This window comes from Dasypus novemcinctus, chromosome 18 (assembly GCF_030445035.2).
Source record: "Dasypus novemcinctus isolate mDasNov1 chromosome 18, mDasNov1.1.hap2, whole genome shotgun sequence".
Classification (NCBI taxonomy): Eukaryota; Metazoa; Chordata; class Mammalia; order Cingulata; family Dasypodidae; genus Dasypus; species Dasypus novemcinctus.
The window spans coordinates 45089711-45161799 of NC_080690.1; the positions used below are offsets into that span (position 1 = coordinate 45089711).

General features: G+C 40.7%; 1 long non-coding RNA gene across 1 annotated transcript; it reads left to right on the forward strand.

The window, feature by feature from the left end:
• The first annotated feature begins 14566 nt into the window (after positions 1 to 14566).
• LOC131274337 (uncharacterized) lies at positions 14567 to 41940 on the forward strand. Its single transcript, XR_009181572.1, has 3 exons — positions 14567 to 14622; positions 18913 to 19009; positions 41880 to 41940. It is a non-coding gene; the product is annotated as an uncharacterized lncRNA (long non-coding RNA).
• Positions 41941 to 72089: the final 30149 nt, after the last annotated feature.

Below are 72089 nucleotides of genomic sequence, written 5' to 3' on the forward strand. Positions count from 1 at the left end.
ACGGTAGCCATGGGGGCTGCTGGGTGTGGGGAATGGGAGGAAGAGATGAGATGTGGAGGCGTTTTTGGGACGTGGAGTTGTCCTGGATAGTGCTTCACGGACAATTACGGGACACTGTAGATCCCCCCAGGGCCCACTGGATGGAACGTGAGAGAGTCTGGGCTATGATGTGGACCATTGACTATGAGGTGCAGTGATGCTCAGAGATGAACTTACCAGGTGCAATGGATGTGTCATGATGATGGGAGAGAGTGTTGCTGTGGGGGGAGTGGGGGACGGGGGCGGTGGGGTTGAATGGGACCTCATATTTTTTTTTAATGTAATTTTTTAAAAAAATAAATAAATAATTAAAAAAAAAGAAAGAAAAATAGTGGTGTCAATGGGCTTCCTTTTCTTTTTCCTAATCTTAGAGGGGAAGCTCTCAACCTCTTCCCATTGAGTACAATATTGGCTGTGGGATTTTCATGTATGCCCATATTATGTTGAGGGACTATCCTTTTATTCCTATCTTTTGAAGCATTTTTTATCAAGAAACAATGCTAGATTTTATCAAATGTCTTTTCTGCATCTATTAAGATGATCATGTGCTTTTTCCCTTTGAGTTGTTAATGTGGTTAATTAATTATCTTTTGTTGAACCACCTTTGCCTACAGAAATAAAACTCACTTGAGCCATAATGTATAATTGTTTTCATATGCCATTGGATTTGATTTGCAAGTATTTGTTTGAGAATTTTTGCATCTATGTTCATTAGAGATTGGTCTGTAGTATTCTTGTCTTGTGATATCTTTATCTGGCCTTGGTATTAGGGTGATGCTGGCTTCATAAAATGTGTTGGGTAATTTTCCCTCCTTTTCAAGTTTTTGGAGGAGTTTAAACAGGATCAATATTAATTCATCTTGAAATTCACCTGTGAAGCCATTTGGTTCTGGACTTTTCTTTGTTGGAAGATTTTTTATTACCAATTCAAACTCTGTTTTTGATTGGTTTGCTGAGTTCCTGTATTTCATGTAGAGTCAGTGATTGTTGTTTGTGCATTTCTAGGAATTTGTCCATTTCATCTAGGTTGTCTAATTTGTTGGTATTCATTTTCTCATAATGCTCTATCCTTTTAATTTTTGTGGGGCCAGACATAATGTCCCTCATTTCATTCCTGGTTTATTTATTTGAATCTTCTCTCTTTTTTTCTTTATTAGTCTTGATAAGGAGTTTTTCAATTTTATTGATTTTCTCTGAGAACCAGCTTTTGGTTTTGTTGATTTTCTCTTTTTTTTTTTTTTTTTTTTTGTTCTCAATTTCATTTATTTCTGTTCTAATCTTTGCTATTTATTTCTTAATGCTTGCTTTGGGATTGGTTAACTGTTCTTTTTTTAGTTTCTCTAGTTGTTCAGTTAGATATTTGATTTTAGCCCTTTCTTACTTTTTAATATAGGCATTTAGGGTTATACATTTCCTTCTCAGAACTGCCTTTGCTGTATCCCATAAGTTTTGATAAGTTGTGTTCTTGTTTTCATTTGTCTTGAAATAGCTACTAATTTTCTTGCAATTTCGTCTTTGACCCACTTATTGTTTAGGAGTGTGTTGTTTAGCCTCCATATATTTGCACATTTCCCCCTTTCTCACCTATTATTGATTTCTAGCTTCACTCCATTATGATCAGAGAAGGTGTTTCTTTAAATATATATTTTTTTATTTTTTAAATATACTTTGATTACATAAAATGTTACATAAAAAAATATAAGGGATTCCCATATGTCCTTCTCCCCACACCACTTTTCCCCACATTAATAACTTCTTTCGTTAGTATGGTGCATTCATTGTAATTGATTAACACATTTTGAAGCATTGCCACACAGCATGGATTAGAGTTTACATTGTGGTTTACACTCTCTCCCACTCAATTCTGTAGGTTATGGCAGGATATATAATGGCCTGTATCTGTCATTGCAATGTCATTCAGGACAATTCCAAGTTCTGAAAATGCCCCCATATTACACCTCTTTTTCCCTTTCCTGGCCTTCACCACCTTCAATGGCTGCTGTCTCCACATCAATGATATAATTTCTTCCATTGCTAGAATCACAATAAGTCTACAGTGGAATACCAGTAAACCCATTCTAGTCCATATTTTATTCCCCAATCCTGAGAATTCTGGGATGGTTATGTCCACTCCATCTCTAATTAAGAGGGGGCTTTGATCCCATTTGGCTTATGGACGGGACTCTTTTGCTTGCTGTCATAGACTTTCTTGGTTCCTTCGTGTGGTGGTTGCCCATCCTCACCTCCTTGTTAGTTATTCTGGTTAAGCCCAATGAACTGGTGAATAGACGAGTGTCTGCTGAGGCTCAGGGCCCAGCTGTCACATGGACAGCCAAGTGATTCAAGTCTCTTGGACATATACCTACCAACACCAGTGCCAACTGTAGTTTCTAATAAAAGGGACAGAAGAGATATGTGTAAAGAAGTCACATCTGAGTCCAACTCTGTGACACTTGAAAGCACAAACACCAAAGTAGGACCCACTGGCAAGTCACCAAACTTTGGAACTATCTGGACCTGGGTGTCTGGGTGTCTTTGGAACTCTCAGGGATCCCACTATTTGGGGTAGTATCTACTTTGGCTGTCTATGAGATCTTGCTGAGACGTGCATGAGCATTACTTCTCTGATGACCTTGCAACTCACTTTGTGTTTTTTTTTACACTTTTTAAATTAAAGTTAATAAATCACAAAGAACATTACATTAAAGAACATAAAAAAAAATGAGGTTTCCATATACCCCACTCCCCACCCCCCACCCCATCATTTTTGTAAGTTGTATTTTTTAAAAATTATTTATTTATTATTATTATTTTTTAATTACATTAAAAAAAATGAGGTCCCATTCAACCCCACCGCCCCCACCCCCCACTCCCCCCACTCCCCCCACAGCAACACTCTCTCCCATCATCATGACACATCCATTGCACCTGGTAAGTTCATCTCTGAGCATCACTGCACCCCATAGTCAATGGTCCACATCATAGCCCAGACTCTCTCACGTTCCATCCAGTGGGCCCTGGGGGGATCTACAGTGTCCCGTAATTGTCCGTGAAGCACTATCCAGGACAACTCCATGTCCCGAAAACACCTCCACATCTCATCTCTTCCTCCCATTCCCCACACCCAGCAGCCCCCATGGCTACCGTTCCCACACCCATTCCACATTTTCTCTGTGGACATTGGATTGGTTGTGTCCATTGCACACCTATGTCAAGTGAGGGCTTAGATTCCACATGGGTACTGGATGCACTCCTCCCGCTTCTAGTTGTAGACACTCTAGGCTCCATGTTGTGGTGGTTGACCTTCTTCAACTCCATGTTAGCTGAGTGGAGTAAGTCCAATAAATCAAAGTGTAGGAGCTGAAGTCTGTTGAGGCTCTGGGCCTGGGTGTCATATTATCAGTCCAGAGATTCAAATCCCCTACATATATCTTAAACTCAGCACCAACTACAATTCCAATAAAGTAGCATGCAAGTCTTGTGAAAAGAGATCCCTTCTGAGTCCAATTCCATCACGCAGAAACACCAGCTCCAAAGAAGGGCCATCTGTCATGGCAGTGAACCCCTTCTGCCATGACCATAGAACCCATGGGTCTCTTTATCCCTCAAAAGAACCAATACCTGGGGTTGTATCTACCTTATCTGTCTCTTAGACTCTGTTCAGTTGTACATAGGGGTATTCCTTCTGACAACCTCCAGACTCTTTTTTAGAGACTCACAGCCTTATAATCTCATTTCTCCTTTCCATTTCCCCCTTACATTAGGTCAAACTGATTCCCGAAGTCATGTTATTATATGTAGACAGGTATATTCTGCTGTTCTGCATTGAATCTTTAATTCAAGGTCATTTTCTAGTTGCTTCTTCAGCTGGTATGTGGTAGTGATCCCTTGGTGCCAGGGAGGCTCATCCCCGGGTGTCGTGTCCCACGCTTGTATTTTTTTTTAAGATATATACATCACACAAAAAAAAGTTTCATTAAAAAATATGAGGTTCCTGTATACCCTCCATCCCCCACCCCACTCCTCCCACACCAACAACCTCCTTCATCGTTGTGGCACACTCACTGCACTCGGTGAACACATTTTGAGGCACTGCTGCACCACATGGAGAATAGTCTACCCTGTAGCTCGCATTCTCCCCCAGTACATTCAGTGGATTATGGCAGGAAATATAAAGTCCAGCACCTGACCCTGCAATATCATTTAGGACAACTCGAAGTCCCAAAAATGCACCCACATCACATTTCTTCTACCCTCTCCCTGCCCTCAGTAACTACTGCAGCCACTTTCTCCACCTCAATACTACAGTTTCTTCTATTACTAGTCACAATAGTTTTATAGTAGACTATCAGTAAGTCCACTCTAATCCATATTTTATTCTTCCATTCTGTGGACCCTGGGATGGTGATGCCCTCTCCACCTCTAGACAAGAGGGGGCTTAGATTCCACATAGAAGATGATGGATGCAATTTCTCTGCTTGTAGTTGTTGGTACTCTTGATTCCCTGATGTGGTGGTTGACCATCTTCACCTCCTTGTTAGCCAACCTGGGTAAGCCCAGTGAACCAGAGAGTAGGGGTTGCAACTCTGCTGAGGCTCAGGGCCAAGCTGGCACATGGGCAGTCCAAAGATTCAAGTCCCCTGAGTATGCACCATCCTTAGCACCAACCACAGGTTCAGTAAAAGTGACAGAAGAGGCATGTGTAGGAAGATCACATCTGAGTCCAGCTCCATCACACTCAGGAGCACAAATTCCAAAGTAGGGCCCTCTGACATGGCACAGAACTCCAAATCCACCTGCCATGGCCATATACCTTGTGGATCTCCGTAGCCTTCAGAAAACCAGTACCTAGGGTTGTATCTACTTTGCCTCTCTCTGGGGTCCTGCTGAGGTGTGTGTGAATGTGACCCCTCTGATGACCTCCTGACTCATTTTTGAAGACTCGGAGCCATATAAACTCACTTGTCTTTGCCATTTGCCCCTTTTATTCAAGGTCAAAAAGCTGTTTTTAACAGTTGATCCAACATGTAGGCAGAGATATTCTGTTGGTCTGAGTTGACCATTGCAGCTCACTTTGAAGTCTCTTAGCCATATAAACTCATTTGTCTTTACATTTACTCCCTTTTTTTCAAGGTCTTTTTCCAGTTGCAGAGAAAGTGTTTTGTATAATTTCAATCTTCTTAAATTTATTGAGAGCTGTGCTGTGGCCTAACGTGTGGTCTATCCTGGAGAATGATCCATGAGCAGTTGAGAAGAATATATAACCTGCTGATTTGGGGTGTAATGTTCTGTATATGTGTGTCAGTTCCAGTTTGTTTATCATACTGTTCAAGTTCTCCATTTCCTTGTTGATCTTCTGTGTAGTTGTTCTATTGATGTGAGTGGTGTGTTGCAGTCTCCAACTATTATGGTTGAGACGTCTATTTCTTCTTTCAGTTTTGCCAGAGTTTGCCTGATGTATTTTGGAGCTCTCTGGTTGGGTGCATAGATATTTATGACTGTTACTCCTTCCTGGTGGATTGTCCCTTTTATTAATATGCAATGTCCTTCTGCATCTCTTATCACTTTTTTGCATTTAAAGTCTGTTTTGCCTGACACAAGTATAGCTACCCCTGTTTTCTTTTAGTTTTTATTTGCATGAAATATCTTTTTTCCAGCTTTTCACTTTCAGTCTAGATGCATCCTTAGGTCTAAGGTAAGTCTTCTGCAGACAGCATATGGATGAGTCATGTTTTCTTATCCTTTCTGTCAGCCTATGTCTTTTGATTGGGGAGTTTAATCCATTAACATTCAATGTTATTACTGTAAAGGCATTGCTTACTTTAGTCATTTTATCCTTTGGCTTTTATGTGTCATATCTTATTTTTCTCCATCTTTTTACCTTTTTGATTATCCTTCAATTCTATACTCACCTCCAAACTTTTTATTTTATTTTATTTTATTTCTGCAGATCACCCTTTAGAGTTTCCTGCAGAGCTGGATTCTTGTTTATAAACTCTTAGTTTCTGTTTATTTTAAGCTAACTGTCATATTTGAAAAACAGTTTTGCTGATAAATTATTCTTGGCTGGTAGTTTTTCTCTTTGGTACCTTAATTATATCATACCACTGCCTTCTTGCCTCCATGGTTTCTTAAGGGAAATCTGCACTCTAATTGGATGTCCCCTCTATGTGATGTTTTGCTCTTTTCTTGCTGCTTTCAGAATTTTCTCTTTATCTTTGAGATTCGTCATTCTGCAAATTATGTGTCTACTTGGATTTATTCTCATTGAAGTATACTGTATTTCGTGAACATGTATATTCATGTCTTTCATGAGAGTTGGGAAATTTTAAGTCATTATTTCCTTAAACACTCTTTCTGCCTCTTTACCCTTTTCACCTCCTTCTGGAGCTCCCATAATGTGTGTTGCTGCACTTCATGTTATCATTCAATTCCTTGATTCCCTGCTCAATTTTTTCAAGATTTCAAATTTTTCTTTGTGCTCACTCAGTGTCTTTTTAATGCCTTTTATTTCTTTATCTATATTGTCCTTCAACTCCATGATTTGATTTAGGAGTCTTGTATGAACCTCACTGATTAGCTGCTTTAAGTCTTGTGTCTCATCTGGAGCTTTGATTTCTTCCTTTGCCTGAGCTATATCTTCCTTTTTCTTTGTATGACTTATAATTTTTTGCTGATTCTGATGCTGAGTTTATGCCAATGTTCAGTTTCTTTCTCTTACCTAGGATTTACTGTTAAGTAGCTGTGTGCTACCAATTTTTTTGACTCTTGGCTCAACTTGTTCCAGATATTTAGGATTTCCTTTGTTTAACTGCTCCAACCAGGGCTAAGGGCCCAGTAATAGGGCACAGGCAATTTTTCAATGTCTTGGAGAGAGTGGCAGTAAAGGCACCTGCTTGCCTCTTATTTATTAGTATTTTTCCTTTTTCATGCACTTTTCTGGTCTGGCTAATAGATAGTGTTCTTTGGCAGACCTCTCAAACCCTGGTTCTAGGGGGAAATGCACTCAGAGTAACTCCTCAGGATTGTGGGTGGTTCAGAAACAATGTCCTCAGGATTGACCAAGCCTCACAAACAAACTTTCTCAGAGGCTGTTCTCCACCCTTGGCCAGCCCCACCCTCCCTCCCTCTGCCTCTTCAACAACCAAGTAGGGGGAGTAGGAAGGGTGTTTGAAAAGGCAAATTATATTTAGCTACCTGCAGGCTTTCAGTGCAAACAATGTCCAGCCTCACCCAGCCTGGAAGTATGTGACCCCTCCAATGCAGAAGACTGAGTTCACTGGCCAAACTTTGAATTTTCTGTAGGTTGTGTCCCTCCCTCTCCCTTTTCCTTGGGGAAGAGGACCTCTGAAATCCCCTCAGTTCATAGCCACTGCAGTTCACAGCTGCTGCAATCCACAGACTGCTTTTACTCCATAGATGAGAGAATGGGCAACCACTGCTGCTTTTGCAGGCCTACTCATGGAACTTTTCAGCCAGTTGAGACTCCTTTCTTGTGCCCTTTTCTCTTCTGGGTGGTGTCTCACATTCTCCCAGTGTCCTGAGAATGAGAGTAGCCCTCAAGACAGTCTCTGTCTGTCCTCTAGCTATTTTTTTCTGGGAGAGAAGTTATCCTCCAGTCTCTCTAATCCCCCATCTTCCTTACTCCCCTAAGATAGAATTTTTAATTTGTTATAATTACCACAATACTCATGAAAAATGAAAGTTTCTATTTGTTATAGTATAGTTTTATTTTTTAATCTTATAACAGTGAAATGAAGGGTTCTTTGGGAATCAGTCTCGGAACTTCCACTAACCTGGAAAATCCACTAATCCATCACCATCCTAGGCTAGAACATGCCAGATTACAGGATCTTATGGTAAAGTCCTTTCTTGAAAATTCATTGGTGTGTAATACTTTGGCTTTGAGATGCCCCATACTCAGAAACTATTTAATTTAAAACCAAACTTATTTGATCACAGAAATCTTTGATCTCTTTAACAGTTAAGATGAAATTGAAAAATATCAATTAAATACTTTAGAGAGCACTTCCACCATTTTCCCTCAACAGATTGCTGCCCCAATACCTAAACAAATTCAGGATTCTGTAAAAAAAGAAAAGGAATAAAGATGAAATGGTTTTTGGGAGGCATCCTTCATCACCTGCCACAACCTGAGCTTGTCTCCAGGAATAAGGATGGAGGGTGCAATAGAAGTTAGGTAGCTCCAAATTTCCTCTCCATTAGTAAATGTTTTTTTTAAAGATTTATTTATGTATTTCTCTCCCCCTTCCCCTCCCCTTTGTCTGCTCTCTTTGTTCATTTGCTGTGTGTTCTTCTGTATTCTTGTATTCTCATCTGATGGCTCTGGGGATTTGTGTCTCTTTGTTGCATCATCTTGTTGAATCACCTCTGTGTGTGTGTGGCACCACTCCTGGGCAGGCTGTGGTTTTGCATGGGGTGGCTCTCCTTGTGCAAGGGTCACTCCTCATGCAGGGGGCACTCTTATGCAGGGGCATCCCTGTGTGGGTTGGCACTCCTTGCATGCAGCAGCACTGCATGTGAACCAGCTCACCACACAAGCCAGGAGGCCCTGGGTATTGAACCCTTGGACCTCCTATATGGTAGATGGATGCTCTATCTGTTAAGCCACATTTGCTTCCCATCCATTAATAAATCTTTAAGAACAGTTTTTTCCCCCTAACTTTAGTTTAATTATCCAGAGATTTGGCTATGAATACTAGGGACCATTTGTTGTTTTTATATTTTCTCCTGTATCATAGTATTTTTCATATGGAAATTCAGGAAAACAATGTCACCCCATTACTTACAGAGCCCTTGGAACCCAGGAAGGCCCTATTATTTTATAGCTCCTGTTTCAATCAGTGGAAGTGCCTGATCAGTACCTAGTATTGATGGCTCTGAGCATGAGTAAAGGAAATGGACAATTTCATCAGTTTTTCACATTGTGAAGCAGTAATACCTCTTGGCTGACCTGCTTCATCAAAATATCTTCCACTCAAAATTACCTGGAGAAGGTCCCCCAGTGTCTTCTTCATTGTTGATATAGAGATCCAGGCTGTTTGGCTTATCATAGTCATGATCATTTGTGAATGAATAATGGGGCAGGCATACTGGTTATGCCCTATAACTAACTGACCTGGCCCATGGAACAGATTAGCAGGAACATCTGTCTGTCTTGTTTCATCCTTGGGTTGCAGATACATTTTTCCAGGCCGCAAAGTCCTGATGGAAATTCCAGTCATGGTGTTTACACTTTTAAGGGGGTTGAGTCTAGTTCTGATGGGTTTCAGTAGTGGCAAGAGGGCAGGTCCTCATCTTTGTCATTGTCACACTGTTCTATTCTGAGCATATGTCTGGGTTTCCCCTTGAGACAGAGCTGAGATTAAGACTTGCATGCAAGTGGTTTATTTGGGAGCTGACTTGAGGAAATTAGTAGCATAGGGAAGGGAAAGAATTGGTACCACTGTGGGCAACTGGGGCACAGTCCCTCCAGGATATTTTAGGAGTATGCTGATGGCCTCTCAGAATTACCCATCTGAGGACTGACCTATTTTCCATTGCTCTTTCCCCATTGGTTAAGGCTTGCCTCAGGGGCCTTCTGCTCTTCTAGGCTACTCTGTGTTCATGGAACTGGGCTTCTACCTGTCCCACCTCCCTGTGCAGGCAGCGTTGGAGAAGACCTGACCCAGCAAGTGAAAGAATTAGTGCGTGCACTTGACAAGATGCAGTCAGATTGCATAGGTTAAACCCATACTTGACTTGAAGCCACAGCAAAATCTGGGGTGCAACAAAGAACAGGTGAGGCAGACACACAAGGTATCTTATTCAGTGCTCAGGGCATGCATATCCTGACTGGTCCTCTATCTCAGGGGTCTGTGATAGGTCTCCATCAGTGAGGGCAGGTGAAAATCCTTGGCTGTCCTTTCTGCATGCAGGGGCTGGAGGATGCTCTGCTTTGGGCTCCCATGGGTTGTGGGGTCTTTGAGCCCATTGATCTCTATGAGGTTGACTGAATTCAGCATAGACACCTTAGGCAGACAGGTTTCTTTCCTAGCCTTGTAGGCTTCCCTGGCTCCCATCAGAGAAGGCAGCCCAGGTCACCTTGGCCTGCCCAAACTTGGAGTCCCCCAAAACTCTGGAGTCCCCCAAACTCTGTGGAGTTTTTGTTTTTTTCTCCACTTGGATCAGTTCAGGGGGTGGGGAGGTGGTGACAGAGTGCAGGCACAACTTTCTCAGACACTCACAATTTCTAGGCACTCCTAGCTTTCTTCAAATCAAAGAGTCTTTTCTAGTTCTGAGGGTGGAAATCTGTTCCTTGATTGCTCTTTTCTGTGCTTTGGATTCCTTGGGATCTATACTTTAAAATTAAATTTCAAAATTAAAAGTGAAGAACTGATCCCTTCCTAGGCTGGCTTCCTCCAAAGCAGACACTGAGACAATTCTAGTAGAGGTGGTTCGTTTTGGAGGTGGTTCCAAGAAACATAAGTAGAAGATGGAGGGAGTAAGACAGGGAAGGGAAGGTAGCCAAAAAATGTGTGTTATTCTCCTTGGACAGGGGGCCCGTGCCTATTCCTACTTCCTTGACAGTTGGGAAGAGCCAACTCCTGTCTCTTGTGGCTGACTGGCCCCCAGGACCTTGTCACAACTCCCACTGCTGGTTTTACCTGCCTATGGGAGCGTTACTTGCTTGAGAACTCCTTAAAGACAGGACTGGGTCTTATTTGAGTTTGATACATAGGAGGGCTGGTATTTAAATTCTTCCAGGTTGTTTTCCAAGATGTTGTCAGGAACTATCAAAGTACTGCCACTTCTTGTTCTGCCCACACCTGCACCTTCCCCAGGACCTCTTCAAAACCCAACCACTAGTAGGTTATGTTAGCCAAGCAGCCTCTTGTACTCTCAACCCTATACGGCATCTTGGCCCATGCTGGTTGTTAATTATTTTGGATATCTCCCTTGAGTAAGTGCTCAAGAAGCAATTGCTTGAATGTCTCATGATGATGGAGGAGGTTGTTGTTATGGGGGGATGAGTGGGGTGAGGAGGGTGGAGGGTATATGGGGACCTCATATATTTTTTTAATATAACATTAAAAAATAAAGACTAAAAAATAAAAATAAATAAAAGCAAAAAACAAAAACAAAAACAAAAAAACAACTGCTGAATTAAATGTCTATTGAGAGTGGCCAAAATGGTGATTTTTCTAATTAAAGAACACTCTCTTCTAGTCTCCACTAGGAATGTCCTTTGTCTTTTTTTATCAGGACTGAGGTCCTGTTATTTTTATCCACTCCACTAGGAATGTCCTTTGTCTTTTTTTATCAGGACTGAGGTCAAATCACACTTCCCCAACTAAAAAATGAGGAAATTGAGTCCCAGAGACCAGAAGTGACTTGCCCAAAGGACCAGGCATACATGTAGCTTTTCTGATCTTGCTTCCCAGTTTGTGTTTCCATGAGTGCACTAAAAATACTCCCTCTCTCTTCCCTGGACCCTCAAATTTCCTGGTTTATTAGGTAATTATTCTAGCGTGGGCATGTTCTGAGCAGTATTCGTGAATATGGCATCCTTAAGTGGTAGGTTCTGCTATCATCCCAATTTTATAGATAAAGAAACAGAGCTTGGAGAGTTGAAATCGCTTGCTAAACACATATAAAGACTGATTGGTGGAGCCCTTAATTGCTGTCTCTAAATTTCCTTTTTTAGTCATCCTCTTCCTTGTGCTGTAAGTCTTCTAGACCTTAAGGCAGGCATCATCTCAGGATCACCTGTCTCCCCTGCCCCAGTGGTAGGTAAGCACTTAGTAGGTACTTAGTAAGTATATGTTGAAAAAAGTAATGCATGGATGTGTAAGAACAGCTGAACAGTGGCATGAAGGTGGGATGTATTTGGTGGAGGTATGTGAACAGGCAAATGTTATAGTTTGCGATAGATAAAGCAATTCGAGTACTTGCAGTGAAGAAAGAGTGGTTGTCACTAGATAGAAGGGTACTTCTCCCATCCTTAAGGCTATAAATACCATCTTTGCAGGTTTGAATGGCTTTTCCCCAAAACTTTTCTGAAATTGCTGCATGGTAGGAAGTGTAAATGAGTTTCCTTTTTGTTGCTAGACACTTTGGAAGGGATTCGCCATGCAATTCATTGCTGGAAAACTCCATCATCTTTATCTGTGTCAGAGGGCAAATTTTCCAATCTAATTATACAAAGCAGAGGCTGAGGATCTAAGGTAGAAGCTTGAGGGTTTCTTCACAATTGCTGTAGACTACCTGCCTGTTTTTTAAGATAGTGGCATGACAATTTGAGGAGGCACTGCAATGTTCTTTAGCAATGTCACCTCCACTGTGGCCTGTCAGAGCTATTTATATATGAATGAGAACATAATTCAAAATCAACAGTAACTTAACTTTAGTTCTTCTGGAGAGAAAAGGCCCTTGAAGAATGCCAGCTCTGGCAACTTTGTCTGCAGTTTTTTACTTTATTTAAGTGGATGCCCATTGTAGACAGGGTATACTGATGAGCCCATATCTGCAAACTCAACCCATGGATATAAAATATGGGGAAACCACTGCAACAAAAGCCTTTGATTCTAGAAAATTTCCATATTCAGCAGGCAAATATTCATTCTTTTCTCTTGTCAAAGATCCTCTATATCTTATTACAAGTACTCTCAATTTATACAGAAAAGGATCATTTGAGACTTCTTGTGTCAATAGCAGCTTTATGAGCATAGAGGCAGTTTAAATGAGACGGCCTGCATACAATACCTGGAGTAATTTTGTACCTTGTAGATATGGGTGTTTTTAAAAAGTGAGTTAACTGATTGCAGGTGTTCCCTAAGAATGGATCATTTAAACTGTCCTTGTGTTCAAAGTCTCTGAATCTTGAAAAAAAAAAAAAGAATCCAAATATTGCTGTGGAGTTGTTAATGAAAGTAATGTCACTTTGGCCTCCACTGTAAATCATTGGCCTTTTGATATTTTGTTTGTCTGTCCGTCCATCCATCCATCCACCCACCCATCCATCCATTCATCCAGGCAGCATGAACTGCACACTGGAGGCTTTTGTAGTCCAGATTGTGTTCTGGATGGTAGAATACCATAGTGCAAAAGACAGCCAAGCCACTCCTCTCATAAAATTTCATTCTGGGATATGTGGATGTGGAGAAGGCAGATAAGAAGCAAGTAAATAAATGAAAAGATAATTTCAGAGCTATAAAGAAATATTAAAAGTATGTATTATGAGAGAGTGACTTGTGGGGTGGGGTGGCTGCTTTAGATGGAATAAACAGAGAAGTGTTTTCAGAGGAGGTGGCCTTTTAGCCCATATCTGAATGACAATAATGACCCATCATCCATGAAAAGATCTGAGAAAAAGGCATTCCAAGCAGAGTAAAATCAACGGCAAAGAGCTTGAGGTGAGGCTGACATAAACGAATGAGTTAAAAGTGTGGATCAGAATGATAAGAATGATTCTCATCTGAACCCTTCCACCCAGAATTTAATTCTTGGAAACATTCTCCTAAAGCATTGGTTATTTTCCTCTTTGGTCACATAATGGCACTGTTGCACTATTTTGCTTGCTGTTCCCATTGAAGTTTGATTTTGCCAGTAGGAATGAAATGTATCTCCCTGAGGTTAGGAGGCCACCATTTCTTGCCTTGTTAAGCAATGCTTTGCTGCAGCGGAAATTCTTTTCCACCAGGAATGATAACTTTCACCCTAAACCTGGAAGACAGTTGCTGTGCCTGTAAGTGCCAGCCAGACTGCTGGATCTGGAACATCTGAATAAAACTTCCAAGTGGTTTGTCTCACCCCTAAAGCTGACTGTGGTGCTCACATTGGTTTCTGGGAGATGGGAGAGGCTGGAAATCTCTCCTTTTGAAAGCCAGCATAATAGCTGTCGCAGTCTTGGTCAGTGACCCGAGGTATCGGGAATGAAAGACAAAGAAAGATTGGGTTCAGGGGATCTGAGAGCATTGATTACTCAAGCTCATCAGACAACTTTATTGAGTCAAGGGGCTAGTATATATGCCCCTAACATATGTGACATTCAGCACAAAATCAAGTTACCTATTACCCTTACCTCATTCTATATTAACTAGTGATTGATGAAACACCAACAAACTTTACTGGAACTATTATTATAAAAATCAGTAACTATACTCATAAATCTTGTTACTCAGGTTGTTCTGTTCTATATGTTATTGTTCTGCCTGCAGGTGTGCTTTCCCAGCCAAGATTGTGATCCGCACCAATAATCACAAGGGACAGTTTGACTCAGTGGTCAAGGAAGTAACTTGCTTCCATGGAAACAACATGCCTTTGTTTCCCACAAATAGCCACACAATTAATGAGACACCCACAATTTCCTCAATAAATCTTGGGAAAGGGCTGCTGTGAGCCCCAGGGGAAATTCCTCCCACCCCTTGGATGATATAATTATCAAGTCATTTTAATATCCCATTTAATATTATGCCACTATTGCCATACATTTAACAGAAATGCAGGGAAGGACTTGCATTCTGCAGAGTACTGGTGATGGAGGGGCATACATTGACTGCTTGTGCAAACCTATAAGCCAAGGTGAGTCTCATTTTCAAGTTCAATCTCCTTTCTGGAGATTAGCCTGTGTTCCATGGCACAGTCAGCAGCCCACAGTCACAGATTGGGTTCCTGCTGTGTCATATCCCGGCTAAGTGACTTTAGGGTAGTCAAGCATCTCTCTGATCTTCTTCTCCCTTTCTCTAACTTAGAGAGAATGACACCTTTCTCACAGGCAGAATTAAACTAATTAATAAAGGTGAAAGCACTATGTAATTGTCAAGTGCTACATTTAAATACAACACAATTTCTGTTATCCCTGATATTCTTCTTTTTGTATTTCTCACCTTGATTCTCAAAAAGGGAGACTAGATTAGAAAAATAAAATCAGCAACAAATTAAGTATCAGTTGTACAAGTATAGAATCCAGAAAAATCTGCAGAGTGGACAGGAAGGAAACATTTACTGTGATGTGTTTCAGCATCTGCAGGTTTGATAAAATCAGACTATCTGTTCCTTTCCTTCTTAAAATTAATAATTTTTTGAGGTATAATTTATATACTATAAACTCATCATTTTAAAGTGTATAATTCATTGGTCTTTAGTATAGTCACACGGTATAATCACTACTATTATTTAATACTAGAATATTTGTATCACCTCCAAACAAAGCCCATATGCTTGATGGTGTCTCACAGTTCTCTGAGGTTCTGTTCATTTTCCTGTACTCTTTTTTTTCTTTCTGTTACTCAGATTGGGTAAACTCAATTGACCTATTTTGAATTCACTGATTCCTCCACCTGCTCAAATCTCCTCTTGTATCCCTCTAGTGAATTTTTTTAAAAAGAGTTATTTATTTATTTATTTATTTATTTATTTATTTATTTATTTATTTATTTATTTATCTCCCCTTCCCCCTACCCCGGTTGTCTGTTCTCTGTGTCTATTGGCTGCGTCTTCTTTTTTGTCCGCTTCTGTTGTCGTCAGTGGCATGGGAATCTGTGTTTCTTTTTGTTGCATCATCTTGTTGTGTCATCTCTCCGTGTGTGCGGCACCATTCCTGGGCAGGCTGCACTTTCTTTCGTACTGGGCGGCTCTCCTTATGGGGCACACTCCTTGTACATGGGGCTCCCCCTATGCGGGGACACCCCTGCGTGGCAGGGTACTCCTTGCGCGCATCAGCACTGCACGTGGGCCAGCTGTACATGGGTCAAGGAGACCTGGGGTTTGAACCATGGACCTCCCATGTGGTAGATGGATGCCCTAACCACTGGGCCAAGTTTGCTTCCCTTCCTCTAGTGAATTTTTAATTTCAATTATTATACTTCTTAATTTCACAGCTTCTACTTGGTGTCTTTTTATAATTTCTATCTATTGATAATCTCTATTTGGTGAGGTATCATTCTCATGTTTTTCTTTAGTTCTTTACAAATAATTTGCTTTAGCTCTTTGAACATATTTAAAATAACTGATTTAAAATCTTTGTTTATTAAGTATAACATCTGGGCTTTTTCTTGAGCAGTTTCTGTTGATTGATTTTTCCCTGTATATGGATCCTTCCTTCTTGTTTCTTTGCATGTCATAATTTTTTGTTTGAAATGTGGACATTTTAAATACTCTAATGTAACAACTTTGAAAATCAGATTTTCCCCATCCCCAAGGATTGTTGTTGTTGCTTGTTGTAGTAGTAGTAGTTTATTTAGTGATTTTTTGAACTAATTCTTTCTTAAAATTTTATTTTTCTCCCCCCCCCCCAGTTGTCTGTTCTTTGTGTCTATTTGCTATGTGTTCTTCTTTGTCTACTTCTGTTGTTGTCAGTGGCATGGGAATCTGTGTTTCTTTTTGTTGCGTCATCTTGTTGTGTCAGCTCTCCGTGTGTGCGATGCCATTCCTGGGCATGCTGCACTTTCTTTCACGCTGGGTGGCTCTCCTTACAGGGTGCACTCCTTGCGTGTGGGGCTCCCTTATGTGGGGACACCCCTGTGTGGCACAGCACTCCTTGCACTCATCAGCAACAGACACAGGCCAGCTCCACATGGGTCAAGGAGACCTGGGGTTTGAACCGCGGACCTCCCATGTGGTAGATGGATGCCCCAACCACTGGGCCAAGTCCACTTCCCTGAACTAATTCTAAATAGTCTATATTTTTGGTTGCATAGCTTAGTGGTCAGCTCATGTTTGTTCATAGATTTCCTTAAATGCTTGGGATCAATAAATTTCTCAGTCCCTTCCTTCCTTCCTTCCTTCCTTCCTTCCTTCCTTCCTTCCTTCCTTCCTTCCCTCCCTCCCTCCCTACCTCCCTCCCTCCCATAAATGACCTCCAGGTTGCCTTTGGCTAATTTCCAGTGTTCTGATAAAGGTGATTCTGACATTATTTTAACCAGTTTTTTTTCATTGCTTTCATGAAGGGGCAAATTTTGGAGGCCCACCATTTTTTTCCTTTTAAAGTTGCTATAAAACCTCTTTGCCTATGTTAGGGCCACAACTACACAGCACCAGAGATCCCATCATTTCAGCCTAATTACACTGATATAATACTAGCCTTGGCTCAGGGATACAGCACCCTGTATCTCATTATCCCAAAAAGGTGAAGTGAAATCCCTAAAACAAAACTGATTTTCAGGTCACAATCAATAAGGGAGGAATATACTCCAAATTATACCCCAAATGAGAGGGTGCCATTCTAGTCCAATATTTTCTACCAATTCATTCATTGATCCATCAGTAAATCTCTATGCTGAATTCCATGCTTGATGATGTGAAAGAGACATTGTCAAAGATGATGTAGTCCTTGCAGTTCAGAATGGGTGAGGGAGGCAACAGGGTGAGATGAGGTCTGGGCAGAAGACTTGGAGGACTCAGAGGAAGTGATATCCCTGGTAGATCTATTGAATGAGCTGCATTTGGGTTAAATGGGTTTAGGAAAAACCGTCTACTTTGGTGTATGTTCCTGCCCCAGGACTTGTATAATTGGACCTCCTCATTCTGCCTAAAATTTCTTCCTTTAACATAGCTAGGTCTTTTCTCATCATTCAGGTCTCAACTCAAAGAGGTCTTCCCTGAGTACCCAAAGTAAAGCAGCTTTCCTTCCCCATTACTCCCTCTTACGTAGATCCCCTTTTAAAAAATTATCTCTTTTTTAAAGATACATAAATCACACAAAATGTTACATTAAAAAATATAAGAGGTTCCCATATACCCCACTCCTCACACCCTCAACCTCTCATACATCTACTACTTCTTTCATTAGTGTGGTACATTCATTGCATTTGATGAATACATTTTGAGGTCCTGCTACACAGCATGGGTTATAGTTTACATTGTAGTTTACACTCTCTCCAAGTCTATTCAGTAGGTCATGGTAGAATATACAATGTCCTGCATCTGTTCCTGCAATATCATTGAGGACAATTCCAAGTCCTGAAAATGTCCATGTATCACATCTCCTTTTTCCTTTTCCTGACCTCATCAACTCCCATGGCCCCTGTCTCCACATCAATATATAATTTCTTCCATTGCTAGAGTCACAATAATTCTATAGTAGTGTACCAGTAAGTCCACTCTAACCCATATATTATTTTTTTTAGCTCTTGCTTTTAATTGAATCCTATATTTCTCTTTTAATTATCTATTTTTTTAAAGATACATGGATCACACAAAATGTTACATTAAAAAATATAAGAAGTTCTCATATACCCCACTCCCCCTTGCCCCACTCCTCCCACACCAGCTACTTCTTTCATTACTGTGGTATAATCCATATTTGATTCCTCCATCCTGAGGATCCTGGGATGGCAATGTCCATTCCTCCTCTAAATTGAGAGGGGACTTATACCCCATGTGGCTGATGCATGAGATTCTCTTGTTTGCAGTTGTAGACTCTCTTGGTTCCTTGGTGTGGTGGTTGACCATCCTCACCTCTTTATTGGCTAACCTGGGTAAGTCCAATCAACTGGAGAGTAAGTGTTGTAACTCCACTGAAGCTCATTGCATAGCTGGCACATAGACAGTCTAGAGATTCAAGTCAGCTGAGCATACATCAACCCCAGTGCCAACCAAAGGTTCAGTAAAAGTGACAGAAGAGCATGCACAGAGAGGTCACATCTGAGTTTGGCAAGGTACCAATCTGCAGAGTCATCTCTCATGACTGTAGGGCCTGGGTGTCTCCATAGCCCTCAGGAGCACTACTGCCTGGGGTTGTATCTACTGTGGCAGTCTCTGATCCTGCTGAGATGTGCACGAGCCCCCCTCCCCCCCACTCATGAACTCCCAACTCATTTCGAAGTCTCTTATAAACTCATTTGTCTTTACCATTTCCCCCTTTTATTCAAGGACTTTTTATACTTGCATCAACAACTGGTACTTGGCAGTAATCCCTAGACTCCAAGGAGGCTCATCTGCAGAAGTCATGTCCCACATGGGAGAGAAGGTAATGCATTTACATACTAAGTTTGGCTTAGAGAGTGGCCACATTTGAGCAACATGGAGGTTCTCAGGAGGTAACTCTTAGGAACCCTGAGGTTCTAGGCCTAATTGAAATTTCAAGCACACAGGCTCATAAGCATAGTCATCAGTATCAAGAGCCCATCATTGGACATCTTTCTTCACTGGTCTTTGCCCTTGTACTTGGAGGATTGTTGCTGTTCCATTGGGGAATATGACAGAGCTCTGCAGGATGGAAACTCAGCATTCCCTCAGTTGTGTGATACTCTACCCATTATGTCAATACCTAACAAACATCTGAACATATCTATAAACCCTATATGCATGCCCTGGAGAACTCCCTCCCATGCATGCATCCACCAGCAATGACACCCCACACCAGTGCTCCTGCCCTGCCATAGTTGAACCCCTCTGTGATCCAAAACTTCTTAAAAAATGAAGCCTAATATATTGTCAAATTAAATAAGTAGGAAAATAAAATAGTAATGACAGGTTTAAGGATTAGAAATAAAATACTTAATAATTTAGAAAAATTAAAATAAAGTAAAAAAATAAATTGGGGTATTAAAAATGGAAAAATCATAATTTTTTTGATGTTTTGCCTTTCATTACTATAATAAGTGTTGCTCTATATGTACAGTGGCAAGGAAATCTCTTCTATTTCTTCCTCACTGTCTTAGATTTTTTAAAATTATGTCTTCAAAAAGTTTTTATGTCACAGTAAAGTCAGGTATAGAATGTAGAGGACTCTCATAAACCCAACATCCTCCCCATTTTCCCCTTTCCCCAGCAATGATCTTTTTACAGGTGAATGTTACTTTTGCTGCAGCTGATGCACAAATTGGAAAAATAGCTACTAACCATGCTTACATTATGGTTTACATTATGGTTTACATTTTAGATTATACATTTTTATAAATTTTTGGTTACATTATGGGTTACATTATGGTTTCCATTTTAGACTATACAATTTTATAAATTTTTGGTGAAATTTAACATAGCCTGTATCCATCATTGCACAAACATGCAGAACACTTCCATTTTCCCAGTTACCCCCTATTCCATCTATTCTATTCCTCTCGCCCCTCCCCTTGGGGCCCACAGTGACAACCAAGCTTCATTGCTTTAAGGACATTTCATAGATACTTACAACAAGACTGTGGGCTTGACACATTAGTCTGTCCTCTCCCATTGGGAGTTACCCATGCTCTCAAGAGACACCCTCCCCTCTGTTTGAGAACATCAAGCCTCTTCAGGATGGTGGTACAATACCTTCCCACAGATTGTATCAGATTGTATGGGTCTCCACCCACTGATATAACACATTATGACAAGAGGAGCACTCATACACTCTTAGAAGACTGCCCCATGTACACCCTGTGCCAGGTGCATCCCATCAAACACTTTAAACCAGTAACCCTTCCTTATTATATTTTCTAAAGAGTTTTCTCAACATTACATTTTTGACCAAGTACTTGACAATCTCCCTTCTTAACCTATTCCTCCCCAACCTTGTCCCCAATTCAATGGACCATCTGACCCATTCTCTCAACCCCAACCCCCCTCAAGACTGCAAAGCCCAACCCAATAGTATCCCTTTATCCCAGTCTTATCACTTCACTGCACAACTACTTAGCTCCACTTTATCATAGATTTCGCCTGTGTGGGCATTCTCACAACCTTCCTCCCCCTCCCTCCATTTCTTGTAAGCCTATCTTCCCAAATTTAGCTCTCTGAGACAGCTTGATTTCCTTAATTCATATCAGAGAGGTCATGTAGTATTGGTCCTTCAATGCCTGGCTTGCTTCACTTGACATAAGGTCCTCAAGATTCATCCATGTTATCCCATGTGTTAGCACTGTATTGCTTCTTACAGCCGAGTAGTATTCCATTATATGTATATACCGCATTTTGTTTATCCATTCATCTGTTGATGGGCTTTTGCATTGATTCGAACTTTTGGCAATAATGAATAATGCTGCTATGAATATTGGTGTGCATATACCAGGCCGCATCCTTGTTTTCAGTTCTTCATGGTATGTACCCAGCAGTGGAATTGCTGGGTCATATGGCAAATCTATAGTTTGATTTTTGAGGGACTGCCAAACTGTCCTCCAGAATGGCTGGATACTTCTACATTCCCACCAGCAGTAGATGAGGGTTCCCATTCCTCCACATCCTCTCCAACACTTGTAGTCCTCTTTTTTTTTTTTTAATAGTCACCAGTCTAATGGGTATAAGATGGTATCTCATTGTAGTTTTGATTTGCATTCTCCTAATTGCTAGTGATGTTGAGCATCTTTTTGTGTTCTTTTTAGCCATTCGTATTTCTTCTTTGGAGAAGCATCTGTTCAAATCTCTTGCCCATTTTTAAAAAATGGGTTGTTTTTTTTTTATTTTCAAGATAAAGGATTTCTTTTTTTGTTATCCTTTATTTTTTAAATTATTTTTAAAAAGGTACATAAATCACACAAAATGTTACAATAAAATGTAAAAGGTTCCAATATCCCCACTCCCCAAAATCCCCACTATTCCCACATCAACAACTTCTTTCGTTAGTATGGTACATTCGTTGCATTTGATGAGTACATTTTGGAGCATTGCTACATAGCATGGATTATAGTTTATGTTGTAGTTTACATTCTCTCCCAGTCCATTCAGTGGGTTATAGGAAGATATATAATGTCCTGCATCTGTCCCTGCAAGATCATTCAGGACAATGACAAGTCCCCAAAATGCCCCAATATCACACCTCTTTTTCCCTCTCCCTGCCTTCAGCAACTCCCACAGTCAGTCTCCACATCAAGGATATAATTTCTTCCATTGCTAGAGTCACAATAATTCAATAGTAGAATAACAGTAAGTCCACTCTAATCCATATTTTATTCCTCCAATCTGAGGAATGTCCACTCCACATCTAAATCAAGAGGGGGCTTAGATCCCACGTGGCTGATGGGTGGAATTCTCCTGCTTGCATCTGCCCCACACCAACCACAGGTTCAGTAAAAGTGACAGAAGAGGCATGTGTGGAGAGGTCACATCTGAGTCCAACTCTATCACACTCAGGAGCACAAATTCCAAAGTAGGGCCAACTCACAATGCACCAAACTCCAGAGCTATCTGTCATGACCATAGGGTCTGGTTGTCTCCATCACCATCAGGAGCACCACTACCTGGGGTTGAATCTACTTTGGCAGTCCCTGAGATCCTGCTGAGATGTGCATAAGTGCTACTCCTCTGATGACCTCCTGACTCATTTTGAAGTCTCTTAGCCATATAAACTCATTTGTGTTTACCACTTCCCTCTTTTATTCAAGGTCTTTTTCTAGTTGCATCACCAGTGGGTGCTTGGAAGTAATCCTTTGGTGCCAGGGAAGCTCATCCCTGGGAGTCATGTCCCACACTGGAGGGGAAGGTAATGCATTTACATGCTGAGTTTGGCTTTGAGTGTGGCCACATTTGAGCAACATGAAGGTTCCCAGGGGGTAACTCTTAGGCACCCTGCAGCTGTAGGCCTAGTTGAAATTTCAGGCACATAGGCTCATAAGCATAATCATCAGTATCAAGGGCCCATTATTGGACTTTCTTTATTCACTGATCTTTGTGCACTTGGGGGATTGTTGTTGCTCCATTAGGGAGTGCAACAATGTTTCCCAGAATGGTAACTCAGCACTCCCTCAGTTGTGTGGTACTCTACCCTCTATGTCAATACCTAATGAACATCCAAACATATCTATATATCCTATATGCATGCCCTGAAGAACTCCCTCCCACACATGCATCCCCCATCAATGACACCCCACATCAGTGCTCCACCCCTGCCATAGTTGAACCCCTCTGTGATCCAAACTTCTATAAAAAAGAAGTCTAATATATTGCCAATTTCAATTAATAGGGAAATGAAATAGTAATGATAGGTTTAAAGATTAGAAATAGAATACATAATAATTTAGAAAAATTAAGTAAAAAATAAATTGGGGAATTGAAAAATATCATAAAAATTTTTCTGACATTTTGCCTTTCATTACTGTAATAGGTGTTGCCCTAAATGTATGTACAGTGACAAGGCAATCTCTTCCATTTCTTCCTTACTGTCTACAATCTATTTTTTTTATTATGTTCAAAAATGTTTTAGGTCACAGTAAAGTCTCATATAGAATATAGGGTACTCCCATATACCCAATATCAAACTCTTTTCCCCCTTCCCCAGTAATGATCTTTTTACATGTGTATGTTGTATTTGTTGCAACTGGTGTACAGATATTGAAACATACTTACCAACCATTGTTCCATTATGGGTTACATTTTAGACTACACACCTTTATAAATTTAGGTGATATTTAAAAGGGCCTGTAACCATCATTGCAGGATCATATAGAACACTTCCATTGCCCCCCCAGTTACCACCTATTCCAACTATTCTATTCCTCTCTCCTTCTCCCCTTAGGGCCCACAGTGACACCCAAGCTTCACTGCTTTAAGGACAAGAATCATAGATACTTGAAACAATGCTGAGGGCATGACACACTAGTCTGTCATCTCCCACTGAGAGCTACCCATGCTCTTGAGAGATACCCACCCTTCTGTTTGAGAACACCAGGCCTCCCCAGGATGGGAGCATAACACTTTCCTGCTCATTTCATGGGTTTCAATCCACTGATATAACATACTATGACAAGATGAGCACTCACACACTCCCTGGAAGCTTGCCCCAGGTGCACCGTGTGCCATATGACCTCCTTCAAACATCTTAAACCAGTAACCTTTCCTTATTATATTTTCTAAAGAGTTATCTCAACATTTTAATTTCAACCACATACCCAACAATCTCCCATGTTCACTTGCTCCCCCCCAACACTCTCATTCCTTTTACCATCTGACCCATCCTCCCAACCCAGGCCCCTCTCAAGCCTGCAAAACCTCAAGTCAATAGTATCCCTATGCCTCAGTCTTATCCTTTCATGGCACAACTACTTAGTTACACTTTATCATAGATTTCACACATGTGGGCATTGGCTCACAACCTTCCTCTCTCCTGCTATTTCCTGTAAGTCTATCTTCTGGTCTCTAGCTCTCTGAAATGACTTGATTTGCTTAATTCATATTAGAGAGGTTATGTAATATTTGCCCTTCAATGTCTGGCTTGCTTCAATGAACATAAGGTCCTCGAGATTCATCCATGTTATCCCATGTGTTAGTACTGTATTGCTTCTTACAGCTGAGTAGTATTCCATTGTATGTATATACCACATTTTGTTTATCCATTCATCTGTTGATGGGTTTTTGCATTGATATCAACTTTTGGCAAGAGTGAATAATGCCACTATGAACATTGGTGTGCATATATGGGTTCATGCCCTAGTTTTCATTTTTTTGGGTATATACCCAACAGTGAAATTGCTGGGTCATATGGCAAATCTATAGCAAGTTTTTTGAGGGACTGTCAAACTGTCCTCCAGAATGGGGATCCTTCTGCATTCCCACCAGCAGTGGATGAGGGTTCCCATTCCTCCACATCCTCTCTAACACTTGTTATCCTCTGTTTTTTTAAATAGCTGCCAGTCTAATGTGTGTAAGGTGGTATCTCATTGTAGTTTTGATTTGCATTTCCCTAATCACTGGTGATGTTGAGCATCTTTTCATGTGCTTTTTAGCCATTTGTATTTCTTCTTTGGTGAAGTATCTATTAAAATCTCTTGCCCATTTTTTGAATGGGTTGTTTGCAATTTTATTTTTGAGATATAGGATTTATTTATACATGTTGGATATTAGGCTCCTATCGATATTTGGTTACCAAATATTTTCTCCCATTGGGTAGGCTCTCTCTTCACTTTCTTGATAAACTCCTTTAAGGTGCAAAAAATTTTAGTTTTGAGGAGGTCCCTTTTATCTAGTTTTTCTTTTGCTACTCATGTTTTGAGTGTGAAGTTCATGAAGACATTTCCTATTACAAGGTCCTGTAGATGTTTCTCTACATTATCTTCCAAGGTCTTATCACCTAGGCTCTTATATTTAGATCTTTGATCCATGTTGAGTTGATTTTTGTATAAGGTGTGGTACATATGAATATGCAGTTCTCCAAACATCATTTGTTGAAGAGGTCATTCTCTCCCAGTTGAATGAGCTTGGTGGCCTTGTCAAATATCAGATGACTATATATGTGAGGCTCTATATCAGAATTCTCAATTTGGTTCCATTGGTTAGTATATCTATCCTTGTCCCAATACCATGTCATTTTAACCACTACAGCTTTGTAGTGTGTTTTAAAGTCATGAAGTGTGATTCCTCCAGTTTCATTTTCCTTTTTCAATATGTCTTTGGCTAGCTGGGGCTTCTTTCTCTTCCAGATAAATTTCATAGTTTTTCCAGTTCATTAAAAAATGCAATATTGATTTTTATTTGGATTGCATTAAATCTGTAGATCTGATATGTAGTTTTCCTATCTATGAACACAGAATATTCTTCCATTTATTTAAGTCTTCTTTGATTTCTTTTAACAGTGCTGTGTAGTTTTCTGTGCATAAGTCTTTTACATCTTTAGTTAAATTTATTGCTATGTATTTGATTTTTTAAATTTACTTTTGTAAATGGTATTTTTTTCTTGATTTCCTCCTCAGATTGCTCATTATTGATGTACAAAAATGCTACTGATTTTTGAGCATTGATCTTATAACCTGTGACTTTACTGAACTCATTTACAAGTTCTAGAAGCTTTGTTGTACATTTCTCAGGGCTTTCTATGTATAGGATCATGTCCTCTGCATAAATGTTTATGATTGTGCTTTCTTCTTGTAATATTACCCCTTTTACTAATATGTAGTGTCCATTTTTGTCTCTCCCAATAGTTTTGCATTTAAAGTGTAGTATGTCCGATATTAATATAGCTACTCCTGCCCTTTTTTGGTTATTGTTTGCTTGTAAGATTGTTTTCCAGCCATTCACTTTCAACCTCCTTGAATCCCTGGGTCTAAGGTGGGTTTCTTGTAGACAGCATATAGATGGGTCATATTTCCCTATCCATTCTGCAAATCTGTGCGTTTTGACTGGTGATTTTAGCCCATTAACATTCAGTGTTATTACTCTCAAGAAATTCCTTATGTTAGTCATATTTTCTTTTTATTTATTTATGCCTATGTTGCTTTAACTCTCCTTTTGTCTTTTTAGTTGTTCTTACACTGTCCTCCAACTCTGTCTCTCCTGTTTTTTTCTCTCAACCTGCAAACTCCCTTTAGTATTTCTTGAAGGGCAGGTTTCTTGTTGGCATACTCTCTTAGTTTCTGTTTATCTGTGAATATTTTGGACTCTCCATCATTTTTGAATACCGGCTTTGTTGGATAGATTATTCTTGGCTGGAAATTTTTTTCTTTTAGTACCTTGACTATGTAATTCTACTGCCTTCCTGCCTACATGGTTTCAGATGAGAAATCAGCACTTAATCTTATTGACTTTCCCTTGTTTGTGAAGGTTCTCTTTTCTCTTGCTGCCTTCAGTATTTTCTCTTTGTCTTGAGCATTGGATAATTTGAAAGTATATGTCTTGAAGTAGACCTGTTGGAATTTATACTGTTTGGGGCTTTCTGTGCTTTCTGGACATGTACATCCATCTCCCTCAATAGTTTTGGTAAGTTTTCAGCCATTATTTTCCCCAAAACCCCTTTTGTCCCCTTTTCATTATCTTCTCCTTCTGGGATGCCTATAATGCATATGTTTGTGAATTTTGTGTTGCATTCAAATCCCTAAGTCCCTGCTAGATTTTTTTATCTTTTTATCTATCAGTTCTAATATCTGTTTGATTTCAGATGTACTGTTTTTCACATCTCTAATTCTTTTCTCTGCCTCTTCAAATCTGCTGTTATTAGCTGAGAGTGTATTTTTTGTCTTTATTTTTTTTAATGTTACATTAAAAAAATACAAGGTCCCCATATACCCCCACCCCCTCATCCCACTCCTCTGCCCATAACATCAACCTCCTCCATCATCATTCATTGCACTTGGTGAATACATCTCTGAGCACTGCTGCACCTCATGGTCAATGGTCCACATCATAGCCCACACTCTCCCACAGTCCACACAGTGGGCCATGGGAGGACATACAGTGTCCGGTAACTGTCCCTGCAGCACCACCCAGGACAACTCCAAGTCATGAAGATGTCCCCACATCACATCTCTTCCTCCCACTCCCTACCCCCAGCAGCCACCATGGCCACTTTCTCCACACCAATGCCACATTTTCTTCAATTACTAATCACAGTAGTTCATGAATAGAAAATCAGTAAGTCCACTCTAATCCATACTCTATTCCTCCATCCTGTGACCTTAGAATGGTTGTGTCCACTCCATATCTATATCAAGAGGGGGCTTAGATTCCACATGGATGCTAGATGCAATTCTCCTGCTTTCAGTTGTAGGCACTCTTGGCCCCCTGGTGTGGTGGTTGACCTTCTTCACCTCCATGTTAGTTGAGTGGGGTAAGTCCAATAAACCAGAGTGTAGGACTTGCAAGTCTGTTGAGGCTCAAAGCCTGGCTATCACATGTTCAGTCCAGAGATTCAGGTCCCCTGGGTATACACTATACCCCAGCACCAACTACAGATCTGGTAAAGTAACAGGAGAGGCTTGTGGGCAAAGATCACATCTGAGTCCAGCTCCATCACACAGAAACACAAACTTCAAAGTAGGGCCAACTGACATGGCACTGAACTCCATCTGCCATGACCATAGAACCTGTGGGTCTCTGTAACCCTCAGAAGAACCACTACCTGGGGTTGTTTCTATGAGAGTGTATTTTTGATTTCTTGAATTGTGCCATTCATCACCATCATATCCATTATCTTTTTGCTTATGTTTACAATTTCTTCAGTATGCTCTCCAAATATTTTCTTAATATCCTTGATCTCTTCCTTCACTTCATTAAGTTGGTCCATGATATTTGTTTGGAGGGCTTTGATTAGTTGTTCAATGTTCTGGTCCTCTTCCTGGTTTCTAGCTTGCTTGTTGTACTGGGCCATGTCCTCCTGATTATTGGTATGGTTTGTAATTTTTTGTTGATGTCTGGTCATTATTTTATCTTGATGGGTTTGTTCAGTTAATTAGCTTCTCTCTCTAGTCTTAGGTTTTATTTTCTTGCTGTTTTTGTCTATGTGCTAAGTTTTCTCTTTGACATTTCATTCTTCTTATTCTATTTCATTATTGTTGTCTAAGTTCCCTTGGAGGAAAAAATCAGGGCCAGGGAAAACAAAAGAGGTAAGCAAAGAAAAAGTATAATAGTAATATTGATATTAAAAGTTAGCAGAAAAACTGTATAAGCCCTAGGAGAATGGAAATTAAACTCATATAAGCAGTGTAAAATTATAGAAATAAAAAAGTGGAGTACCTACAATGAAATGGGAAACTGAATGTGGAGAAGAATATAGTATGAATTAAAAGGCCAGCATGATGAGGGAAAGAGAGAAGAAAGGAGAAAAACAGAAAGAGTAAATAAAAGACAGAAAATACAATAAGAGTGTTAGAAATAAAAAGCCAGAAAAATTGGGGGCTAAACAAAGAGAGGTGGAATGTAAGAGCAACAACAGAAGGTGGAAGATAGAAAGAAGTTGGAAGGAAAGGAGATAGTGATGGTTGCCAAGGCAGAACACACAGAAAAGAGGAAATTGAGGAAGAGGAAACACAGCAAAAAAGAAACAAGTTGGCAACACCTAATTTAAAAAAAAGAAAAGAAAAAAGGGGGGATAAAGAGGAAGGAAAAACAGGAAAACAAACAAACCCACAAGCAAGGAGTCAACCAAACAATAAGAAAACACAGACTTCCCTCTTAAGCCCCTGTGGAGCTTTTCAGGCTACCTGTGTTTTTCAATCAATTACCCTGCAGCTTTCTCACTGCAGATTTTGAAGTGGGTTTTAGTGAGTAAACTAAGGTAAATTATATAAAAAAAAAGGAAACTTTTCTTTTTTTAGGAAAAACAAGAGACCCAAGGTAAGCTAATACAAGGATAATGTCTGTTTTCCCTGTCCTAACATATCTTCTAGATATTTGATATTCTAGCAGTGCACTACTCTAAGAGGAGCTGGGAATCAAACTAGAGATCAGGTACATTCAAGGCTGAAACTCCTCCAGTGAGCTAAACTTCTTTGTTGGGTTAATTAGTTATTCATAAAGAATCCCTTTCCCTGGGGCAGGATTGGTTCTTTGCAATTGGATAAACTGTTGATTAGGAATCTGCCCTTCCCCCATCTTTTTTTCCTAACTGCTTCTCTCAGGGCAGCAGGAAAAAATAGCCTGTGTGAGAGTTCCCTTTTGAAATTCAAATGGTACCCTGGTGACTTAACTCACCACAGAAAATAATGACTCTCAGTCTCTTTGAGAGAAAACACCACCCACACCTTGCTGGGAACTGTAAATATCCTCTTCGAAGCTTATTAAACACTTCTTACTGTTCCTCCCTTAGGTAAGTTACACAGGACTAGTTATTTGCCTGACTCCACATTCTCCCAGACCAATTTTCCCTATCCCTAGGAGCTTAGGTAAATTAGGCTGCCTCAGCAAATTCACCTCTCCCCTCTTCCTGGTTACTCCTCTAGTCAACTGTATGCTCTTCAAAGCTCAAAAAAGGGGGTCCAGACAATTGAACCTGCACTTGGGGGACCTCTCTTCACCCTTCACCAGAACTCTTCCACTCTCGGAGTTAGTCTCCTCCAGCTGGGTGACCAGTGAGGGTAAGGGATCGCTGTGGTTTCCTGCCCCGAGGGAGGGGCTTAGCCATCCCACAGCTCCTGCCTGAAGTACCAGAAATTGACTGTTTTTACCTTGAGCAATCATTCTTTTTGTCACGCTCTTTCCAAATCGATACCCTGAAGCTTCCTGCTTTGTGGGTTCCCAAAACAGCTCACTCAAGCAGGATTTTGCCCCACTCAGCCATTTTTTGTAGATGAGAAGATTTGGGTGCACTTAATCTGACACCATCTTGCCCCTCCTCTCACAATAACCTTTTAATTCTCTTCCTAGCACTTGTGTAAATCTGAAAATGTTTATTTACTTGCTCATTTATTTTATATCCCTTGATCTTTGTCCTCAGTCCCCCATCTGGAATTAGTATAAATCCCAAGACCGGGCACTTTTCAACCTTGCTTCTTTCTTTACCCAAGAACTCAGACCAGTCCTGCACATTGATGTGTCATAATATTTGTTGAGTGAATGAATAAGCTGGTAAGCAAAACATACCAGTGATTTGTTCTCATTGCCCTGTCTTCTTGGTCCCTGTCATACCCATCCTCCATGCTTGCCTCCTCCCTTCCTGACTTTGCTTCTTCTAAAACTCTGGAATCAGCTTGGCTGACATGAGGGAAAAGAGATATTTGTTTATCAGTCTCAGGAGCAGCATTGTTGAGCAAGGTGCCACTTGCAAAGGAACTGAGTGAGCATAATGCTCTTCTTTCTGTTGCTGGAGGCTGCCCTTGAAGGCACTTTTTTCTAGTGCTTTGGTGGTTACTGTCATCAGTGTTGGAAGTGGAGAGAGGGCATAGAGACCCCTGAACAGAAAGATCTTCAGCCTTCCTTTCCTTATAGAGGATCTAGATGTGGACAGGCTAGCTTGAAGCAAAGAGCCCAGAGAGAAAAGTCATTGACTCATTTTTTCTATTTTCAAGAATTAAACATAGTTTTTTACTCTTTTTCTTTTTAAATTTTCTCTTTATTTTCTTTTAAATGTTAAATTTTAAAAAAATGTACCATATACCCTCCACCGCCCTCACCCCACTCCTCCCACATCAACAACCTCTTTCATCATCGTGGCACATTCATTGCATTTGGTGAATATATTTTGGAGCACTGCTGTATCACATGGATAGTGGTCTACATTGTAGTCTACACTCTCCCCCAGTCCACCCACTGGGCCATGGCAGGACACACAAGGTCCAACATCTGTCCCTGCAGTACTATCCAGGACAACTGCAAGTCCTGAAAATGCCCCACGTCATATCTCTTCTTCCCTCTCCCTACCCTCAGCAGCTACTGTGGCCGCATTCTCCACATCAATGCTACAATTTCTTCCATTACTGATCACAATATTTTCACAGCAGAACACCAGTAAGTCTACTCTAATCCATACTCTATTCCTCCATCCTATGGACCCTGGGATGGTTATATCCCGTCCCCCTCTACATCAAGAGGGGGCTTAGATGGATGCAATTCTCCTGCTTACAGTTGTAGGCACTCTTGGCTCCCTGGTGTGGTGGATGACCTTCTTCACCTCCCTGTTAGCTGGCCATGGTAAGTCCAACAAACCAGAGGGTAGGAGTTGCAAGTCCTATGAAGCTCAGGGCCTGGCTGTCACATGGACAGTCCAGAGATTCAGGTCTCCTGAGTATACACCAACCCCAATGCCAACCACAGGTCTGGTGAAAGTAATAGAAGGAGCATGTGTAGAAAGGTCATATCTGAGTTCAACTCCATCATACTCAGGAATACAAACTCTAAAGTAGGGCCAACTGATAATGGCATTGAACTCCAGAGTCATCTTCCATGACCATAGAACCTGTGGGTCTCTGTAGCCCTCAGGAGAACCAGTACCTGGGTTTCTATCTACTTTGTCTGTCACTGGTTAAATTAACTAAAGAACAAAAAAGCTGCAGATGGAATAGCTGGAAAAGAGGTTGCTTGAAAAGCAATTCACGTTATGCATGGGGAAGACAAAATATTCTTTTACTTACTTTGTGTAAATGAGTGCCATGTCAACTTCTGACAGCAGAAAAATACATCTGGAGGAGGAATGTTGAGAATCCTTATCACAAAAGAAGAATTCCTCAGACTCAATGGGAAATTGTGTGTGTTTCTTGGTATGGTTGAATGTGTGGGGTTGTATAAGTATGTGTGATTGTATATTTGTATGTATTTGTGTGTATTTCTGTGGGTGGTTGTATATTTTTGTATCTTTGTGTGTGTTTGCATATGTCTGTGTGTGGCTGCATGTGTGTGGTTGTGTATGTGTGTATTTAATTGCCTGCAGTATTTCCAAAGCCTCATAAGTCATGGTATCATGACTTTCTATGTGCCTTCCCTTCTCTTATCATTGTTTATACTTCTCTGCACATTCTGGGGTATAGGCCAAACCCATAGCGGTGAAAGTGATGACATCAAGTCATCTCTAGAGAGGGTCTGAGTGTGGGATACCATGTTCTTCAGCCTGAGAGATAAAACTTGCTTTGAGGAAGAAGGATACAGCAAAACAAGAGAAATGGATTTATTCCAGGGAGAGTCAGCCTGGGAGGATGCATTTCTAAGGTACTGCATCTGGAGCAGTGTATGGAGGAAGATGGGGGCACTCTTCCAAGACACGTGAGATTGTGTTGTAAATAGAGTGGACTATGGCACAGCTTGGATGATGGATGCTGCATTATAGCATGTGCGATCATGTATGGGGAGTGCATTATTAAATGTGTAAACAAAGGTGAAAATACAGATGAAATTTATCTCGATTTCAGAAAAGCTCTCCTCTCCTTATAGCTTTTAAGGATTTACAAGCTTTACAAAAGATTTACAAGCTTTTGGCAGAGCCTGGGAAATACAAACTATTGGAATGAATTCAAATTGCCTTTTCCAGAGAATGTGAAGAAAGAAATGGCTTTGGTATAAGATTCACCACCAGATGAGCATTTCCTTCTTGTCTTGAGAGAATTGGATAGGGTTTTGTTGGGCAAGACACTCCCAGAGTAGGAAGGTAGGAAGGCTATGAAGACATGGGTGAGAGATATCCCTGGCTGCCCTGAGTTTGAAATTAACATTCTAAAGTTCTCAAGGAGAAGGGGACTGATATTCAAGTTAAGAAAGATAAAATCTGGATCGGGAGGGGGCAAGATGGTGGCTGAGTGAACTTTCCTGATAGTATCTCCTGCAGGGAGTTGGCTGGGCGGCGTTGGAGGCTCTTTGGGACTGGGCTGTTTCAGGATTTTTTTTTTTTTTTAAGATTTATTTTTATTTATTTAATTCCCCTCCCCTCCCCCGGTTGTCTGTTTTCTGTGTCTTTTTGCTGCGTCTTGTTTCTTTGTCCGCTTCTGTTGTCAGCAGCACGGGAAGTGTGGGCGGCACCATTCCTCGGCAGGCTGCTCCCTCCTTCGCGCTGGGCGGCTCTCCTTATGGGTGCACTCCTTGCGCGTGGGGCTCCCCTACGCGGGGGACACCCCTGTGTAGCACGGCACTCCTTGTGCACATCAGCACTGCGCATGGGCCAGCTCCACACGGGTCAAGGAGGCCCCGGGGCTTGAACCGTGGACCTCCCATATGGTAGACGGACGCCCTAACCACTGGGCCAAAGTCCGTTTCCCTGTTTCAGGATTTTTGCTGGTCGGGAGGTGTACGGACATCAATTTTGGGGGAAGGTAACAGAGAGGATGCGTCTGTGAAATATACACGGAGATCCCAGCTGTGCCCAAAAGATTCCCTCCTTGGGTGGGCGGGGCCGCGGCATCCGGTGCTGCCAGAGGGCGGGGAGCCTCAGCGCAGGGAGCCGCTGTAGCGGGGTTTTTTTTTTTTCCTTTTTTTTGGAGGCTCTGCAGTACTGGGGAGTTCGTGGGCCCTGGGCGGCCAATTGGGGGGTTGGTGGGACAGAAGGCGCTTGCAGACCGATTTGGGCAGACAGACGAGAGTTTTATGGCAAAGCAGGGGAATTTTTGATTGCGGACACAAACAATAGCGTTTCCACCTAGAGCCATGCCCCTCCCAAGCCTGGCTGCTGATCTACAGCAGTCTTAAAGGGATAGCAACAAAGAGACGCTACCAGGGTCTCGTAGGGTGGGAGACGTTTGGAAGCTGATTAGGGGAATATTTTGCAAAGAGTGAGAATTTAGGGTTTGGACTCTGTTATTAGCGTTTGGGGCTGGAGCCCCTCCCCCGGACCTGGATATTGATCTGAGTCATTAAATTGGCTGCAGCCTAGAGGCGCCCCCAGGTGGCTGTTCTGGGGGATGACAGGGTGGGAGGGTTCCTGAAGTCAATTGGTGATATATCCACACAATAGACCCTAGTGAGTGAGTGAATTGTAGGGTACAGAACACAGGATAAAGCTTGTGGGTGTGACCTCACCCATAGGGCTGGCACCCAGCTGTGGGGATCCCTGAAGGCTGTGATGCACTGTGGTGCTCCCAGGCTTCTTGTTAACCAGACTTGAGGTTGCCAGGTCTGAGTTCCCTGGACTCTGCTGGCCCACACCCCAGGGACTCACACCTCTTGAGTCCTCAATATTTCAGACTTTCCATCCCTGAATCACCACACCCTGAGGTCCATCTGAGGTCCTTGAATGTCCTAGCCCTCAACATTTGCATTTTTTCTTCTTTGTTTGGTTTTGTTTTTATTTTTATTCTATTTTTATTTTTTATTTATTTTTTTAATGTTCTGATTCCTGGCATTGCATTATCCCCTAGTCTTTTCTCCCAGCGTATCCCCCAGTCTTTTTTTTTTTCTCTCTTTCTTGTCCTCCATCTCCTTCTTATTCTATTTTATCTTAACAATACAATAGGTCCTGCAGGAAACACCTCACATTTGCTGGGTTTCCTCAGCCTCCACTGCCTCATTTCTGTGTGAACCAATTTAGACTACCTACACTCTCCCCTTTCCCCTACATCTTGATATCCGCGATCATCTACTGTCTCTCCTATATTCCACCTCCCACCTCCCTTTCTTTGATCCACAAAGTGTCTAACTCTTAATTTCTAATACCTTTGTTTTGTTTTCTGTCTGGTATCTGCTCTTGAAACTATTACCTTTCTTTTTTCTTTCCCTCTCTCAAGAAAACAATAGCTTCTTAGTACGTACCATATTCCTCCCATATTCAGTCATCTACCTCATTATAGGTACTCTACCTACTGCTATAACTCTACACAATTTACATGAATCTAACCTCCATCCTCCCAGAACTCATATTGTTGCTTTGCTAAGATATATCACCAATACTACTTTACACTTTTTCCTTCCTTACACAATTGCCTTTCCCTGGCACTAATACTTCCCTTTAAAGTGAACTTAACTAGAAATAAGAAATTAGAATAAGAAGAACAAAGTGACAAAGAGAAGATATAACACCTATGCAAAAACAAGAGCTAATTAATCTCCAAGACTAGACAAAGAAGCTAAGGAACTGATTAAACCCGTCAAGAAAAAATGATGGCCAGACAGCAACAAAAATATACAAATCAAACCAGTAATCAGGAAAACATGGATGAATCCAATCAACAAACTAAAAATCAGGAAGGGGAGCAGAACTTCACACAAGAAATGAAAGATCTCAGAACATTTATCACCAACAAATTTGATGAAGTAAAGGAAGAGGTTAACAACATGAAGACAACACTTGGAGGGGAAATTGCAGACATACGCAAAAAGATAACAGATATGATGGAAATGAACATGACAGTTCAAGAAATCAAAAATACACTTGCAGCAAATATCAACAGACTAGAAGAGGTAGAGCAGAGAATTAGTGATGTGGAAGACAGTGCATTGGAAATCAAACAGATAGTAGAAGTGGTCAATAAAAAGATAGAAAAAAAACACATAGGACTTAAGGACCTGAATGATAATGCAAAATGCTCAAACATACGTATTATAGGCATTCCAGAAGGAGAAGAAAAAGGAAAAGGGTCAGAAGGAGTGTTGCAGGAAATAATGGCTGAAAAATTCCCAAATCTACTGAAAGAGTCAGATGTACATATCCAAGAAGCACAGCGCACTCCACTGGTCATAAACCCCAACAGGCCCACCCCAAGACATATATTTGTCAAATTATCCAATGCTCAAGACAAAGAGAAAATCCTAAAAGCAGCAAGAGAAAAGAAAACCATCACATACAAGGGAAGCTCCATAAGATTAAGTGCTGATTTCTCATCTGAAACCATGGAGGCAAGAAGGCACTGGTATGATATAGTCAAGGTACTAAAGGAAAAAAATTTCCAACCAAGAATACTCTATCCAGCTAAACTAGCATTCAAAAATGATGGAGAGTTCAAAATATTCACAGATAAACAGAAACTGAAAGAGTATAACAACAAGAAACCTCCCCTTCAAGAAATTCTATAGGGAGTTCTGCAGGAAGAAAGGAAAAAACAGGACAGGCATAGTTGGAGGAGAGTGTAAGAGGAACAAAAAAGACAAAAATAGAAGGGAAAAAAATAATACAAACAAAATATGACAAACACAAATCCAATCAAAATATGGCTAACACAAATAATTCCCTGAAAGTAATAACACTGAATGTAAATGGATTAAACTCACCTATGAAAAGATTCAAACTGGGACACTGGATAAGGAAATATGACCCATCTATATGCTGTCTACAAGAGACCCACCTTAGACCCAGAAACTCATGGAGGTTGAAAGTGAATGGCTGGAAAACAATCATACAAGCAAACAATAACCAAAAAAAGGCAGGATTAGCTATATTAATATCAGACAAAATAAACTTTAAATGAAAAACAACTGTGAGAGACAAAGAAGGATGCTACATTTTAGTGAAAGGGACAATCTGTCAAGAAGATCGAACGATCATAAATATTTATGCTCCTAACAAGGGCACATCTAAATACGTGAGGCAAATGCTGGAAAAACTAAGTGAAAGAATAGATGCATCTACAATTATAGTGGGGGATTTTAATACACGACTATCAACTCTGGACAGAACATCTCAAAAGAGAATCACTAAAGAAACAAAACATTTGAACAGTATATTAGAAGAGCTGGATCTAATAGACATATATAGATCATTACACCCAAACAGAGCAGGATATACATTTTTCTCAAGTGCACATGGAACATTCTCCAAGATAGACCATATGCAAAGCCACAAAGAAATGCGTCATGAATTCAGAAAGATAGAAATCATACAAAACAATATCTCTGACCACAGTGGAGTGAAGCTGGAAATTTGCAAGGGACAGAGACCCAGACTTCACACCACGATTTGGAAATTAAACAGTGCAGTCTTGGAAAAACAGTGGGTCGAAGAGGAAATCTCAAAAGAAATCAATGGCTACCTTGAAACAAATGATAATGATAACACAACATACCAAAATTTATGGGATGCATCAAAAGCAGTACTGAGAGGGAAATTTATAGCCATAAATTTATAAATCAAAAAAGAAGAGAGAGCAAAAATTGAAGAACTAACTGCACTTTTGAAGGAATTAGAAAAACAACAACAAAGTAACCAAACAGGAAGAAAAAGGAAGGAAATAACAAAGAAAAGAGCAGAACTAAATGAAATAGAAAATAGAAAAGCACTTGAAAAGATAAACAAGACCAAGAGCTGGTTTTTTGAGAAGATCAATAAAATTGACAAACCTATAGTGAGACTAACAAAGAAAAAAAGAGAGAAGATGTAAATACACAAAATAAGAAATGAGAAAGGTGATATCACCACTGATCCCATAGAAATAAAGACTATCATAAGAGGATACTTTGAAAAACTATATTCCAACAAAAATAACAATTTAGAGGAAATGGACAAATTCCTAGAAATACATAAGCAGCCCATATTGACGAAAGAAGAAATTGATGATCTTAACAAACCAATCACAAGCAAAGAGATAGAATCAGTCATTAAAAATCTCCCAACTAAGAAGAGCCCAGGGCCGCACAGCTTCACAGATGAATTCTACAAAACATTCTGGAAAGAACTAACACCAATCCTACTGAAACTATTCCAAAAAATAGAAACAGAAGAAACATTGCTGAACTCCTTCTATGATGCCAACGTTACCCTAGTACCAAAGCCAAACAAAGACACCACAAGAAAGGAAAATTACAGACCAATTTCTCTAATGAACCTAGATGCAAAAATACTTAACAAAATACTTGCTAATCGTATTCAACAACACATTAAACAAATTATACACCAAGACCAAGTGGGATTCAATCCAAGTATGCAAGGATGGTTCAACATAAGAAAATCAATCAATGTAATACACCATATAAACAGATTGAAGAAAAAAAATCACATGATTATATCTATAGATGCAAAAAGCATTTGACAAAATACAACACCCCTTCTTGATAAAAACACTCTAAAAGATCGGAACACAAGGAAGCTTTTTGAACATGATAAAGAGTATATATGAAAAACCTACAGCCAACATTGTTTACAATGGAGAAATCCTGAAATGCTTCCCTCTAAACTCAGGAACAAGATAAGGATGCCCATTGTCTCTGCTTCTATTTAACATTGTCTTAGAAGTACTTGCTTGAGCACTGAGGCAAGAACCAGATATAAAGGCATTCAAATTAGAAAGGAAGAAGTCAAAATTTCATTATTTGCAGATGACATGATCCTATACATAGAAAACCCTGAGAGATCTACAACAAAGTTTCTAGAACTCATAAATGAGTTCAGTAAAGTCGCAGGTTATAAGATCAATGCGCAAAAATCAGTAGCATTTCTGTACACCAATAATGAGCAAGATCAGGAGGAAATCAAGAAACAAATACCATTCATAATAGTAAATAAAAAAATCAAATATTTAGGAATAAATTTAACTAAAGAGGTAAAAATCTTATACACTGAGAATTATACAAGACTGTTCAAGGAAATCAAAGAAGACCTAAATAAATGGAAGAATATTCCTTGTTCATGGATAGGAAGACTGAGTATTACTAAGATGTCTATCCTACCAAAACTGATCTACACATTCAATGCAATCCCAATAAAAATCAACACAGCCTTCTTTAAGGAACTAGAAAACTATGAAATTTATTTGGAAAGGAAAGAGGCCCCGAATAGCCAAAGACATATTGAAAAAGAAAAACGAAATTGGAGGAATCACACTACCGGACTTCAAAGCATACTACAAAGCTACAGTAGTGAAGACACCATGGTATAGGAATAAGGAGAGACACAGACCAATGGAATCGAATTGAAAGTTCTGATATAAAACCTCATATATATAGCCATATAATATTCGATAAAGCCACCAAACCCTCTCAACTGGGAGAGAATGGCCTATTCAACAAATGGTGCCTGGAGAACAGGATAACCATATGTAGAAGAATGAAAGAGGATTACCATCTCACCCTTATACAAAGATCAACTCAAGATGGATCAAAGACCTAAATATAAGAGCCAAGAACATAAAGATCTTGGAAAGCAGTGTAGGGAAACATCTACAGGACCTTGTAATAGGAAATGGCTTCATGAATATCACACCAAAAGCATGAGCAGCAAAAGAACAAACAGATAAATGGGACTTCCTCAAAATTAAAGCCTTCTGCCCCTCAAAAGAGTTTGTCAAGAAAGTAAAAAGGGAACCCACACAATGGGAGAAAATATTTGGCAACTATATATCTGATAAGAGACTTATAACTTGCATATATTAAGAACTCATATACCTTTAAAATAAAAAGATAAACAACCCATTTAAAAAATGGGAAAAAGATTTAAACAGACACTTCTCCAAAGAAGAAATACAAATGGCTAAAAAGCACATGAAAAAATGCTCCAAATCTCTACCTGTCAGGGAAATGCAAATCAAAACTACAATGAGATATCATCTTATTCCCATAAGATTGGCAGCTATGAAAAAACCAGAAGAATACAAATGCTGGAGAGGATGTGAAGAAAGGGGAACACTCATCCACTGCTGGTGAGAATGCAGAAGGATCCAACCATTCTGGAGGACAGTTTGGCGGTTTCTCAAAAAACTAACCATAGATTTGCCATATGACCCAGCAATACCACTGCTGGGTATATACTCATCAGAACTGAAAACAAGGACACAAACCGATATATGCACACCAATGTTCATAGCAGCATTGTTCACTATGCCAAAAGTTGGAATCAACCCAAATGCCCATCAACAGACGAGTGGATCAATAAAATGTGGTATATATACACAATGGAATACTACTCGGCTGTAAGAACAAATACACTACAAACACATGTGATAACATGGATGAATCTTGAGAACCTTATGTTGAGTGAAGCAACCCAGGCATTGAAGGACAAACACTACATGACCTCAATGATATGAAATAAGCAACCTCCCTCAAAGAGCTAGAGACTGGAAAAGAGGCTTACTGGAAATCGGGGGGTGGAGGAAGGATGTGAGCCGACATCTGCAGGGGTGGAATCTATGATGAGCTGGCGGTAAGTATGAGCACAAAGAAGAGATAAAATGGGGGCAAGGGGTTGCCTTTGGGTGGGGCTTTGCTGGTTTGAGGGGGGCTGGGGATGGGCGGAGGGGTAATATTGACCAAAAATTGGGGGGAGGGAGGGGCAACATACGAACATAGGAGAGTGTCAGGTGTTCATTGAGAGTAAAATGTTGAGAAAATCGTATCAAAATATAATAAGGAGGGTTACCTGTTTAGGATGCTCAGGGGGGATGGTCTGATGTGGGACGGACTCTGGGGGAATAGCTGAAGGCTCATTTTGCCAGGGTGGGTTGTACCATTGGGTAGAGACCCAAGAAGTGAGAGTGGGGGTGAACCCACATCCTGGGGAGGAGTGATGCCATCAAATAGAGAGAACTGTATCTCTCGTGAGAAATGGTGGCTCCCAGGGCATTAGGGCAGTTGAGAAAGTCAGGCCCTGAACACTGCTGTAAGTATCTCTGGACGTGGCTTCTCAGGAAATGGAGATTGGCTGGCACTGTGGGTCCCAAGGGGAGGGGAAAATGGATGTGGAATGGATGGAACCAAGGTAAATGTGGGGGCAAGAGAGGAGTTTTGCGAGAGTACACGAGGATGAATATAAAACATGTAATATTACACCAAAAACATATAGGGGATGACAGACTAATAATGTAAACCATAATGCAAAACATAGGATAACTAAAAAATTTAGAAAACTGTACATCCTAAAGTATGGACCACATTGTAAGTACAGAGGTCACCTTGTTTGAAAGCTATTGTTTTGGAATCTGTACATCAGTTTCAGGAAATATGATATGAATAAGTTAAAAGATTATCGCTGTGGAAGGGAAAAGGTTTTATGGTGGATCTGTGGGATTACTGTATATTGTATATATGAATTATTGTGATCTAAGACTCTTGTGAAAAGAAGCTCAATAATTAGAAAAAAAAAAAGAAAAGAACAAGATAGGATGTAGAAATTTTTCCAAATCTGCGGTCACCAGTCGGGCTGAAGTGTGGTTTGCTGGCCTGGCGGGGGAGCAGCCGCGGTAGGCCAAGCCGCTGCCCCATAATAGGGTGGCTGGTCGGACTCACCGCCACCCCTGAAGGGAGCTCGGCATGGGCGCAGAGTGCCCTCGGGTCTCCCCTTCTCGGCAGCCATGCTTCCGTGGCCGCCCCTCCTCCCGGATGGCGCCACCCGATGCCTGTGGGGCAGCACCCTTCTTCTTCTTTCTCCCTGCGCAGGCGCAGGGCAGAAAATTCCAGTCTGCCCTTTTCCCCTCCCCCGACAGCAGCAACAGCCAGGTGTGGGCGGAAAAATCCAGCCCGCCCTTTTCCCCTCCCCCGACAGCAGCAACAGCCAGGTGTGGGCGGAAAAATCCAGCCCGCCCTTTTCCCTTCCCCCGACAGCAGCAACAGCCAAGCGTGGGCGGGAAAATCAAGTCTGCCCTCCACCCCAGCAACAGCAGCCACCAATCCCTAAACCCTGCCCCTTCCCCCAGCAACAGCGACAGCCAATCCCTAACCACCACCCCTCCCCCATCCAGTACCGCCCACTGACCTTTTGCCGGCAACCAATCAGAACAGGGCGTGGCTTCGACCAATCAGCCTTCCCCAGCCCCTATAAAACTGTTGCCTCTCCCTCAGTAAAGTGGACTTGCGTGTTTACCTTGTCTCCGTGGTAGTTCTTCTGCCGTGCGCCCTCCAGTCCTGAGAGCCCCCGACAAGGGCCTGGCCTCCCTTGTCCCCAGTTCGTCGCCTGCCTCGCCGGGTGACCCCTTCATCGCCGGCTTCGCCGGGCGACCCCATCAGCCAAACCGCGCAACCCCTTGTGAGACCGATCCCTCGTCTGCTGCCGGACCGATCCCTCGTCCCAGGTGGGACCGACCCCTCGTTCCAAGCAGGACCGACCCCTCGTCCAGAGCTGGACCGACCCCTCGTCCGCAGCCAGACCCCACCTCTACCGACCGAGCAAGCCGCCGCAGAAATCAATATGTACTCTAGATCTAACTCTCAAACTCATCACTATATTCCATTTTACTAGTAAGGGAAACTGACATTATATTGGGATTCACTTTACAGGAAGTTTTGGATCACAGAGTAGTTCAACAATGGTGGCAGAGTAATACTGATATGGGATGTTATTGACAGGCTATATATAGTTGACAGGGAGTGATACAGGGCATATGTCCAGGGTACATGGTAATGTTTAGATATACTCATAGTGGAAACAATGACAAACAACAGCTAGGGGGGTACTGGATTCCTGGCCAGGGGGTCTCTGTCATGTTCCCTGGGGGAGCAGCAGCAGTCTTCCAGGTGCAACGGTAAGAACCAGGAAGGAATGAGGGCCTAACAGTGGGCTCCTGATACTAATGGCTATGCTTGTGAGCCTACACACCTGCAATAAGAACAAGGCCTAGAGTAGCATTGTGCCTGGGAGTTTCCTCCTGACAGCCTTCATGTTACTCAAATGTGGCCACTCTCAAAGCCAAACTCAGCATGTAGATGCAGGGCATTCCCCCCAGCGTGGGACATGACACCCGGGGATGAGCCTCCCTGGCACCGAGGGATCACTACCACATACCAGCTGAAGATGCCACTAGAAAATGACCTTGAATTAAAGGTTCAATGCGGATCAGCAGAATATCCCTGTCTACATATAATAGCATGACTTCAAAATGCTGTTTGACCTAATGTAAGGGGGAAATGGAAAGGAGAAATGAGTTTATAAGGCTACAAGTCTCTAAAAAAGAGTCTGGAGGTTGTCAGAAGGAATGCCCTTATGCACAACTGAGCAGAGTCTAAGAGACAGATAAAGTAGATACAACCCCAGGTATTGGTTCTTTAGAGGGCAAAAGAGACCCGCAGGTTCTATGGTCATGGCAGATGGGGTTCACTGCCATGTCAGATGGCCCTTCTTTGGAGCTGGTGTTTCTGTATGATGGAACTAGACTCAGAGGGGATCTCTTTTCACAAGACTTGCATGCTACTTTACTGGAATTGTAGTTGGTGCTGGGGTTTAAGCTATATTTAGGGGATTTGAATCTCTGGACTGACAATATGATACCCAGGCCCAGAGCATCAACAGACTTCAGCTCCTACACTCTGAATTATTGGACTTACCCCACTCAGCTAACATGGAGTTGAAGAAGGTCAACCACCACACCATGGAGCCTAGACTGTCTACAACTGAAAGCAGGAGGAGTGCATCCAGTATTCATGTGGAATCTAAGCCCCTACTTGACATAGATGTGCAATGGACACAACCAATCCAATGTCCACAGAGAAAATGTGGCATTGGTGTGGGAAGGGTGGCCATGGTGGCTGCTGGGTGTGGGGAATGGGAGGAAAAGATGAGATGGGGAGGCATTTTTGGGATGTGGAGTTGTCCTGGGTGGTGCTTCATGGTCAATTATGGGACATTGTAGATCCCCCCAGGGCCCACTGGATCGAATGTGGGAGAGTGTGGGCTCTGATGTGGACCATTGACTATGGGGTGCAGTGATGCTCAGAGATGTACTTACCAGGTGCAATGGATGTGTCATGATAATGGGAGAGAGTGTTACTGTGGGGAGAGTGGGGGGTGGGGGCGGTGGGGTTGAATGGGACCTCATATTTTTTGAATGTAATATTTAAAACAAAAATAAAATAATAAAAAAAAGAAAGATAAAATCTGTTGATCTGTGGTACTGGGGACAATTGGAACAAGTGTGAACACACAGAGGTAACAAAGTTTTCCCCAAAATATTTACCATAGTCATATTTTTAACTTCAATCTCTGAGTGTACAGCTTTTCATTTTTCCCTCTAGTGAGAAGTTTCTGAGGTTTGTTCCAAGAACATGTAAATCTGGTCTGCCCTGGAACAGGCAGTATTTGGATGGTGTGATTCTCAGAATTCAACCCCATGGGCTGTGTGTCCTGAAGGCCCATCTCTAGAAGGTCCCGACTCCATGTTTCTGCCAAGATCTCTCCAGTGGAGCAAGCAAACTGAGGAAACAATGTTACTATTGATGTGGGCTATGGGTGGGAGGCACTTTGTCTCTTCAGAGATAACCTAAACTCTCTGTGACTTGTGGGTGTGGGATGATAAAAGGTTGCATTCCTGCCCTTGGTGACCATGGCAAGGACTCCAGTCCCAGGAAACATTTTAACAATGCAAGGTCTATAAACTTTAAGTATTCAGGGGAAATGCAAGCCAAAATATGCTAAAAGCTTATCTAGAATGCCTGAGGTCCATGCTAAAAGCTTACCTAAGATGTGGAAGATATATATGCTAATTCAAGCCTATTGAGAACTAAAACAAAAGGACCATTTGGCCTTTCCTCTCTGTATAAAAGGGACTCAAAAATCTTGTTCCAGGCTTGAGATTGAAACAGAAAACTCCTGAGTCTGGCTGGCCATCAATAAACCATTTTTCCTTCTCAAAATCATTCCCAAGTCCTGGCCTCTCTATATACGCAAATAATTGAACCTCTCTCAAATTCTCCAACATTTTTGGTGACCGCGAAGTGACAGCAAACGAAGGCCAGAGACGGTAGCATTTTGCTGCTCCTTCCAAATCCCCAAGGAAGCCGTGAGGACTTGGGTGAAGCCCAAACCTGGGCACCCCTGGATTAAATTTAATCCAGAACAGATGTGGGCCCCACCAGAATCTTCCTGACAAAAATCAAGGGCAATGGAAGGTCTGAAGAGAAAGATTCTGGGAACGAAGAACTCCGAACATGGAAGAAGGTAAGACTCCCTGGATGAGCACAGTTTGGAAAGCTTTAGCTTTAATTGCTAGGAAGGGAGGCTGATCACTTCCTGAGAGAACTCTAGTAGCCCCAGAAAAATTGGGGGGAAGCTGTGCTCTCTAGGTCTGGAATAAGGAGAAAAATCAGGAAAAGGCCCTGGTGTTTTAGATTTGTCTAACTGCATGTTAGAATCTGGTACTGGTCTTATATCCACTAAAGGAGTGGAGGCTTGATTTTAATAAAAAGGGCTATTTATAGGTTGAGTCCTAACGTCCTGGAAATTGGGCTAGATGAAAAAAAAAAAAACTTGGTTACAGGAAAATGGATCGGCTTTTCTAGTGGAGCTTGGACTGGGTGTAAAGTTAAACAGTGGAAAAGTTCTAGCTGAAACCTTTTGTTATTGTGCTAAATTGTGAATGAATTCACTTTATACCAAATGTTAAGTGTTCTAAGGTTTGTAATGGCTGTGGGAACAGCCATGCTGAAAAAATATTTATAGAACTTGTGGTTCAGATTAGTGACCTTTGTGCTTCTGTCTGTGTCAGCTCAATGCTAGTGTTGGAGTTATGTGGTTATGTAAAGTAGAATTCAGTTGAATTGGAGCTCTCCCTTGCCACTGGCAAGGCGGTGAAATGATTATGGGACAAAACTGAGGAGTCTGGCTGTTTGCAGAGTCTAGATGTTTGTGCATGCTCTGCTGTCTTGTCTCTGGTCTGCCCCTTTGCTGGGGCTTGGAGGCCATCTGTTTCCATGCCATGCACCCAAGTTTGTTGGGATTGCCCCAATCAGGGTGGCTGGGTCCCTGGGAGAGTTGCTGAATTTGAGTAGGTTCTGTCTGCCCATTTTGGCAGAAAGCTGGAAAGGGGGGAGTGGCTTGGAGCGGCTTGCCCCTTTCCAGTGTGTCCACACCTTCTATTCATGAGCTGTGTTCCTATTTGATTGTTGTGCACCTGACTGCCTGGAAGGTGGGGGGGGGGGAGGGAAGTGAAGAGGGTGAAAAGCAGAATCAAAATAAATGGCAGTAAAGTTCGCTCCCTAGGGTGTCAAAGCCAAAATATGTTTGCATTCTGCCCAGATTCTTAGAAAGTATTGTGGTAACTTTAAGTAAGAGAATGTGTTCTGTGAAGGTAAAATTTGCCTTAAAAGTATAAATAATTATAAAAGTTTAACAAAGCATTGTTTAAATTAAGGAATTTAAATGGCTAATTGCAGAAAGTCATTATTAAACAAAACTGAATTGATAATAATAATAATAAAAAGTAATTTTACAACAAGAAATTTTTTGGCAGCCAGGCTTCCCTGCCAACTTCCTCCCAAGAGAACTGTTTCTGGTATTACATGCTACTAAGTATTTAAAGTGAAGAAAAGTTCATTATTTTAACAAGCTTGTTTACTATTAATGGCAATTATATGTTGCAAGAAGTTTGCCTGGTAACTTAGTATGTGGGATATATGGAAAGTGTTTTTATTGTTACAGAAACAGAAGATGATTTTGTCCTAAGATAAAAGGATTGATTATTGGAAAGAGTAGAGTGTGGGACAAAACCTGAATGAATACTGAAAGTGTAGAAGGTTTGTGGAAGGAAAATTTTATGATTAAAATTGTGGAAGAGGAAGTAAGATGGTGGCTGACTGAGCTTGCCTTTCCGTCTCTCCTGGGAAGAGGCAGGCGGGCGCCACTGGAGGTTCTCCGAGAACAGGCTTTTTCAGGATTTTTGCAGGGCAGGAAGTGTCTGGACATCGATTTGGAGGGAAGGTAATGGAGAGGATTGGTCTATAAGATATAATTTGGGTTCTATTGCCTGGAGGTGAGACCTGCACACGGGCTGCCCCTCCTTGGGGGTGGGGGGAGCCACAGTATCGCTGCTGCCACTGCGTTTTTTGGTGGCTCTGCGGTGCTGGGGAATTTGCGAGTCCTGAGTGGGCTGTTGGGCGGATGGGACGGGACGCCTTTGCGGATAGATTTGGGGAGACAGACGGTGTTTTGTGGTGAAGCAGGGGAATTTTTGATTGCGGACACAAATAATAGCACTTCCACTTGGAGCCCTGCCCCCACAAGCCCGGCTGCCAATCTGCAAAGGAATTAGATTGTAGACAATAAAGGGACATAATTGGGAGCTTGTTATAGGGTGCGGCGAGGGAGGGGGACACATCTGGTAGCCGATTGGGGAATATTTTGTGAAGCTTGGGAACGCCGGTTTTGTCTGAGTTTCCAACTGGAGCCCCACTCACCGGCCAGACTTCTGATCTGCGCCATTAAATTGGCCGCGGTGTAGAGGTGCCCTCAGGGGGCCGTTGTGTAGAATCACAGGGTGGGAGCTGTCCAAAAGCTGAACTGACGATATATCCTAATATAATAAACTGAATAAGTGAAATGCAGGGTTCAGACATAATATAGAATTTGCAGATCTGACTTCCCCCATAGGGCTGGCACCCAGTTGCGGGGATCCCTGAGGGCTGTGTTACACTGCGGGGCTCCTAGGCTTCTTGTTGACCAGATTTTAGGTGGCCAGGTCTGAATCCCCTAAACTCTGGTAGCCCACACCCCAGAGACTCACACCTCTTGAGTCTTCAATATCTCAGACTTTCCACCCCTGAATCCATCACGCCCTGAGGTCCATCTGAGGTCCTTGAATGCTCTAGCCTTCAATGTTTGTGTTTTTCCTTATTGTTTCATTTTGTTTTGTTTTTATTTTCATTTAATCTTATTTTTTACTTTTTTTAATGTCCTGATTGCTAATATTGCATTATCCCCTAGTCTTTTCTCCCAGCGTATCCCCCAAACTCCTTTTTTTTAAAAAAAATTCAGTTATTTAGGGTTTTTTAAATTGGTGTAGTTCCTGTTGTAATTGTGGTTTGTGTATATCTATTTTTGTCTTTCCCCTACTTGTTCCCAACCCTTTGCCCACCCCCTTTTTTCTTTCTTCCTTTCTTCTCTTCTTTCCTTTTTTTTCTCTCTTTTTCTGTTTTCTCTCTCCCTCTTGTCCCTCATTTTCTACTTATTTTATTTTAACTCAATTATATAATAGGTGCTACAGGGAACACCTCACAGTTGCTGGGTTTTCTCATCCTCCACTTCCTCATTTCTGTGTGAACCAATTTAGACTACCTACACTCTCCCCTTTCCCCTACATCTTGATATCCGCCATCATCTACTGTCTCTCCTATATTCCACCTCCCACCTCCCTTTCTTTGATCCACAAAGTGTCTAACTCTTAATTTCTAATACCTTTGTTTTGTCTTCTGTCTGTTATCCACTCTTGAAACTATTACCTTTCTTTTCTCTTTCCCTCCCTCATGAAAACAATAGCTTTCTAGCTCATACCATATTCCTCCCATATTCACTCATCTACCTCATAATAGGTACTCTACCTACTGCTATAACTCTACACAATTTACATGAATTTAACCTCCATCCTCCCAGATCTCATATTCTTGCTTTGTTAATATTTATCACCAATACTACTTTACATTTTTCCCTTGCTTACACAATTGCCTTTCCCCGGCACTTACATTCTTTCCTTTAAAGAGAACTTAACCAGCAACAAGATATTAGAAAAAGAAGAACAAAGGACAAAGAGAAGATATAACACTTACGCAAAAACAACAGCTAATTAATCTCCAAGACTAGACAAAGAAGCTAAGGAGCTGATTAAACCCGTCAAGATAAAATGATGATGAGACAGCAACAAAAATCTACAAACCAAACCAGTATTCAGGAAAACATGGCTGAATCCAATCAACAAACTAAAAATCAGGAAGGGGAGCAGAACTTCACACAAGCAATGAAAGATCTCAGAACATTTATCACCAACAAATTTGATGAAGTAATGAGAGGTTAACAACATGAAGACAACACTTGGAGGGGAAATTGCAGACATATGCAAAAACATAACAGATATGATGGGAATGAACTCCACAGTTCAAGAAATCAAAAATACACTTGCAGCAAATATCAACAGACTAGAAGAGGCAGAGCAGAGAATTAGTGATGTGGAAGACAGTACATCGGAAATCAAACAAATAGTAGAATTGGTCGATAAAAAGATAGAAAAAATCCAGATAGGACTTAGGGATCGGAATGATAAAGCAAAACCCTAAAACATACGTATTATAGGCATTCCAGAAGGAGAAGAAAAAGGAAAAGGGTCAGAAGGAGTGTTGCAGGAAATAAGGGCTGAAAAATTCCCAAATCTACTGAAAGAGACAGATGTACATATCCAAGAAGCACAGCGCACTCCAATAGTTATAAACCCCAACAGGCCCACCCCAAGACATATACTTGTCAAATTATCCAATGCTCAAGACAAAGAGAAAATCCTAAAAGCAGCAAGAGAAAAGAAAACCATCACATACAAGGGAAGCTCCATAAGATTAAGTGCGGATTTCTCATCTGAAACCATGGAGGCAAGAAGGCACTGGTATGATATAGTCAAGGTACTAAAGGAAAAAAATTTCCAACCAAGAATACTCTATCCAGCTAAACTAGCATTCAAACATGATGGAGAGTTCAAAGTATTCACAGATAAACAGAAACTGAAAGAGTATACCAACAAGAAACCTCTCCTTCAAGAAATTCTAAAGGGAGTTCTTCAGGAAGAAAGGAAACAACTGGACAGGCAGAGTTGGAGGAGAGTATAAGAGCAACAAAAAAAAAAAATAGAAGGAAAAAAATACAAACAAAATATCACAAGCACAAATCCAATCAAAATATGGCTAACACAAATAATTCCTTGAAAGTAATAACACTGAATGTCAATGAATTAAACTCACCTCTCAAAAGATTCAGATTGGGACATTGGATAAGGAAATATGACCCATCCGTATGCTATCTACAAGAGACACATCTTAGACCCAGAGATGCATGGAGATTTAAAGTGAATGGCTGGAAAACAATCATACAAGCAAACAATAACAAAAAAAAGGCAGGAGTAGCTATATTAATATCAGACAAAATAGACTTTAAATGTGAAACAATTGTGAGAGACAAAGAAGGATACTACATTTTAGTGAAAGGAAAAATCTGTCAAGAAGATCGAACAATCATAAATATTTATGCTCCTAATAAGGGTGCCCCTAAATATGTGAGGCAAACGCTGGAAAAACTAAGTGAAACAATAGATACATCTACAATTATAGTGGGGGATTTTAATACACCACTATCAACTCTGGAAAGAACATCTCAAAAGAGAATCACTAAAGAAACAAAACATTTGAACAGTATATTAGAGGAGCTGGATCTAATAGACATATATAGATAATTACACCAAAACAGAGCAGGATATACATTCTTCTCAAGTGCACATGGATCATTCTCCAAGATAGACCATATGCTAGGCCACAAAGAAAGGCTTAATGAATTCAGAGAGATTGAAATCATACAAAATAATATCTCTGACCACAGTGGAGTGAAGCTGGAAATTTGCAAGGGACAGAGGCCCAGATTTCACACCATGATTTGGAAATTAAACAGCACACTCTTAGAAAAACAGTGGGTCAAAGAGGAAATGTCAAAATAAATCAATGACTGCCTTGAAACAAATGATAATGATAGCACAACATACTAAAATTTATGGGATGCAGCAAAAGCAGTACTGAGAGGGAAATTTATAGCCATAAATTCATACATCAAAAAAGAAGAAAGAGCAAAAATTGAAGAGCTAACTGCACATTTGTAGGAATTAGAAAAACAACAACAAAGTAACCCAACAGGAAGAAGAAGGAAGGAAATAACAAAGATAAAAGCAGAACTAAATGAAATAGAAAATAAGAAAGCCCTTGAAAAGATAAACAAGACCAAGAGCTGGTTCTTCGAGAAGATCAACAAAATTGACAAACCTTTAGCGAGACTAACAAAGAAAAAAAGAGAGAAGATGCAAATACACAAAATAAGAAATGAGAAAGGCGATATCACCACTGACACCACAGAAATAAAGACTATCATAAGAGGATACTTTGAAAAACTATATTCCAACAAAAATGACAATTAGAGGAAATGGACAAATTCCTAGAAACACATAAACAACCCAAATTGAAGAAAGAAGAAATTGGTGATCTTAACAAATCAATCACAAGCAGAGAGATAGAATCAGTCATTAGAAATCTCCCAACTAGAAAGAGCCCAGGGCCAGATGGCTTCACAGGTGAATTCTACAAAACATTCTGGAAAGAACTAACACCAATCCTACTGAAACTATTCCAAAAAATAGAAACAGAAGGAACATTGCCAAACTCATTCTATGATGCCAACATTACCCTAATACCAAAGCCAAACAAAGACACCACAAGAAAGGAAAATTACAGACCAATTTTTCTAATGAACCTAGACACAAAAATACTTAACAAAATACTTGCTAATCGTATTCAACAACACATTAAATGAATTATACACCACGACCAAGTGGGATTTATTCCAGGTATGCAAGGATGGTTCAACATAAGAAAATCAATCAACATAATACACCATATAAACAGATTGAAGGAAAAAAATCACATGATTATATCTATAGATGCAGAAAAAGCATTTGACAAAATACAGCACCCTTTCTTGATAAAAACACTCCAAAAGATTGGAATACAAGGACATTTTTTGGACATGATAAAGAGTATATATCAAAAACCTACAGCCAACATTGTTTACAATGGAGAAATCCTAAAATCCTTCCCTCTAAACTCAGGAACAAGACAAGGATGCCCATTGTCTCCACTCCTATTTAACATTGTCTTAGAAGTACTTGCTCAAGCACTGAGGCAAGAACCAGATAAAAAAGGCATTCAAATTAGAAAGGAAGAAGTCAAAATTTCATTATTTGCAGATGACATGATCCTGTACATAGAAAACACTGAGAGATCTACAACAAAGCTTCTAGACTCATAAATGAGTTTAGTAAAGTCACAGGTTATAAGATCAATGCGCAAAAATCAGTAGCATTTCTGTACACCAATAATGAGCAAGATCAGGAGGAAATCAAGAAACAAATACCATTCACATTAGTAAATAAAAAAATCAAATACTTAGGAATAAATTTAACTAAAGAGGTAAAAAACTTATACACTGAGAACTATATAAGACTGTTCAAGGAAATCAAAGAAGACCTAAATAAATGGAAGAATATTCCTTGTTCATGGATAGGAAGACTGAATATTACTAAGATGTCTATCCTACCAAAACTGATCTACACATTCAATGCAATCCCAATAAAAATCAACACAGCCTTCTTTAAGGAACTAGAAAAACTAACTATGAAATTTATTTGGAAAGGAAAGAGGCCCCGAATAGCCAAAGACATATTGAAAAAGAAAAACAAAATTGGAGGAATCACACTACCGGACTTCAAAACATACAACAAAGCTACAGTAGTGAAGACAGCATGGTATAGGCATAAGGAGAGACACACAGACCAATGGAATCGAATTGAAAGTTCTGATATAGAACCTCACATATATAGCCATATAATATTTGATAAAGCCAGCAAACCCTCTCAACTGGGAGAGAGTGGCCTATTCAACAAATGGTGCCTGGAGAACTGGATAGTCATATGTAGAAGAATGAAAGAGGATTACCATCTCACACCTTATACAAAGATCAACTCAAGATGGATTAAAGACCTAAATATAAGAGCCAAGACCATAAAGACCTTGGAAAGCAGTGTAGGGAAACATCTACAGGACCTTGTAATAGGAAATGGCTTCATGAATATAACACCAAAAGCACGAGCAGCTAAAGAACTAACAGATAAATGGGACTTCCTCAAAATTAAAGCCTTCTGCACCTCAAAGGAGTTTGTCAAGAAAGTAAAAAGGGAGCCCACACAGTGGGAGAAAATATTTGGCAACCATATATCTGATAAGAAACTTATAACTTGCATATATAAAGAACTCCTTTTTCTTGAAAATAAAAAGTAAACAACACATTTAAAAAAATGGGAAAAAGATTTAAATAGACACTTTTCTAAAGAAGAAATACAAATGGCTAAAAAGCACATGAAAAAATGCTCCAAATCTCTAGCTATCAGGGAAATGCAAATCAAAACTACAATGAGATACCATCTTACTCCCATAAGATTGGCAGCTATGAGAAAACCAGAAGAATACAAATTCTGGAGAGGATGTGAAGAAAGGGGAACACTCATCCACTGCTGGTGGGAATGCAGAAGAATTCAACCATTCTGGAGGACAGTTTGGCGGTTTCTCAAAAACTAACCATAGATTTGCCATATGATCCAGCAATACCACTGCTGGGTATATACCCAGCAGAACTGAAAACAAGGACACAAACCAATATATGTACACCAATGTTCATAGCAGCATTGTTCAGTATCGCCAAAAGTTGGAATCAACCCAAATGCTCATCAACAGATGAGTGGATCAATAAAATGTGGTATATGCACACAATGGAATACTACTCGGCTGTAAGAACTAATACACTACAAACACACGTGATAACATGGATGAATCTTGAGAATCTTATGTTGAGTGAAGCAACCCAGGCATTGAAGGACAAATACTACATGACCTCAATGATATGAAATAAGAAAGCTGCCTCAGAGAGCTAGAGACTGAATGATAGTCTTACAGGAAATCGGGGGGTGGAGGAAGGATGTGAGCCGACGTCTGCAGGGGTGGAATTTATGATGAGCTGGTGGTAAGTATGAACACAAAGAAGAGATAAAATGGGGGCAAGGGGTTGCCTTTGGGTGGGGCTATGCGGGTTTGAGGGGGCCTGGGGATGGGCGGATGGGCAATATTGCCCAAAAAGTGGGGAGGAGGGGGGTAGCATACGAACATAGGAGAGTGTCAGGTGTTGGTTGGGAGTAAAATGCTGAGAAAATCATATCAAAATATAGTTAAGAGGGTTACTTGTTTAGGATGCTCGGAGGGGATGGTCTGGTGCGGGATGGGCTCCTGAGAAATGTCTCAATGCTCATTTTGCCAGAGTGGGTGGTACCATTGGGTAGAGACCCAAGTAGTGAGAGTGGGGGTGGACCCACATCCTGGGGAGGACTAATGCCATCAAATAGAGGGAACCGTATCTCTGGAGAGAAAGGGTGGCTCCCAGGGCATTGGGGCAGTTGAGCAAGTTGGGACCTGAACACTGTTGCAAGTGTCTCTGGACGTGGCTCCTTGGGAAATGGAGGTTGGCTGTCACTGTGGGCACCAAGGGGATGGGAAAATGGATGTTAAATGTGTGAAAGCAAAGTAAATGTGGGGTAAGAGAGGAGCTTCACGAGAGTGCACAGGGATGGATATAAAACATGTAATATTACACCATAAACATATAGGGGACGACAGACTAATAATGTAAACCATAATGTAAAACATAGGATAACTAAAATTTAGAACACTGTATATCCTAAAATATGGACCACAATGTAAGCGCAGATGTCTCCTTGTTTGAAAGCTATTGTCTCAGAGTCTGTACATCACTTTAAGTAAATACGATATGAATAAGTTATAAGAATATCACTGTGGAAAGGAAAAGGTTCTGTGGTGGATGTGGGGGAGTACTGTATATTGTATATATGAATTGCTGTGGTCTAGGGCTCTTGTGAAGAAAAGTTCAATAATTAGGAAAAAAAAAGAAAAAGAGAAAGATAGGATGTAGAATTTTTCCAAGTCAACATGTATTCTGTACCTGACCTTTAAACCCATCGCCTTAACCCATTTTGCTAGTAAGGGATCCTGACATCATATTGGCCTTCAATTTTTGGGAGGTTTTGGATCACAGAGTGGTTAGGCAGTGGCAGCGGAGGAATACTGGTATAGGACACTATTGACAGGTGATATAGGGCTGACAGGGAGCTATACAGGGCATATGTCCAGGGTGCATGGTAATGTTTGGATATACTCATAGTGGCAACAATTAAAAACTAAAGCTGGGGGGTTCTGTGTTCCTGGCTGAGGGTGCTCAGTCGTGGCCCCTAGGGGAGCAGCGGCAGTCCCCCAGGTGCAATGGTTAGGACCAGGAAGGAATGAGGGTCCAACAGTGAGAGCATGATACTAATGACAATGCTTGTGAGCCTATATGCCTGAAAAAAGAACAAGGCCTAGAGCAGCACTGTGCCTGGGAATTTCCTCCTGACAGCCTTCATGTTACTCAAATGTGGCCAGTCTCGAAGCCAAACTCAGTATGTAAATGCAATGCCTTCCCCCCAGCATGGGACATGACAACTGGGGATGAGCCTCCCTGGCACCGAGGGATCACTACCAAGTACCAACTGATGATGCAACTGGAAAATGACCTTGAATTGAAGGTTCAATGCGGATCAGCAGAATATCACTGTCTACATATAATAGCATGACTTTAAATTGCTGTTTGACCTAATGTAAGGAGGAAATGGAAAGGAGAAATGAGTTTATATGGCTACGAGTCTCTAAAAAAGAGTCTGGAGGCTTTCAGAAGGATTGCCCTTAAGCACAACTGAGCAGAGTCTAAGAGACAGATAAAGTAGATACAACCCCAGGTATTCTTTCCTTTGAGGGCTAAAGAGACCCACGGGTTCTATGGTCATGGCAGATGGGGTTTACTGCCATGGCAGATGGCCCTTCTTTGGAGCTGGTGTTTTTGCGTGATGGAGCTGGACTCAGATGGGATCTCTTTGCACAAGACTTTCATGCTACTTTACTGGAATTGTAGTTGGTGTTGGTGTTTAAGATATATTTAGGGGATTTGAATCTCTGGACTGACAATATGATAGCCAGGCCCTGAGCCCCAGCAGACTTCAGCTCCTACAATCTGATTTATTGGACTCACCTCACTCAGCTAAGATGGAGTTGAAGAAGGACAACCACCACACCATGGAGTCTAGAGGGCCTACAACTGAAAGCAAGAGGATTACATCCAGTATCCATGTGGAATCTGAGCCTCCTCTTGACATAGAGGTGCAACGGACATAACCAATCCAAGGTCCACAGAGAAAAGGTGGCATTGGAGTGGGAAAAGTGGACATGGTGGCTGATGGGTATGGGGAATGGCAGGAAGAGATGAGAGGTGGAGGCGCCTTTGTCACTTAGAGTTGCCCTGGATGGTGCTTCAGGGGCAATCACTGGACATTGTAAATCCTCCCAGGGCCCACTGGATGGAATGTGGGAGAGTATGGGCCATGATGTAGACCATTGACCATGGGGTGCAGAGATGCCCAGAGATGTACTTACCAGGTGCAATGGATGAGTCATGATGATGGGAGTGAGGGTTGCTGGGGGGGGGGGGGGGAGTGGCGGGGGGGGTGGTGGGGTTGAATGGGACCTCATATTTTTTTAATGTAATATTTTTACAAAATCAATAAAAAAAATAAAATTGAGTAAGATCAATATACGAAGAAAATCTATTTTATCAAAATAGCTTCTTGTGCTTTAACCTCATCATTTCCTCAGTGTTTGAAGAAGAAAGAGTCTTACCTCTTTTAAAAGAACATTATGTTCTAGAAATCAAATCCTGAAAAGTAGCTTTTTATTTCAAACTAACTGCAAGAGATTTATTCTTTTACTTTAAAAGAAAAATTAAAGTAATGGTTAAGTTCATTTAAAATATTATAAGTCAAATAAAAGGTGTTATAAAATTAATAGGTTTTAAAACTGTAACTAAGAGTTAAAATCATTTATAAATGCATTTATATTATAAACAGTGGAAAGATAATAACTGAAATTATAGCTGGGTGAATTTAGCCTGAAACTATTATTTAAGTGTAAATTCTAAACTAACCTTTCCTTTTTTATGGTTACTTCAAGCCTAACCTCACCCCTTGCCTTTGCCTATGGTTATTTCATAATAGCTTCTGCCCCTACAGGCCAGAGAAGAGCTGGGACATCACTGCCTCCTGTCCTGGTATTAGTAACCCTTTCTCTCATGAATTCACGTATAAACTAAATAAATTGCTGCCTGATGGAATAAGGTTAAACGACCACTGGAGTTTTATTATCTCCAAAATAAAAAAAAAAGGGGGGGGGGGAGAAGTCTCCTGCCCTGACGTCAGTGTTCCTAAGAGTGGCAATTCATGAGAGAAACCAGTCTGTCTCCCTGAGGCTTCAAACAGCCTCAGTAAATATATATAAAATTAATCTTGTTGTTTACCCAAAATTCTGCTAATTTCAAAGTAAAATATAAAATTCTGAAACAAAAAATGGTGCTAAAGCATTGAGAACATTTTGATTATAATCCATTAATTAAGAAAGAAAATTCTTGTATAAAACTGCATGGTCATAGTATAAAACAGTACAGTCAAAGTGCAAATTAAGAAAAGTTTCAAGAACCTTTGAAATCTTTTGCAGTCACACTTATTTTGTAAAAATTAGAAGTTTAAAGTAACTAAAGTTATGTTTTTGTGTCAAACTATACATGTCTGCTTATTTGCTCAAATTGTTGAAGTTAAACATGCAGTTATATAAGTAATATATATTTCTGGACCCCAAATTAAGCCAAATAGTATATAAAATAATGCAAATTATAAGTAATATCAATGAGTTGTGTTTCTGTGTCTAACTCTTTGTGTCTGTCCATTTGCTCAGTGTATGTCTTCATACATCAGGATAATAATATCAAATTAACAAATGAAAATTCTTAAAAGAGCTCTATTCAAATTGTTAAAAATTAAATATGCAGTTCTATATGTAAATAAATATTCTTAAAGCCCAAATTAAACTAAACAGGATGAAAAAGTCATATAGAAATCTGATTATAGAAACAATTGGGAAAGGGCCTCTTTGCAAGAGCTTTAAAGGCAAGACTAGGTGTGGCAAATTAAACCTATCTACGAGGCTAGGGAATTAAGAATCAGTTTGCCTTGTGATTTCCCAGTTTAAACCTTTTGTCAGCCATAAAATGTAAAAAAAACAACAACAAAGATTAGGTTAGTTTTCACAAAAGGGAAAAAAATGTTGATTGGTGTAACCTGGTGGCCTCCTGCCTCAGTCTCCCACTTCCAGGTTGGACAGCAGTGGAGGAGACCAGCTTAGGCCAATCCTATGGGCAGTGGAAGGATGCCCAAGAAGGAGTTAAGTCGGTGCCATTTCAGCACTAAATTCTATTCCTTATTTGACAAAGGGGAGCAGGTAAAAACTAAAATGGTTGGAATGTGATAGAGGAAGCAATTAAATCACAAACTTTTGCCCAGGAAAGTCAGATCTCAGATAATCTGTAACTTCTGAAGGATCCAATCTATGGAAAAACAGAGGAAGAGCTTGAGGGGTATAAATTATGTCATTTTTCTTTGTTGGGGCACCAACCATATCTGGCTCTGAGCCCCTTCTTGCAAGATTGAGAATAAATTCTTTTCTTCTCCACAATCGGGTGAGCCTTATTTTCTTCCAGAAGATTTCTTTCCAACAAAATAAAGGTAATTAGTGGCTCTATTGATAAATATCAGTAAGTAAAGAAAAGTCCATAAAAACTATGGAGAGATCTTTCCTGGATTATGATTAAACAAATTAAGTAATTGTGTAATGTGTTTTAAAACCTGGTAGTCAGTATGCTTTTAAATTATTAATTTTCATAACTTAAACAAAGAAAAGAAGTTTTTAGCTTCCTGTGAAGGAAAAAGAGAACATTCCTTGCATAAACTATAATGGTTTCAATTTTATTTAACTTGAGTGCAATCTCCCATAGTTAATTTATAAACTAAATTAACATTAAATGTACAAAATCTTTAGAGTAATGGAAATTGTAAGCTCACATTGGTAAAATTAGGCTAAAGGAAAAAGATTGTAGATATGCTCTCTTAAATAAATAGAGTAAATTTCTTTGGTTGGTAATTGTAATTTAATAAGTTTATTTAAACATGAGGTGGCTAGTCAATGTGGTTATAGTCAATTATAAAGAGTTTGTAAAACATCTTCCAAACTGAAAATGTTTAAATAGTTGTAGTTCTAGAAGTCATTGTTAACTAAAAACTTAGATTGGTATTGGTTGCAAAACAGCTTCGTGATAATAAAACCTGTCTGAAGGCAAGGTGCATATTTAAGTAAATGGTAATAAAAAACTATCTTGATTCTATTGGAAATTTTCTCCTTTCATTTTAACAATGAAAAGTAATTTCCCCCCTCTATTACTAAAGTACCTACTGTTACCTTCATAGTGAAATTATGTAAGTAAACAATCATTTGATATATGTGTTGCGTTAAATTGTTTAAAATATATATAAAAACAAGGAATAAACTTTAACATTGTCAACTTCTTTTGTGCATTCAAACCAGGCTTTGAATACGATTGCAGGTTGCCTCTCCATGTGAGTTATTGGCTAGGCTGGTGACTGACCCCTCAATTAGAAATATTTGCTATATCAGCCTCTGGTTCTGCTCCTAAAGTTGATGGAAACTACGTTGCAGTTTCAAGCTCCTAGAGCAGCCAATGATTGTGGGAGTGCGAGCCACCGTTGCTAAGCCGACCTGGCAACAGGCGTGTGCACAGCCTGAAGCCGCAGTTCAGGGTGGCTGGAACGGGCGATCACGCCCTCAGCCTGGTATGGGCGAAGCACCCTCAGCCTACCCGGGCAAGATACATCAATAACGGTCGCCTCCCACTATCTCCTGCCTAGCCTAACATCTGGTTGGCTCTCACTTCCCCTTTCCCCTCCCCCATTCCTAACCTCTCTGCCTGCCCTCTGCCTAGCAACTGCTTACAACCACCTATCAGGAAGCAGTACCCGCCTGCACCTATCAAATCTCTCCATGTAGTCCCCAACCAATCCCTGTCCCTATAGATAGCAGAGCTAACCTGATATCTGCCCCCATCCCTAGTAACTGCTTATGGCAACCAACCACAAGTCGCCTTTAGCTTAAGCCAATCAGAACCCTCTATGCCACCCTAAGCCCTATAAAAGTGTGTACCCTTCCGGAATAAACCAGACTTGTGCCATCAGCCTGTCTCTGCGACTCCTTCCTGGGTTGTGCGCCCTCCATGCCTTCGGAGCCCCTGAGGGAAGCCTCAGCAGCCATACAAGGCTTTCTTCCCCATGCCAGGGACCCCTCTCATCCCACAATGGGACCCCACTCGTCCCTTAACAGGGACCCCCGCTCGTCCCACAACGGGACCCCACTCATCCCACAACAGGGACCCCGCTCGTCCCATAACAGGGACCCCATTTCATCCCTCAAATGATGACTTGGTACAGCCAAGTGTACAATGGATACTGCCTCCAAACTGGCACTGTTCCATAGTGTCAGAGAGCACTATGCACCAGGCTAGTAGAATACTGGAAAATCTCTCTAAGATCAAGGATGCTGCAACTTGCTCACTGCATGAAGAACATGCTAAGTGGAGCCATGATACCAGGATACTGTAAGTAAAACTTAAACACAATTGGCATTATGGCCTGCTCTCATGGAGAGATAACATGTAAAGTATTACAAACCTGAAACTTAAAACTATTAATTGCAACTCTAAATCCTTTGCATTAAGTAATACATTAATTAATATTAAGTGCTGTACTCTTATCCTGTATATTAATTAATATTAAGTGCTGTAATCTTATCCTGTACTAAATATATGCCTAATAATTATAACATTATCTTTTCTATTTTGCATCAAATGCAGAAGTATATTAGACATGTTAAATTCCTAGTGAATTCATTTTCTAAGCAGTTAATAAACATGTCTATAGAATAAGGTGGTGGCAGTCTCAGGCAGGCTCAGTCAACTTACTATATTCTACTGTACTCTACTGTGTAGCAAAAATGAGGCTTGCTTGCTGATGGTGAGTCACCTATTGAACAAGTCAAAATTACTAGAAATTATATAATTAAAACCAAGGTGTAAAAACCCTTTATTTTGTAGTTCTGATCACTCCCACAGCTGAAAACTAAGAGAATTTCCAACTTAGTGTTCTAATCCTGAATGAAGCCAGTTGTCCAAGGAGTGCCAGTTCACCAGGAGCAGCTGATGGAGTGAATGAGTGCCAATCATTGAACAGTTTGGAATGTGTCTTCAGACAAAGCTAAGTGTCTGTTTCAATTTCTCTCTAATGATAAATAACTTAAAAAAGAATATATATGCTGTTCCCACCAGCTTTTAAGAAGGAATGCCATCTTTATAGGCACCTAACCTTGTCTACCTCTGGAATCCAATGTCCTCTTTTAAAAACGGGTATTCCAAATTTTTAATTAAGTTTGTTTCTTTCAGAGTGAACATCTTATTAACCATATGAAAATTTCATCCAACTTCGTACAGAATGCTGGATCCATCTTCCTCCAGTTAAAATAAAATAAGAAGTTTACACCTTGTTAGGCAATGACTATAGCCCATGGCCAGCAGGAAGCAGTTACAGAAAAGAGATCATCTCCCTTCAGCATCCCTTTTAGATTAAAGGTGTAAACTCTTTAAGGGTAAAACAAAATTAAGAGATGGACTTGGAACCTGACTGGAAATCCACGTGAGCACCAGTGGCCCCAGGATGTCTGCAGGGGGCCCTTGCCCCAGGATTCTGCTGTCCAGAATAAAAACTTCTAAACTTCTAAAAACAGTCCTGGATGCTACACTAAAGATTGATAAATAATCAATCAAAACAACAAGCAGCCATCCACCTCATAGCTCCAACAATATTATGCCAAAGCTTAGCAAGTTAAACTTTGGCAAAGGGGGGAAATGATGTGGGCTATGGGTGGGAGGCTCTTTGTCTCTTCAGAGATAACCTAAACTCTCTGTGACTTGTGGGTGTGGGATGATAAAAGGCTGCATTCCTGCCCTTGGTGACCATGGCAGGGACTCCAGTCCCAGGAAACAGTTTAACAACGCAAGGTCTATAAACTTTAAGTATTCAGGGGAAATGCAAGCCAAAATATGCTAAAAGCGCTTATCTAGAATGCCTGAGGTCCATGCTAAAAGCTTACCTAAGATGTGGAAGATATATATGCTAATTCAAGCCTATTGAGAACTAAAACAAAAGGACCATTTGGCCTTTCCTCTCTGTATAAAAGGGACTCAAAAATCTTGTTCCGGGCTCAGGATTGAAACAGAAAGCTCCTGAGTCTGGCTGCCATCAATAAACCATTTTTCCTTCTCAAAATCATTCCTGAGTCCTGGCCTCTCTATACACAAATAATTGAACCTCTCTCAAATTCTACAACACTATGAAGGAAGTTAGGACAAAACAGCCACTGACTTGGCTCCAAGAGACCAGCGGGAAGGAGGCAGGAAGTTGGAGGTCGGTTGGTCTTTTGCTTTGGGTGAGAGTCAGGTCTGAAGACTTAGGTGTTGTCCACATGCAGCCTAAGCAATTTTAGAGGCACATCAAATCACAAATGGGGTGATAAGATAGTTGCTTCTTGTCTGTGTAAGACAGAGGACCAAGTGAGAGTCACAGGCAAAACCTTGCCTTTTTCCATTCAGGTTACTGAATGTTGGTGTTCTCATTTCTACCTTTTCTACATTCAAATGAATGCCGTGAAATTTCTCTAACGAAAGCAGAGTGTGGTCCATGCAGCCCTGTCTGCTACGTTTGGAGATCTGAAGGTCCTGACTAACCTTCTCTACCAAACAAGGTCTGCCCCTATTCATGGTTGGGGCAGGCCAAGACATCTGTAAGGCTGTTAAACTCCAGACTTCACCTAGGAAATCTTTGTGAGAGATTAAAACCAGAGGTGAAACTAAGCTGGGCCCAGCACAGAATAAAGAGCAAAATAACTACTCTTAGGGCTCTGAGAGAAATATATGACAAGGACTCATTTTAAATTATGACCTAAAGTGGCAATGTTCATATTTAAGCATTTGACAATGCCTATATATTCTCATTAAGAGTGCTGTCCTTGGCAACAGCAACAGTCATTTTAATTGAGAAGAGAGTCCACACAGATATAGAAAGAGAGGTGGAAATGGATCTATCTATATATTTATATATATAACTTGTCCCACCTTCTCTCTCTTTATAGTCATGGCTGAGTCTAAATGATACTAAAAGCATCAGTTGAAAAGTAAAAAAATAATAATTTTAAGTTATTTAATTTTATGAACTTTGAATACCTATAGTCAAAGTAATTTTTTTTGAAGTATAAATTTAATCTGCACTAAAGGAAAGCATCTTCTTTCTTTCTTGTCTTCTTTTGCTCTTTATATCCTGACAATTCAGAAAGTGCAGGCTTTCTTTGGTTACACTGGAAATGATGACAGCCTTGCCAGTGTCTGATTATGCAGTACCTTCTCAAAGATAGGTCTTCCATTTACACACATGAATGAATGCCAACTGTGTTTTGAGGTTCTGGTGAATCCACCACAATCCACCAGATTATTTGGCTTGGGTCTGTATGAAATATTTGGCCTTCTGAGACATCTTCTGTGAACTATTGGAAACACAAAGAAGCTAATGGAATTGTGTTTGTCATCTAACACGAGTGTTTAGAATTGAAGCTGGGCAAACACGGTGGGCAATCATGCACACCAGGGAGAAAATAGGGCTTCCAAATGTCAAGAGCTGTACCTCAACAGGATTTGAACTGCAGCAGAAACATGGTGGGAATTTGTAGTTACCTTTGAGTAGAAGATCTCCTTCAGCAATGTTGCCTCATTTGCAATTGCAATTATTCCCTGAAAAACAGGGACCTAAGCTTTTCTTTTATGAAGTAATAAATTTAGCCACAACAAATCCTATCTGTGCTTAATTTGACTACAGTTAGTATATTAACTGGTCATTGATAGGAACCTCTTGGCTGTGGTATGACATTGCTGCCAAGAGAAGCCACAGGGGCTGATTGAACCTGACAAGGAAGAAAAGCGAGAGTGACAGTGTATTTAAGGCAAGGCCCTACTTCAAGTCACAGATGAAATATGAAAAGAGCTGTGCCCATCTGAAAGTCTCTGTCAGCCTGGGATCTTGAGGTTAACAGCAGAGTTCTAGGTGCTGCAACTGAGGACAAAGAGCAGTGCTTGATGATTCCCAGAGTACAATCTGGGGCAAGGAGAAATAATTCAAGGGTATGTTGAAATCCAAGAAAACAAGGGCATGACAAACAGTCAGCAGACTAGCCAGGGAACTCCTCTCCTTTGCCTATTCTTGCCTTCCAGCTTCACATGAAGGCATTGGGAGGAATCTCTCCACATAGGTATGAATTTCTAGGAGCTTTACTGTAAGGCAATTCTGGGGAACCAGAGAAATGCAACAAAAATTAAGGCTAGGGTGGGGTGGGTGGGGTGGGGGGATATATGGGGACCTCATTTTTTTTAATGTAACATTTAAAAGAAAATAAAGAAAAAAGTGGAAAAAAATAATTAAGGCTACTCTCCATCTTAATGCTTGCACTTATGAACCTTATTTCTGTAATAAGGAAACTAAGGCTAATTATAATCCATGCTTAAGAGTTAATAAATTTTAAAAAAAGAGTTAACTCCTGAAAACCTACTTGTTACTCAAATGTGGCCTCTCTCTAGGCCAAACTCTGCAAAAAAACTCACAATCTTCCTGCTGACATGGGATGTGATTCCTGGGGATGAACATCCCTAGCACTGAGGGATTATTTTTAAGTGTTAAATCAGCAAAGCATTTAGAAAAAACCTTGACCAAAAGGGAAAAATATTAAATAAGATAGAGTTTGTTTTATTATTTATTTATTTAATTTTTAATTATCTTTTTAAAAAAGTTAATAGATCACAAAAAACATTACATTAAAAAACATAAGAGGTTCTCATATACCCTGCTCCTTACCCCCACTCCCATGATTATTTTATTGTATTTTTTGAAGATACACAGATCACAAAAATGTTACATTAAAAAATATAAGAGGTTCCCATATACCCCTAACCTCCCCACCCCACTCATTCCACATCAACAACCTCTTTCATCATTGGTGAATATATTTTGGAGCTCTGCTGCACCATATAGATAATAGTTTACATTGTAGTTTACCCTCTCCCCCAGTACATTTAGTGGGTTATGGCAGGATATAAAATGTCCAGCATCTGTCCCAGCAATTTCATTTAGGACAACTCCAAGTCCTGAAAGTGCCCTCACATCACATCTCTTCTTCCCTCTCCCTGCCCTTAGCAACTACTGTGGCCACTTTTTCCACATCAATGCTACAATTTCTTCCATTGCTAGTCACAGTAGTTCTATAGTAGAATATCAGCAAATCCACTCTAATCCATATTTTATTCCTCCATCCTGTGGACCCTGGGATGGTGATGTCTACTCCACCTCTGTATCAAGAGGGGGCTTAGATCCCACATGGATGATGTAAGCAATTCTCCTGCTTGCAGTTGTAGGCACTCTAGTTTCCCTGGTGTTTTTATGGGTATGAGATTTCAAAGTGAGTCTGGAGGTCATTCCAGAGGTTATGCTTAAGCAGATTTCACAAACTGCTGCAGTAAACAAAGCCTCAAACAAAAGTGTTTCTCAGTGAGAAATCAATCTCAGTTGAAATCAACACCCCCTCCATGGGCCCTATCTGGGAGTATATGAAAATCTATTCCCCCAATATATAACACAGTTATACTCATTTATAATTCCCCTAATCATGATCCTTCTACTATTTTTTTGAACCAATAATTTTTAATGTGCCTGTTAAATATATTTCTGAGGCTTAAATCTTTGAATTGGTCATATGCTGGTTGAACCCTAAAACCCAGCAAATTTGTGGTCAACTCCTACTCACCAGTTCTTTGGACTTGCCCTGGACAACTAACAAAACAATGATGATGGATCAGTCCCATCCCAAAAATAAGGAGTATCTTCAACTGCAAGCAAAATGGTTCCTTTCCTCTGTACCATGATATCGGTCTCCTCTCAGCCTGAAGCAATCACAGTGGACATCATCCTAAATCCCTCAAGATTGAGGAAAGAACAAAAGTAAGGGAGTAATGTAACCATGGACCAATGCAGATTTATTGTTATTGTATCTATTATCTTATGTTAATAGAGTAATTTGTAACATTGCAATACAAATTTTAAAAATAAAAGAATTAAGGCTACTAATAAAATGGAACCTGTCGTAAATTAAATACAGAAAGTGTATTTTGATTAGACCTGGCTACTACTTTCCCTGGATTTCCAAATATTAAAATTTCCCTTTCATTTCTTGTGTGAGTAATCCCAGCCTTGATTAATTGGGAATATGAGGTCCTTGCTACACACACATATTGTCCCTGGAGGGAATTGTTCTTCAGTGACAAATGTTAACAGAATGTGCTGCATTATCTTTCCTTGGAATAGCAAATAAAGGGGAAATCATTTATTCCCAGAGTAAGTATGCAACCATAGGGGATCTCAATGGGATGGCTCTGATGTGAATTAAAACAGTGGACTTTCCCTACCAGCAGACAGAACCCATGCCCTCTCACTCCAAGTCAGAAACATCAAACTCTTATGAAACCCATTTAAGCTGAAACAACAAAGTCTTTCATCATCGAAGTAAGAGTGTTGAGAATCATTTTTTCATCTGGAAAATTAATACATTGTATGTGCCAAATAGATAATTCAGGATGTTCTTTTCTGAAACCAATATGGTTGGATTTTTATCCTAGGAATGGGAAAACAGAGCTGGAAGATGCTAGGTTTCTTGGGATGTTTAAGAAACAAGGCTTTCTCATGTATAAAACTCTTTGTACTTTCAAGATGTTTTGGGGCAAACTCCAGGTAATGCCTCTCTCACTTTAACTTCCCTAAAATGTCTGTCCTGGGAGGTTAATTGCATAAAAACCAATTCTTCGTGTACTTTCTTAAGCCTTGAAAGGCCTATTTGCTAAGTTAAGATAGTCCTGCTTGTTTCTTGATGTTAAAGTGAATCACATAATAACTTCTTTTTGATCTTATTCAGATAACCATTTAGGCAAAGTTGGGGTGAGATATATATAGGTTGCTATGGCTACCAGATTAATTATGTGCGACTGCCTTCTGGGATGACTCCAGAAGTGATGGTTACTTGATTACTCCATTCAGTGCTGGGCAAGTGGGTCAGTTTTAAGCTGCTTTCATGCTATTTGTAATGTAGAAACATCTCTACAGGATTATAAATATTTAATTTACCTCATTGATTCTTAAACAAAATGATATACTCTATTTTCCTCTTCTTTGGGAGCAAATGTTTAAAAGGTCTATTTACTTTTGCCTTTGCACAGAATGTAGTTTAACACAACCAGGGACAGGATGTAACCTCTCAGGCAATTTCTGGGGAGGTGAAATCTGTTGGACAGGACACTTCTCCCAAGAAGGGCACAATATAAGCTGTGAGATAGTTGCCCTAGCCCAGTAAAGGGGGGTGGCTATGGCCATGGCATCTGCTGCACAGGGTTTCTAGAAGATTGATGGTCAGGATTTTAGGACTCACATAAAGCATGGTCCTGACACCTTTATCTTCTCAAACTCCAATGTTAGATCTGCTAAGTCAGTGCCTGGAGCATCTGCATTTCCTGACAAGGTTCTTAGACATTTGTACTGGATATTTCTTATGTGGTACCACCAGGCCTTCAAGCTCCCTTCTTTTGGTAACAAATTACCATCTTACTTTTGTGAAATTACCTCTCAGTCTTTGAGGGCAATCTTGTTGGGGTAGACTCAGCCAGTCAGATTCTCTATGAAAAATCATGGGGTACCAGAAAATAAATGGTTGCAGCTCATTCATTCCAGCATCAGTCAGTTTTTTTCTTTTACCCTTTAGACTGTCCTGGTGCTTGTCCTTTTCTGATCCTGGATTTCAGATTTTCAGCCTTCAGCTTTATGAGTGGCACCATGTCTATCCAATTCCTGTTTATATTGGCCAGAGTCAGGTTCTATTCCATGCAACCATGTAATTCTTTTTTGGCTTTTATGAAGGGTATTTATTTGGGGTAGGAGCTTACAGATACCAGGCCATAAAGCATAAGTTACTTCCCTTACCAAAGTCTATTTCCATGTGTTGGAGCAAGATGGCTGCCAACATCTGTGAGGGTTCAGGCTTCCTGGATTCCTCCCTTCCAGGGTCTTGCTTCTCTCTTGGTTCAGGGTTCCTGTCTTCCTAGGGCTTGCTTTTCTTGCCTCCGTGAGCTTACTTCCCAGGGCTCCAGCTTAAGGCTTCAGCATCAAACTCCAACATTAAAAACCCCTTTAACTCTGTCCTTTGCCATGCCTTTTATCTGTGAGCCCTCACCCACCAAGGGTGGCACAAGAGGTTTACCTAATTACTTAATCAAGTAATCCTATGAATCCAATATAATCTAATATGCCCAGAGGAAAAGATCAATTTACAAAGATAATCCATTATTTCTTTTTGGAATTCATCAATAATATCAAACTGCTACAATACACCCTCTGAATTCTGAAAAGATAATACAATATTTTTAAAAAATCTTAAATCAGTTACAATGCAAGTTCTGAATCATATCACAGTCAATTTAAAGAAATTAGTTTGTCCTGGGGCAAAGTCTCTCTGCTATAGACCTCTGAAATTACAAAACAATTTATCTACTTCCAATACACAAATGGACAGACAAAGGATAAACATTTTCATTGTAATAAGGAGAAACTGGGAGGGAAACATGAGCCACCATTTCTCTATAGTTCAGTAGACCTGCAGGGAATCTTCTGTTTGATTTCAAAGTCTGAGGATCATTCTTAAGAAGATGGTTTCTTCTCCTTGGCACCTTATGGAAACCTGCTCTTTCCACATGCTTGCCCAATAGCCATTTTCTTGGTTCCATCCTCATCAAGCATCTGGGTGTCGACCAAGCTCCAGACCTCACCCTCCAAGAGTGTTGGGGTGATTGCCACACCTTACCCAATCTTTGCGTTAGAGTCTTAACCTCTCTAGTAGAGTGACATGAAGACAACATTCCCCCTAACCTTTGGCAAGCAGGCTCAACCCTCTCAGAGCAACAAGTTGACCACCTGGCCTTCCCTAACCTTTGGGGGACAGGTCCACCCCACTCAGACCTGTGGGGTGCTGGCCTTAACTTCCCTAATCCTTGGGGAATGTGCTCCACCCTTTCTGTACCCTGGGGCAGTAAAACTGTCCCAGAACATCAGGCAGGAACATCCACCCTCTGCAACTGCTGGGGCAAACTCACCCTCTCTTTACGCGTGGGTGGGGTTCCTCTCTTGGTCCAAGGTAATGTCCTAATTCCAGATCTCAGCTTCCATGGTTTTCCTCTTCAAGCTGTTTCTCCTTCAATCTCTCCTTTCCATGTCTTTTTTATTCCAGGCTAACAGTGGTTTTGTTCATACAGCATGCTCAAAAACCTTGTTGGTTTAGCATGCAGGAAGCAGGGGTCCATGCCATCAGACAGTAAGACTTTTCCCAAGTCTTTCCTAGATAACTGCATCTTTGATCTTGATTTACCAGTTCTAGCTTTATTTAAGTCCTCCAATGGGGCACTTTCATCTGTGATCTTATTTCCAGAAGCTTGGAATTTCCAGAATCAGTTTCTGTTTTCTTTGTGTCTGACAGATCAGTCCTCAACATATTTCTCTCATCTAGCATTTTGCTCTAAGCTGTAAGCAGAAATCAAGCTGCATTCTCTGGGTTTACTTGGGAATTTCTTCAGCTAAATGCCCAGGCTCACCATTTTCAAATTCTGCCTTCCATAAAACATCAGGAGTTAGTAAGCTAAGTTCTCTACAACTTTATTTTTATTTTTATTTTTTTGGAGGACTCTCACCTCTGAACTTTATTTTTTTCTTAATTTTTTAAATTTTTAAAAATATAATTAGATTATATAAAAGATTACATAAAAATATAGGATTCCAAGAACAAGGCCTAGAGTAGCATTGTGCCTGGGGGTTTCCTCCTGACAGCCTGCATGTTACTCAAATGTGGCCACTCTCACAGCCAAACTCAGTGTGTAGATGTGATGCATTCCCCCCAGCGTGGGACACGACACCTGGGGATGAGCCTCCCTGGCACCGAGGGATCACTACCACATACCAGCTGAAGAAGCAACTAGAAAATGACCTTGAATTAAAGATTCAATGCGGAACAGCAGAATATACCTGTCTACATATAATAACATGACTTCGGGAATCAGTTTGACCTAATGTAAGGGGGAAATGGAAAGGAGAAATGAGATTATAAGGCTGTGAGTCTCTAAAAAAGAGTCTGGAGGTTGTCAGAAGGAATACCCCTATGTACAACTGAACAGAATCTAAGAGACAGATAAGGTAGATACAACCCCAGGTATTGGTTCTTTTGAGGGATAAAGAGACCCACGGGTTCTATGGTCATGGCAGAAGGGGTTCACTGCCATGACAGATAGCCCTTCTTTGGAGCTGGTGTTTCTGCGTGATGGAACTGGACTCAGAGGGGATCTCTTTTCACAAGACTTACATGCTACTTTATTGGAATTGTAGTTGGTGCTGGGTTTAAGATATATGTAGGGGATTTGAATCTCTGGACTGATAATATGACACCCAGGCCCAGAGCCTCAACAGACTTCAGCTCCTACACTTTGATTTATTGGACTTACTCCACTCAGCTAACATGGAGTTGAAGAAGGTCAACCACCACAACATAGAGCCTAGAGTGTCTACAACTGGAAGTGGGAGGAGTGCATCCAGTACCCATATGGAATCTAAGCCCTCACTTGACATAGATGTGCAATGGACACAACCAATCCAATGTCCACAGAGAAAATGTGGAATGGGTGTGGGAACAGTAGCCATGGTGGCTGCTGGGTGTGGGGAACGGGAGGAAGAGATGAGATGTGGAGGCGTTTTCGGGACGTGGAGTTGTCCTGGATAGTGCTTCACGGACAATTACGGGACATTATAGATCCCCCCAGGGCCCACTGGATGGAACGTGAGAGAGTCTGGGCTATGATGTGGATTGACTATGGGGTGCAGTGATGCTCAGAGATGAACTTACCAGGTGCAATGGATGTGTCATGATGATGGGAGAGAGTGTTGCTGTGGGGGGAGTGGGGGGCGGGGGCAGTGGGGTTGAATGGGACCTCATATTTTTCATAATGTAATTTAAAAAAAATAATAATAATTAAAAAAAAAGGGATTCCCATATGCCCTGCTCCCTACACTGCCCACATTTATCCACGTTATCAACATCATTCATTAGTGTAGTACTTTCATTGCAATTAATGAACACATTTTGGAGCATTGTCATGAAGCATGGATCATAGTTTACATTGTAGTTTATACTTTCTCCCACACAATTTTGTAGGTTATGGCAAGATATATAATGGCCTGTATCTGTCATTGCAATGCCATTCAGAACAATTCCCAAGTCCCAAAAATGTCCCCATATTACACCTGTTTTCTTGCTCCCTGACCTCAGAAACTACAGTGGCCACTGCCTCCACATCAAAGATACAAGGTCTTTTATTGCTAGAATTACAGTAATCTATAGTAGAATATCAGTAAGTCTGCTGTAGTCCATAGTTCTTTTCCCAATTGTGGGGATTATGGGATGGTGATGCCCATTCCACCTCTAATTGAAAGGAGACTACAATCCCATATGGCCAATGGATGGGACTCTCTTTCTTGCAATGGTAGACTTTTTTTGGTCTTTATTTATTTTTTAATATTACATTAAAAAAATATGAGGTCCCCATATACCCCCCACCCCCCTCACCCCACTCCTCCCCCCATAGCAACAATCTTGTCCATCATCATGAGACATTCATTGCATTTGGTGAATACATCTCTGAGCACCCCTGCACCTCGTGGTCAGTGATCCACATCATAGCCCACACTCTCCCATGTTCCATCCAGTGTGCCATGGGAGGACATACAATGTCCGGTTACTGTCCCTGCAGCATCACCCAGAAAAACTCCAAGTCCCGAAAGTGCCTCCACATCTCATCTTTTCCTCCCATTCCCCATACCCAGCAGCCACCATGGCCACTTTCTCCACACCAATGCCACATTTTCTTCAATTACTAATCATTATAGTTCATGAATAGAATATCAGTAAGTCCACTCTAATCCATATTCTATTCCTCCATCCTGTGGACCTTGGAATGGTTGTGTCCACTCCACATCTATATCAAGAGTGGGCTTAGATTCCACATGGATGCTGGATGCAATCCTCCTGCTTTCAGTTGTAGGCACTCTTGGCTCCATGGTGTGGTGTTTGACCTTCTTCAACTCCATGTTAGCTGAGTGGGGTAAGTCCAATAAATCAGAGTGTAGGAGCTGAAGATTGTTGAGGCTCAGGGCCTGGCTATCATATGGTCAGTCCAGAGATTCAGATCCCCTGTGTATATATTAAACTCAGCACCAACTACAATTCCAGTAAAAGCAACAGGGGAGGCCTGTGGGCAAAGATCACATCTGAGTCCAGCTCCATCATGCAGAAACACAAACTCCAAAGAAGGGCCAACTGACATG